At 45.8% G+C, this 71,122-nt stretch overlaps 4 protein-coding genes across 4 annotated transcripts; 2 read left to right on the top strand and 2 right to left on the bottom strand.

The window, feature by feature from the left end:
• The first annotated feature begins 5,479 nt into the window (after positions 1–5,479).
• On the top strand, positions 5,480–6,574 carry LOC134367609 (melanoma-associated antigen 10-like). The gene has a single exon (XM_063084358.1). It carries the CDS (start codon positions 5,480–5,482, stop codon positions 6,572–6,574), a length of 1,095 nt encoding a protein of 364 aa, XP_062940428.1.
• Positions 6,575–30,541: 23,967 nt separating this feature from the next.
• Positions 30,542–31,833, top strand: LOC134366564 (EOLA-like protein). Its single transcript, XM_063082931.1, has 2 exons — positions 30,542–30,794; positions 31,610–31,833. The coding sequence occupies exons 1-2, from the start codon at positions 30,542–30,544 to the stop codon at positions 31,831–31,833; spliced, it is 477 nt and encodes a 158-aa protein (XP_062939001.1).
• Positions 31,834–33,157: 1,324 nt separating this feature from the next.
• Positions 33,158–34,588, bottom strand: LOC134368545 (heat shock transcription factor, X-linked member 3-like). The gene is made up of 2 exons (XM_063084979.1): positions 34,109–34,588; positions 33,158–33,682 (listed from the first exon to the last, which is right to left on the bottom strand). The coding sequence occupies exons 1-2, from the start codon at positions 34,586–34,588 to the stop codon at positions 33,158–33,160; spliced, it is 1,005 nt and encodes a 334-aa protein (XP_062941049.1).
• A 170-nt stretch (positions 34,589–34,758) lies between these two features.
• LOC134368543 (transmembrane protein 185A-like) lies at positions 34,759–55,206 on the bottom strand. Its single transcript, XM_063084978.1, has 6 exons — positions 55,194–55,206; positions 51,070–51,262; positions 48,439–48,646; positions 42,809–42,892; positions 36,980–37,156; positions 34,759–34,860 (listed from the first exon to the last, which is right to left on the bottom strand). Exons 1-6 carry the CDS (start codon positions 55,204–55,206, stop codon positions 34,759–34,761), a joined length of 777 nt encoding a protein of 258 aa, XP_062941048.1.
• Positions 55,207–71,122: the final 15,916 nt, after the last annotated feature.

Genomic DNA, 71,122 nt, shown 5'->3' with positions numbered 1-71,122 from the left:
ATCCAGCAATCCCACTACTAGGTATTTATTCAAAGGAAAGGAAGTCAGGATACCAAAGAGATACCTGCACCCCCATGTTTACTGCAGCACTATTTACAATAGCCAAGGTATGGAATCAACACAAATGTCCACCAACTATTGAATGGGTAAAGCGAATGTGGTATATATACACAATGGAATACTACTCAGCCATAAAAAGAATGAAATCCTGTCATTCATGGCAATATGGATAAGCCTGGAAGATGTTATGGTAAATGAAATAAGTTAGGCACGGAAAGATAAATATTGTTTGTTCTCGCTCATATGCGAAATACTTGGAAATGAAATGCTATAATGCCTTGGATATGTTTCAGATTATTCCAGCAGCAAGAAACGGAAGTAGGTGAGGGTATAATTGGAACCAGATTGCCATGTATTGAAGATAGTTGGTGCTAAGTGTCTGGTACACTGGGGTCATTATATACTCTCTTTACTGTTACATATGTACAGAATTTCTCTAATAAAAAAGCTTTTATTATAAGAATCATGCCATTAAATTTGAAATCCTAAGTGAAATCGATCAGTTAAAGGTTTAATCAAACACCACAAACTGAAACTATATTCAACACTCAAGTCACAATCAAATGTTGCAGGCTGTGGCAGTTTTGGAGGCCGGTTCTATCAAATGGTCGGGGAGAAACAAACTGCCATCTTACATAAACTCTCTCAAAGCATATAAAAAGATGGGCAATTATTCAATTTATTTTGCCAGCTAGCGCTCCTTGATTCAAATTCCAGATGGGACTACCCCATGCAAAGAACATTTGAGCCAAGCTCCCTCTTATAGAAGAAAATACTCTAAATAACTTAATAGCATGTACAATATAGCAGTAAATTAAATAAACAGACTGTGTCCAAGGAATAAAAATACGCTTTGAATTAGAAAATGCTTTCAATTGTAATTCCCTGTATACCAATCATAGGAGGAAAAAACACTTTACGTCAATGGCTACATAAAAAGCATTTCAAACGCAATTCAACACAAGTTCGTGGTATTTAAAAACAAAAAAGTAAACTAACACTGGAATAGAACTTCCATTTCCTAAAATCTGTGCAAACACACCTAAATGTGCAATGTTAGAAGAATTCCCATTAAAGCCAGGAACAAGACAAAAATAAATGCTATCTCCTCCACGATTCAAAACTGCACTGGAACGCAGAGCCAAAGCCATGGATATCGAAAGAAATCAGAGATATGAATATTGAAAAGAAAGAAATAATATCCAGTGATAATGTTATTATTGAAGAAAATTCAAAGTAACAGCTACGTGGAATATTTAAATGAATCAATCACTTTAGAAAAACGTTGTACGGAAGCTCATTATAGCAAAATCAAAAACCTTGTCACGCAAACGCAAGAAATAATTAAAAACGTAATAGAAAGTATTCCGTTCACAACAGCAAGAAAAATTTAACATTACATAAAAGCTTGTAGAAGAATGAAATGAAATCTAGAGGAAACTTTCTCCACAACAGAATGCCAGAGTATTACAAGATGGGATTGTGACCAGTCACCTGTGCAAACAAAAGGAGGTAGAAATGGCTCAAAAGAAAATGATTTGTGAGAAGCAAGCACCTCACACCACGGATGCCCATAGTTCTGGGGAAATATCAGGACAGACGGAAAGAGCGGGTTGATTGGTGTCTGTGCTAATAACCACCTGAAAAGCACCTTAGTGACTAGTGGCTTTTTGAAAAGCTATTCTAATAATGATGAACTAGAAATAGAATAGCGAGTGAACTACACATAATATAAGGGTAGGTATTCTTTCATGAATTCTTTTTATATATTCTAAACGTACACTTGGTAGACATGTAAAATATGTATATGTGTGTTAAATAGAAATGATGGTTAAAAAAATTAAAATCATTGCACTGGACAGTGCAGTGTTAGATAGCCTCAAAACAACGGGACCTCCCGAAACTCCACCTATTAAGCCTATTTGTGTAGGAAAGAAAACCACAGAACGAAAGGTTTCCAAAGTCTCCGTCTGGCTGGGGAAGAGACCCAGTGGGAGGCGTGCTTCTCTTCCCACAATTCTCCACAGCCACCGGCGCTGCAGCACGCGTCAAGCATCGAGCCGGGGACCCGCAGCCATCTTCTGCCAAGGTTGCCGCTGGGCAAATGCTCAGAGGTGGCAGGGACACGGCGTCTCCCACCGAACATTTAAGCAAGGAGACAAGAACCAAGATGAGGGCCCTCCTGAGTGAGGACTGAGGAGTGAACCCACCGCAGATAGTAGGGCCCACAAAGGCCAGCTTCGTCCCTGCTGTCAGCCCTGGAAGACCCCAGGAAGACCTGGCCGGCTGAAGTCACCCCCATTTCTACCTTAGTGGTCTCAGGGCAATGAAGCCTTGGCCTGCAGTGGCCCGACTCAAGCTACTTTGGGAAGGTGCCTCGGGTCCCGCCAGCAGTAAACGTGTGAATCTTGAAAGAGGACTGAGGACAGCGCTGCCATCCCAGGAGAGAGGAATCCCAGCTGCAGCCTGGCCCTGCACTTAGCCCCAGAGGGTCACGGTGACGGAGAGGCCCCTCTCTTCCGGGAGAGGCCTCTGGGTCTTGGGACGGGGTGTCTGGAACACAGACGTCGCCTCGAATCAGCAGAGAAAGGAGTCCCAGTCCCTGCTAGGAGCACCCTGATGGAGGGCTGAAAGGCCCTCGACCTCACGACGAAGGGGTGCGCAACCCGTCCTACCTCAGCTGCCAGCCCCGGGAGGCTGCAGGCACGCGTCGTTTGATATCGCGGCCTCTGACTTCCGCTGGGAGGGAAGGACTTTGATCTGAAGCGGATGGACCCAGGTCAGTACATGGAGGAGTGGCAGGACCCAGGATCAAGGTGCGGATCCTGCGGGAGGTCACAGAGAACTAGACTCCAGAACAGAGCTCCTCCTCCCCACACCGGGAACCGGAAACCGACCCCTGCAGTCACCCCTAGGAGACCCCAGAGTGGCCTGACGGGATGTGGTGTGTTCTGACTTCCGCCTTGGCACGCTGAGAGGGGAGGCTGGTCTGAGGCGGTGCGTCTGCGGTCAGTGGAGGAAGAAGACGTGAAGGTAAAGATCCTGATATCAGAACGGCGGTGCGGGGTTGGTCGGCGGCCCTACCCTTCTATCAGCCGTGGGAAGCTTGGGAATAGCTTTCTCATTCTTTTTTGGTCTTTTTAGTCTTAACGTCTCAATATACATTGTAGTTGATTTTCGTGTCCCTTTACCCGTTCCTCTTCCCCCCACTACCCCCAACATCATATTGGTTCATTTGGAATAGCTTCTGGACTCGGGCTACACCCTGGATTTGCTCTCGGGAATCTGAGAGACGTGCGTCCTTCGTCTAAGGGGTGTGGCATCAGATCAGCCGAGGGAGGGTACCCAGGCCCTGCCAGGCGTCACGGTGCGGATTCTGAGTGAGTGGTGAGGGGGACCTACTTCAGAACACAGAAGGGCCCCCACGGGAAGCCGCGCTGCCCCCACTGTCAGCTCCGATAGACTCCAGGCAGTGCTGTTCCACTGAGAGTACTCTCATCTTGACTGCGGGTTCTCAGGGAGGCGAGGGCATTGGATGAGGAGGCTGAACTGGGGTTAGCAAAGAGAAGAGTCCCAGGCCCTGCCACTTGGTAAGGCGAGGCCTTGGATGCCAGGACACAGGCGGGTCAGCCCTGCCCCTGCTGTCAGCCTTGGGAGAAACCAGGCATGGGTGTCCAGATATGGTGCCCCCTCACTTCTGTCTCAGGGATCTCAGGGAGATGAGGAGCTGCGTCTAAAGGGAGAAGCCTTAGGTCAGCAAAGAGTCTCAGGCCCTGCCAGGAGTCAAAGTAGACCTTTGGTGAAGACTGAGGGGAGCTCCCACTCCAGAAAAAAGGGACCTCACAGGGTCTGGGTGTTGCCTGTTGTCAGCCCTAGGAGAGTCCTGGTAAGGGTGGCCAGATGTGGCATGCTCTCGCTTTTGCCACAGGGTGGGAGTGGGGAGGGGGTCTTAGGGGGCTGAAGCATTGGTCTCAGGGAGTGATACCAGGTTAATTCAGGAACATGATTCAGACCCTGCCAGAAGTAAACATGAATACCCTGAGGAAGGACTGAGGGACCCCTACCCCCAGTGACAGTTCTGGGAAACCCCAGGAGGGACTTTAGGTGGAGGCAACCCTTCGTTTTCAGCTTGGTGGTGTCAGGGAGGTGAGGACCTTGGTCTCAGCTGAGGGGCCTGGACCCAGGTCAGCAGAGAGGATTCTGGGTCCTGCCAGGAGTCAAGGTGAGAACCCTGAGGAAGGACTCAGGGGACCTCCCACACCAGAGGAAAGAAGCTCTGCCACCCTTACTAGCATGGTGCACCTGCACTTTTAATGTGCATGTTCTCAAGGAGAGGAGGAGCTGGGTCAAAGGATTAGAACCCGGGTCAGCACAGGGAAGAGTGCCGGGCCATGCCAAGATGCAAGGTACGGACTTCGGGTACATCCCACACCAGAACAGACGGAATTCCAGTCCCGCCCTGCCACTTTTGTCAGCCATGAGAGGGTACAGAGCATAGTGGTTGGCTGGGGCGCCCCTCACTCCTCCTTCAGTACCTTATGAAGGTGAGACTTTGGTCTAAATGAAGGCGGCCTCAGGTCAAAAGAGGGAGTTGTTTCAGGCTCAGACAGCTGTCAAAGTTAGGACTGAGGGGACCCCCTCATCTCAGGACAAGTAGATTCCACACTTGCTGTCCTCCCTATGGGGCCCTGGCAGATGTGGCCAGATGTGGGCCCCTCACTGCCCTTTGTTCCATATCAGGGGTGTGAGCTCTTGTTCTGAGAGTTTCTCAGGGCAGCAGAAGGGTTGGGTCTGGGTCCTGCCGGGGGAAAGATGAGGGCTCCGAGTGAGTATGGAGGGGACCATTCATTCACCGCAGAACAGTGGGGACCTCACAGAGTCCGGCCTACCCCTCCTGTCAGCACTGGGAGCCCAAAGTGTCCTTGCAGTCTGCAGCCTGAGGACCTCCTCTGTTCCTCTTACAGGAGCTCCAGGAACTGAGAGGTGAGACCTTGGTGTGAGGCAGTGTCCTCAGGTCATAGCAGAGAAGGCCGAGGAGTGCAGGAGTCAAGGTGAGGTGCGTGACCTGAATGAGTACCAAGGGCCCCACCGGCCCCGGGACAGAGGGGACCCCACAGCACCTGGTCCCAACGACAATACTCTCAGTGCCGGAGCCTCAACCTCTGGTGGCTGCACCCTGAGGAGCCGTCTCATTCCCCCTTCAGGTCCACAGGAGACAGGCCGACCAGGAGGACAGGAGCCCTGTGAGGCCCCGAGCACCACCTAAAGACAAGACCTGTGAGTAGGCCTTTGTCACAGCCCCCTAGGGTGTGGTTCTAGGCTGAGGCCGCTCACCTGCTCCCTCCCTCCCCCAGGCCTGTGCGTCCCCATCACCCAACTCCAGCCCACACTCCTGTCTTCTTCCCAGGCCAGAGCCATCATGCCTCGCCCTTCAAAGCGTCGGCGCTGCATGCTTCAGTCCCAAAGTGAGACGCAGGCCGTCGTGGATGCACAGCTTTCGGAGGCTGAGGAGGAGGATACTTCTTCATCCTCCTCTACCTGCTCCTCCTCTTTTCCCTCCTCTTTTCCCTCCTCCCCCTCCTCCCCCTCCTCCCTTTGTCCTCTACTCTCAAGCAGCCCAGGGGGGGAGGAGGAGGTGTTTGCTGCTGAGACACAGAGTCCTCCCCAGAGTCTGCAGAGAGCCGGCTCCCCCCTCACTGCCGCTGCCTCCACTTCATGGAGTCAACCCAATAAGGGCTCCAGCAGCCAGGAAGAGGAGGAGCCGAGCACCTCGCAAGACCCTCAGTCCTTGCCCAGAAATGAGTTTGATAAAAAGGTGGATGATCTGGTAAATTTGCTGCTCCTCAAGTATCAGATGAAGGAGCCGATCACAAAGGAAGAAATGCTGAATGGTGTCCTCAGAAACTACGAGGACCAATTCCCTGCCATCTTCAGCGAAGCCTCTGAGTGCATGCAGCTGGTCTTTGGCATTGATGTGAAGGAAGTGGACCCTGCCGGCCACTCCTATGTCCTCGTCACCACCCTGGGCCTCACCTACGATGGGATGCAGAGTGATGACCAGACCATACCTAGAACGGGCCTGCTGCTATTTGTCCTGAGCATTATTTTCATGGAGGGCAACTGTACTCCTGAGAAGGAGATCTGGGAAGCGTTGCGTGTGATAGGGGTGTATGCTGGGAGGGAGCACTTCATCTTTGGGGAGCCCAGGAAGCTCATCACTGAAGTTTGGGTGCAGGAAAACTACTTGGAGTACCGGCAGGTGCCCGACAGTGATCCCGCATGCTATGAGTTGCTGTGGGGCCCGCGTGCCCACGCTGAAGCCAGGAAGATGAAAGTCCTGGAGTTTTTGGCCAAGATCAATGGGAGCGATCCCAGATCTTTCCCACTGTGGTATGAGGAGGCTTTGAGAGATGAGGAAGAGAGAGGCCAGGCTAGAAATGCCACAGTAGATGATACTACTGCCATGGCCAGTGCCAGTTCCAGTGCCACCAGCGGCTTCTCCTTCCCCAAGTAAAGTCAGGCAGATTCTTCGCCCTGTTTTAAGTCAATGATCTTCCCAGTCAGTGATCTAAGTAGTGGCGGGCCAGGCTGGGGCTGGGGCAAGTACAGTGTTATAACCTCATTGTCTTCGCGTTTTATTTGGATAACTTGGGGACTTGTCTTCTTTTCTTTTTGTTATTTTGAAATGTTATTACTTTGACTAGAAGGTGTATTAGCTTCGCAATCTAAGTTTACCAATGATGTTAGTCACACATTTATTTGTTGTTTATCCAGTTTGGAGAAAGAGTTTTGCTGTTTTTGTGCAACATATTGGGGAGCCTTCCATCTTATTTGTAATCTGTAACAAGGTGCCATGGCATTGGGATCAGAACTGCCATGGAAATGTAACAGAGTGTATTAGTAAACTGGAGAAAAAGATTTAAAAGGGTTCATTTTTTTATTTCCTTACTGTTTTAGTCTATCGTTCTGTACAATTAAAAAATATACACCTGGATCTTGTTCGCTTATTCAAATCAAAATTAAATTGTAATCAATGAAACCCCTGCTCACTGGTGCATTTCTTCCCCAAACATTCATTGAGCATCGCTCTCTGGAAGGCCCTGTGTTAGTCGTGGAGATACTAGGATAAGCCAGACCCACGTCTACCTACAGAATGGGGGAGCCTAGGAGCAGCCACCATATTAGGAGTGTGGTGAGATGTCCTCTAAATCCTACAGAACAAGTAGATAAGGATTGGCCAGAAGGTGGGTCTCCAGGTGAGAGCGGTCGAGTGTGAATGCCCTGAGCCAAGGCAGCTTGGGAGTTCAGGCATCTGCACCTCCCTCTGTGGGAGGTGTCTGCACTGAAGCTGGGTGGTGGCAGGGGCCAGGCTCTCAGACGCTGTGTCTTAGGACTGAGAGCAGAGCCTGGATTGAAAAACTGCTCTGAGCAGGTCCTTTTGGATGGTGGATCAAGCAGAGAGAACTCTCCACCTGGGGCAGGTATGGGAGGTGTCCTGCACTCCTGTGCCAGTGCGACTGAACACAGCGCAGGAAGCAGGTGATTTGTACCCACCACCTGCAGGGATATCTTGATAAATAAGGCTGTTAAGGGATGCCCACAAGTAAGCTGGCTCCATTAGAAGAATGTTTTATTTAGGTTACCTTTAGTGTAATTTAGACAACTCTAAGCAAGTGTGAAATAATTTTGGGTGGGAGTGAAGTGAATGAAAATAGTGGTTTGGATGGAAAAGCAGCTGGGAGAGAGGGAAGGAGTTGGTCCTTGACTCAAATTCCGGGAACTGTGAGGGTCATCCAGCTGGGAAATGCTCTCCCACAACCACGTTAGATAATAGACCCTCTGAGAGAAACAATTCACGGAGTCATTTGCAAAGCAGCGTTTTTGGCTGACTTGGCATCCCATATCCCATTGAGCAGCATATTCTGAGATGTACTGGAGAACAACCACCACGACAAAAATTCCCGAGGAAAGGGTGGTAGGGTCTGGGGGTGAAAGAATACTAGAAATAACTGCCAGTCACTAAATTCCAATATACACCAGGTACTCTGCCAGGTGCTCTACATGAGGTACATACGTTCCAAAGTCCTGTTGGGCAGGGCTTATCAAACCCGCTTCACGGATGGAGATCCTGAGGCTCGTAGGGCTTGGTAATTTCCCAGGACCACATGGCTAGCAAGTGACATGGCTGGGACTAGACCCTTGGCCTAAGTTCATCTAGAGCCCACTCTGTTTTTACTCCTCTCAGCCAGAGGCAGGCCTTCTGACTCGTAATTCGTTTCTCTTCTCAGCACTGCATAATGTCTCTCTGGTAACAAAAAGAAGGACCCTGTGGCCAAGGTACTAAAAGCAGGCCTAAATAAGGTGCCAATGAGAATGAAGCACAATCTGGGGATAGTGTGCGGACTTTGTTAACCTAGGGTCCTCCTGTCTCGATCCCCAGGGTGCCTTAAGAGCTGACTCTATCCAGGAGCCAGCACTTCCGTCTGGCCCCCAGCACTTTCCTGCATCACTGTACCCTTCACCTGGTTGTGTCCTGTGTGGCATCCTGTCCACCTCTAGAACCTGGCCTGCTGACCAGCTTGTCCCTCTGGACTCCTCTGAGTGCAGAATCACCCGCTCAACTCATGACACAGAATTCCTATTCCGTACAGACGTCCTTTTGCTGTCCTCTTCCACCTCTGGAAATCCTTCTTATAGCAACAGCCCTTTCAATATACAAGTTGACTTTGGACAGTGATGTTTAGATACCTGGTTGTTCCCTTGGGTACCTTCAACAAACTCTGTTTTCCAAATGAGCTGGTGAGTGAAACTGATGTGACCCATCATCTACTAGTTCTTTGGAAATGACCCTAAAGTTAGAGGACTAGTTTTTGAAGCTGCCCTGGTATTTACAGTAGGATTTTAATGGGATGTCTAATTTGAAACAGGCTACTGAACATATACTCAGATGAGTGAGCTTAACTAGGTCGTCAAAACCAAAGCCTCCCTTATAAGTAGAGAAGGAAAGACCATGGAAATTACTGTGCAGCAAATATCTACAGAGGCTGAATTCCTAAAACCTCTGGGGGCCCCTAAAAGGTGAAAAATTATCTCTTGATGGATATGCTCTCTGTAATTTAAAAAGAAAGAATAATTAACCACCTGTCGGGCTAGGGCTCAGACCCTTCAAACCCATTGTACAGACTGGGACACAGACCCGTCACATGCCAGGCCGGGCCACCAGATCCGTCATGTGCCCGGCTGGGCCACCAGACTCCTCACGTGCCAGGCTGGGCCACCAGACACCTCACATACAGGTCACGCGCTATGAAATTGGGAAAAGACCCCAGGAGCCATTGGCACAGTTGACGGGTTCAGTCCAAAGCGAGCTCAGTCCTCAGCTTCCTCAGCAGCAGCAGAAGCAGCTTACAGCAGCCTCCAGCAGCAGTGCTGGTGGCCTCCCGAGGCATCCCGGGGGCCCTGGCAGCAACAGCTTGGAGCAACAGCCTCCAGCAGCAGTAGTGGCCTCCCCGTGACCCCCCTGGGGCATTCCGGGCGTGGGGGGCACTGTGGGTCAGAGCTGTTGTCCTTTATACTTAAATCCGATAACCGAGGACATCTAGGTGCGAGTCAGACAACCAAAGAACACCTGGGTGCACATGCGCAATTACATTAGACAATAACCAAGGTACTCCTGCGCACACGTGAATATTTACATCAAATGCTCAGCAAGATTCTGAACATCTGAGGGACCCTGACCATTTACCTTCACTTTCCCTACACCATCCTTCTACTGTTTCTTGTCTGTGTACCCACAGGAAAATCCTGGTTTTCAGCATGCCTAATGGCACCCATTATTTGTGTTCAGGCCTGTTCAGTCATGTGGAAAGGAGCAGAAACACACAGGATTTTGAACATTCATCAAAAGGAAGGAGAAATTCTCAGTGCACTGAGATTATAGACTATATTGCAGAAAAGTGCTATTGCGTGAGGAAGGCAAACCCTCCCTGCTGAGATTTAGAAGATCCTTGGAAAACTACATGTGATACCAAATTTGAGAGCACCTGTCACATACTAGACACTTGAAAAAGTTGGAGGATTAAGGCAAATTCGGCCTTCTCAGAAACTGCTCCAAGAAACGAGGATGGTTATTGTCACAAAAATTACAATGGTTGCTTTTTTTGAGCATCTATTGTGTGAAAGTGTGTGGGGGAAACTACAAGCTTTCATCCATACTTTGCCTCTCTCTCCTTTGTGGGCCTATGGAAAGGCTACATTGCCGGTCCACTTGCAGTTAGGAAGGGTCATGTGACTACCCTTTTCCACTGAAATATGAGCTGAGGCATCGTTTGTCACATCCAGGCACTTGAGAGCCAGTGTGCCATTTCCATTCTTTATCTTCCACTCAATAGCAAACGTGGCAGCCCCATGTCGAGGTGGTGGAACTACAATACTGAAGTATCTTGGATCCCTGGGTCCCCTGATAGTGGAGACCTGCCAACCGACATCAACATCTGTGTGCTCAAAAAATAGACTTTTGTTACGTTAGGCCATTCAGATTTCAGTTTTCCTCTGTTGCGTCAGTTACAAAGTCTGGCAATTACTTTGATTAAGATATACCTACTACAACTATTGTTAGACACATTTAAATACTTTAATTACAAAGGCAATAGTGCATATATTCTTATTACAAAAAATGTGAAATTACATAATTCTTCTCTTTACAAAGTTCCTCCAAAATTCAGCCCCCTACTCAAACATAACCACAATTAACATATTAAGGTGGTTATTTGGTTAGGGCAGAAAGGTTGTGAATATTCTAAATTTTTATATACGCTGCCAATATTTTACTCCAAAAATGCTGTACTGGTTTGTGTTCTCAAAAATTAATATGTGTGAGCATCTTTCACTCTCAAATAAATTTTACCATTCTTTTAAATGTTGGTCAAAATTACAGGTTCCTGTTATTTTAATTTGTGTTTTCCCATTTCCTAATTAGGTTAAAGAGAACATTAATTTAATTCCTCACCCATGTAAAGCTAGATTCATGAAGCGATGTCCTGAGTAATAGGATGCCACTGGGCATGATCTAAAATTTTGCACTTTGCTTTGGAAAGGATTTGGTCAGACTGACCGGGAGCAAGGGAAGGAGAGCAGACAGCACGCCCTCAGCCAGTGGGTTACCTTGAGTGTGATTTGGCCAATTGTAAGCAAGGAGCTGGATTTTGGGTAGGGGTGAAATGAATGAAAATAGTGGTTTGGATGGAAAAGCAGCTGGGAGGGAGGGAAGGATTTGGTCCTTGACTCAAATTCTAGGAGTTTGAGTTGCATCCGGCTGGGAAGACTCTTCCACACCCACATTTTGAAATATATCCTTTGAGAAGTAACAGTTACTAAATTTTAGTTGTGAATCCTCCTTTTCTGGCTGATTAGCTACTCTATGTTCATGGGGGCATTGGGAGGATCCAGGGGACAGCAACTGCCAGAGTCCACGAGACAGACCACAGGCAAATCCAAGTCCACGGAGCCCCAGACAGACTGGTGCTCGGAGCTCTGAACCCAGAGTTCAGCACAGGGGGTGAAGGGACCAGAGAGGATAAGGGGGAGAGGAGGGAATGCAGGACTGGTGACACCCCAACCTCCCTCAGAATCCCCCATCTCTATCGGGAAGACAGCTGGACCCCGCATCATTCTGGGTGAGCTACATGTCTTAAATTTTTTTTTAATTCAAAATATTTTAACATTTACTTGTCCATGTTTCCGGGGTACAGTGTGTTGTTTCAATACGTGCATATACTGCACAATGATTCACTCAGGGTAGAGAGCATGGTTTTGTCCCCATTAGTCCACCACTTATCCTCCTCCCCACGCCCATGCCTCTGGTCATCTTTATTCTACTCTCTACTTCTACGTGAACCACTTTTTTCTTTTTTAAGATTTCAGATATGAATGATATCATGCAGCTTTATCTTTCTGTGCCTACCTTCACTTAACGTGATGGTTTCCAGTTCCATCCATGTTGCTGCAAATAGTACCATTTTTCTTATGGCTTAGTAGTATTCCACTGCACATATGTACCACGGTTATTTTTATCCATTCATTCATTGATGGACATTTAGGTTGATTCCATCTCTTGGCTATTGTGAATCGTGCTGCAATGAATATGGGAGTGAAAGTGTCATTTTGATACATTGATTTCATTTCCTTTGGCTATATTCCCAGTAGTGGGATAGCGAGGTCATGGGGTAGATCTACTTTCAGTTCTCTGAAGAACCACCATACTGTTTTCCACAGTGGCTGTACCAATTTATACTCCCACCAGCAAGGTGGAAGAGTTCTTTTTTCTCTGCATGCTCACCAGCATTTATCTTTGTCTTGTCGATAATAGCCAGTCCAACTGAGGTGAGATGATATTTCATGTGGCTTTAATTTGCATTTCTCTGATGATTAGTGATGCTGAGCATTTTTTCAAGAACCTGCTGGCCACTTGTATGTCATCCTTTGAAATGTCCATTCAGGTCCTTTTCCCAGTTTTTAATTGGGTTATTTGGGGTTTTTTTTCCTCTTGAGTTGTTTGAGTTGCTTACGTATTCTGGATATTAGCCCCTTGTCTGATGTGTAGTTTGCAAACACTTGATCCCATTCTTCAGGTTGTCTGTTCACTTTGTTGACAGTGTCCCTTGTTGTGCACAAGCTTTTTAGTTTGATGTAGACCCATTTCTGCATTTTTGCTTTAGTTGCCTGTGCCTTTGTGGTCTTGCTCGAAAAAGTGCTGCCCATTCCCATTCCGTGTAGCATTTCCCTTATGTTTTCTTCTAGCAGTTTCAGAGTTTTGGGTCTCAAAGTTAGGTCTTTGATTCACTGTGAGTTGATTTATGTGTATGATGAGAGATAGGGATCTAGTTTCAATCTTCTGCATGTGGATATTCAGTTTTCCCAGCACCATTTATTGCAGAGGCTGTCTTTTACCCATTGTATATTTTTGGTACCATTGTCAAAAATCAGTTGGTTGTAAAGGTGTGGGTTTATTTCCTGGCTCTCTATTCTATTCCATTGGTCAATTTGTCTGTTTTTATGCCAGTACCATGCTGTTTGGGTTACTATAGCTTTATAGTATATTTTGAAGTCAGGAAGTATGATGCCTCCAATTTTGTTCTTTTTGTTCAATATTGCTTTTGCTATGCAGGGTCTTTTGTGGTTCCATAAATTTTTAAGATTTTTTTTTCTATTTTGGTCATTGCTATTTTGATAGCGATTGTGTTGAATGGGCAGATTGCTTTGAACAACATGGACATTTGATGATGTTAATTCTTCCAGTCCTTGAACATGGGATATCTTTCTACTTATTTGCATCCTCTTCAGTTTTTTTTCCACCAATGTTTCACTGTAGAGGTCTTTCACCTCCTTGGTTAAATTTACTCTTAGGTGTTTCACTTTGGGGGGTAGCTGCTGTGAATGGGATTACTTTCTTGATTTCTTCATCTGCTATTTCGTTGTTGGCATATAGGAAGGCTACTTATTTTTGTGTGTTGATTTTGTATCCTGCCACTATACTGAATTCATTTATTAGTTTTAATAATTATTTGGAGAAGTCCTTAGGGTTTTCTGTATATAGGATCATGTCATCTGCAAATAGGTATAGTTTGACTTCCTCCTTTCCAGTGTGGATGCCCTTTACTGCTTTCTCTTGCCTTATAAAAGTGCTGGCTAGGACTTCTAGTACTATGTTGAATAAGAGCGGGGAGAGTGGGCATTCTTATCTTGTTCCAGATCTTAGAGGAAGAGCCTCTAATTTTTGCCTATTCACTATTATATTGGCTGTGGGTTTGTCATATATGGCCTTTATTGGGTTGAGGTACATTCCTTTTATACCTAATTTGTTGAGTATTTTCTATCATGAAGGGGTATTGGATTTTATCAAATGCTTCTTCTGTTTCTATTGAAATGATCATATGTTTGGTTTTTTTCCCCCTTCATTCTGTTGATGCTATGTCTTGTGTTTATAGATCTGAATGTGGGGCTGAGCCCGTGGCGCACTCGGGAAAGTGCAGCGCTGGGAGTGCGGCGACACTCCCCGCCGCGGGTTCGGATCCTATATGGGAATGGCCGGTGCACTGGCTGAGTGCCGGTCACGAAAAAGACAAAAAAAAAAAAATAAAGATCTGAATATGTTGAGCCATCCTTGTGTCCATGGAATGAATCCCACTTGATCATGGTGTATGATCTTTTTAATGTGTTGCTGGATTCTGTTTGCTAGTACTTTGTCAAGAATCTACACATCTATGGTCATTAGGGAAATTGATCTGTGGTTCTTCTTTCGTTGTGTCTTTTCCAAATCAGTATGAGGGTAATGCTGGCCTTGTGGAATGAGTTTGGATATAGTCCCTCCTCTTCAATTTTTTGGGAGAGTTTGAGAAGAATTGGTGTTAGTTCTTCTTTAAATGTTTGACAGAATTTGGCAATGAAGCCATCTGCTCCAGAGGTTTTCTTTCTTGGAAGACTTTTTATTACTGCTTCAGTCTCATTACTTGTTATTGGTTGGTTTAGGTTTTCTAGGTTTTCATGACTTGACTTTGGTAAGTTGTATGTTCCAGTTTGTTTGCATATAGTTGTTTGTAGTATACTCTTATGATCCTTTGTAACTCTGTGGTATCAGTTGTAATGTCCCCTTTTTCATTTCTGATTTATTTATTTGAGCCATCTCTCTTCTTTTCTTCATTAGTCTACCTAAAGGTTTATTGATTTTGTTTATCTTTTCAAAAAACTAATTCTTTGTTTCATTGACTTTTTGTATTTATTTTAATCTCTAATTTAGTTCTGCTCTTTTCTTTGTTATTTCTCTCCTTCTACTGACTTTGGGTTTGGTTTGTTCTTGTTTTTCCAGCTCCTTGAGGTGTAACGTTCGGTTGTTTATCTGGAGTCTTTCTTCTTTTTTGATGTAGGCATGTATTACTATCAACTTCTTTCTTAGAACTGCTTTCACTGTATCCCATAGATTCTAATATACTGTATTTTTATTTTCATTTGTCTCCAGGAATTTAAATTCCTTCATGATTTCTTCATTAACCCATTCATTGTTTAGCCCATTGGCTGTCCAACAGGTAATTTGTCTCCAACAGCACTCCAGTTTCTACTGTGCCCTGTGTAGGCTTGGGCAATCTTACTGGTTTCCATTTAGCATGTGCAATTAATATTGCTTGAAGGGTGGATTCACATACCTTCTGTTTTACAGTACTAGGTAGGGGGAACTTTCCCCAGTCAGACGCATTGTCCTTCCCCATAACATAATCAGGTAACAGACACATCTTCTTTACATAAAGCCTGTTTAAACATTCCATTATCCATAATCCTATCAATCCTTACAGTTTTTATGTTCTAGTCCACCCCTGAACGTTTTATTCTTTCTTTTGGAAAAGCCTTTGTGTTCTTCAGCAAGGAGTTGAGCCAAGGGATCCTTGCCTGTTTGTCAGTCTTTATCTTGATTAACCTTCCTGACTACTGCTCCAGGCAATTTCATTTATTTGGTGGTCAGCCAGTATGGGGACCCAAACCCTTGACCTAGGTGTTATCACCACCACGCTCTTGCCAGGTGAGCTAACCGGGCAGACCTCCCAGGCAATTTTAAATCACATTTCTCACTGCAAACATTGCCTCCAACTTCTTAAATTTCTCCACAGTGGTAGAAAGACAGCAAACTTGTTTGGAACCCTTTAATGCTGGGGGATCAGCAGGGCCCATCCAACCTTTGATAGTGTTGTATTAAGATCTTTGTTTTAACCCCATCAATTTCCATTTTATTCTTTTCATTTCTTAATAACCATCTCAAGATTTCCACTCTGTTGGGATGAGTTTCATGACTCTTCCCTTTCTTTTTCCTCTTAGTTTCACCCCATCAATGTTTTCTTTATTCACCTTATTTCTTAACTGTTTTTAAAAATTCCCACCTTTCTGGGATGAGTCCTTTGACTCCCCTCTGCCTTTCCCCATCCTCTTGTTAATTACCCTCATGTTGTTATATCATCTGTAAGACCCAGGAGGGGAAGCTGAGACAGCAAACTTGATAACGCTTCCCTGATGGTAGCTGTCTGGCAGCAGTAAGGTTCCATGGGGTGCCCATGCTAAAGGGGCCCCATTAACCACAGCATTTGCCACGACATGGGTAATGGGCATATGCAGTGGGTGAACATCCTGGTCATCATAAAGCCAGTCCCACATGGCTTGCATACGAGGCATAGCAGCTGCTTCATCTGGGGTGGACCACTTAGTATTTAAAAGGGAAGTTGGGCAGTCCCCCTTCTCAGGGTGAAAAGACCTTACAGTGGCCTTTGTTCAGTTCACCAGGCTGGCTGTTCCCTCAGGAATAACCTCCTGTGTGTCTGGATCATATACAGCTGTGATTGTTCCATAGCACCTAGTGGGGCTTTCATCAACCCAAACTTTCTTCACTGTGCAGCACTGAAAACCAAAGATACTGCTCCAAATCACTCTCACAATCCATTTCAGTAAAGGCTCCTCAGGGAGCTGAGAAACCGATCTACGAAATGAAACAATTCCTTCACACTACCTCTGATCTCAGTTGTTTCTTGGTTTTGCCGTTCCCCCACATTGACTGCCTCCTTAGGAACCACAGGTCTTAGAGGTACTTTGTGTCATCCCTGCGTAATTTTCCCCTTGCAAGACAGCTTTCAGGCTAGTGGCTGAAGCTCAGACCCACTGAAATGTGGGCTTGGTCTAGCATCAAGGTCCGACATGGCACTCTCTTTTACTTTCATTTTAGCTATTACAGGTAACAATAACCAAGGGATTGAATATTTTGCTGTTTTCTTATTAGTTTGCATTTCCTTATGCATCCAGTGAACCAAGGACTTGGATCCATCTCTAAATTCCACTGGTAACTTTTACCTTTCATAGCTGAGCGCAGCACAGATGCTGCTCCACACCACAGGTGACCATGCAGCCACCCAGGAATCAAAGGATCCTCATCCCCCACCCTTTTATCCTTTCTGTTCTGAAACCACATGTTTCTGTGAGACAGGACGGATCTAGCAAATCCCACATCTCACCAAATGAGGAGTGGGAAAAACAAAACACAAACTGCTTTTCCTGTACTATTATAGCACAATTATCAGCACAGAAGATCAACTTCTGATTTCTGTGACCAGAAGAGTGGGGACTTCTCCCCACCAACAAGCAAGCAGCCAGTTCCACAGCCCACAGCTGGGTGTCCTCTAATTGAATTCTGGCACTGTCTCTCTGGAGATAGCATCAGATCCCACAGGTTGGGGTTCAGTCCTCAAGACTCTCCCACCCCCACTTCTGATGCCAATTGTAAGTCCCAGGTTGTTTTACCTGTGCTTCCGACTGGCCATAAATCAGGGTTCCCATAACCCTCTCTTTGGGTTTGATTAATTTGCTGAGCGGCTCAGAACTGAGGGAAACACGTACTTACATTTACTGGTTTATTACAAAGGACATTACAAAGGATGCAGACGAACAGAGGCATAGGGTGAGGTATGGGGGAAGAGGCACGGAGCTTCCATGCCCTCCCTGGGCCAACCATCCAGGAACCTCCCTGTGTTCAGGTATCCAGGTGCTCTCTGAACCCAGGCCTCTAGGGTTCTTATAGAGGCTTCATTAAGTAGACATGATTGACTAAATCATTGGCAATTGGTGACCAACTTAACCTACAACCACTTTCCCCTCCCCCGGAAAGACTGCCTTGTGCTTTCCTGTGCCCAGCCCCCATCCTGAAGCTACCTAGTGGCTGCCAGCCATTAGTCAATTCATTAGCATACCAAAAGACAGCACTTTGGAAATTCTAAGGATTTTAGGAGTTCTGTGCCTGAATACAGGGAAGAAGACTGAAAATATATCTTTGCAGTGTCACATCTGGGATCTGTGAATATCTTAGATTACATGGCAAAGGAGAATTAAGTAAGGTAGCAGATGGAGTTAAGGTTGCTAATCAGCTGACAGAGTAGCCTGGATTATCCAGGTGGGCCCAATTTAATCGATCACACAGATCCTTTAAATATACTAAAGGGAAGCAAAAGAGTCTGGATCAGAGCAATGTCATGTGATACTCAACCGGCCATTGCTGGCTTTGAAAATGGATAAAGGGGCCAAGGAATGTGGCAGCCTCTGGAAGCTGGAAAAGGTAAGGGAACGGTTTTTCCCCTAAAGCCCCCAGAAGGAACGCAGCCCTGTCTAAACCTTGATTTTCACCCAGTGAGATTTCTGACTTCTAGATCTGTAAGATTATAAGGCATTGAAATTGTCGTATTTTGTTGTGGTGGAAAGCTATTAGCGACCTCTTCATTCTTTGAAAAAATAGTATGTGATGTTTCCTTTACGACATTTTAAATAAATTCCCGGTATGCTTTAGATTCAGGATTTTAAAATGTGCAGAAAATTAGACCTCAGCCGTGAACATTTAGAAGCACCTCTGAGGGCCCTGGAAGGCAGCCGGATTTCTGTTGCTTGGGTCTGATTCTAAACTGCTTCACAAGGTGATTGGAGCCTGCGCGTCTGGTTTGGGGGCCCACTGGCTCTCTCCAGAGGCCTTTGCCATCACTCTCCTCCAGTCCTGATGGCTGCTTGAAGCAGGTGCTGCCTGGGGCCAGCGGATGGAAGGCTTCTGATGTGCCCAGGCCACGTCTGCCCTTCTGGTGAGGCTGCAGAGTGTGCTGCCAGCGGCCTTTCTCGCTGCCCTCACCAGTGCTGGGGCTTCAGCTAATTGTGCAGATTCCCTCTCCCAAGGCGGGCGGGTGGGGGGCAGGGGGAGAGGACCAGCACAGCAGTGGGTGCACCTGGACCCCCACTCTAGCCTCAACCAGTTTTGAGCTCTGCTTTTATTAGTTTTCTACCTAGAGCTTTTCATATGATGTCAGAGGATTCTGCAGCTTTAAACAAAACAAAACAAAACACTTCTGAAAACTGCTATAGGTGAAGAGGTCCCCTGTTCAGTGAATATCTGTTTAAAGGAGAGGCTAGAAAACATCTGGTTGGCATTGCTAGGTGGTTCTGCATGGGATTATTTTCCAAATCAGAGGTAATATCTTCTTCAGGAAGTATTGCTACAGTGTGGAGTTCATTACCACCAAAGCAGTGCCACAGCATAGCCAGCTGTGATATTCTTCTTCTAATTATTATTGTTGCTTCCGCTAGCGTGAGATGGTGGAACTGTTAGGTGTTTATTTGTCCTAAAGGCACTGTGAGAAAACCACTGAGGTTCTAAGGGCACTTGAAGCACTAAGGGAATCTATGGACTAAACCCACCGCAAGCCAGAGGACAAGGAAACCCACCCATGTAGCATGTGCCAGTCTGGCTTGGGGCACTGTTGGGAAAATAGAATAATTTAATCAGGCCCCCTTGTCTTAGGTCAGGTTGGGGTTAGTGCAGCACATTCTTTGTAAGAAAATTGTGTGAGGGGGTGGAGTTAGTGGGCCTGTGTGGCGCTGCAACTTGGCTGGCATTTGCCTTGGGCGGCCACCACACACAGCCATGCTCTAGAACCTATGGCTTCCAAGGACCTGTTTGCTGGTTACCTAGCTCATAGACCTGTGTGTGAGGGATCTGGTGACCCAGCCTGGTGTGTGAAGGGTCTGTGACTCAGTCTGGACAATATGCCTGAGGGGTCTGTGAGCTCTAGACCCAGCTCTTGCTTGACAATTGGCCCAGTTGACAGGATTACGGGCAAGTAAAAGAGCTCAACAGGCACAGAGGGCAGGTGTGAAGGCAGAAAGCAGGCCTGGTGCTCAGTACACATCTGCTTGTTGAGCCAGGACCCATGTGGGTCACTGGGGGTGAAGCAGACACTTGCCCCCTTCCTCCCCAGGTTGAAAGCTGTTCCTGTCATGTATTGTTGCATAATCAGCCTTCGTGAACTTAGTGGCTTAAAACAGCAACCGTTTTACTATGCTCATAGATTCCATAGGTTGGGAATTCAAAAGAACACAGCAGGGATGGGCCTCAGTTAGGAAGACTTAGGTGACTGGGTTAGAATCATCTGGAGGCTTTTTCACTCGCATGTCATAAAGGATGTCTCAGCTGGGGCTGGCCACTGAAACACCTAAGTGTGGCCTCTGCATGTGGCTTGGGCTTCCTTACAGCATGGTGACTATTGCACTTCTTAGAGCCCTTTAGGCTCTGAGTATTCATTCAGTGGATAAGGTGCAAGCTGCATGCCCCCACCCACACACCTTTTTTGTTTTTTAACTTAAAAAATTGTTGTTGGGCTGGCCAGTTAGTTCAATTGGTTAGAGCGTGGGGTTACAACACCAAGGTCAAGGTTTCTGATCCCTGTACCAGCCAGCAGCCAAAAAAATAAAAATAATAAAAAATTGTGGTAAAATACACACAATTTACTACTTTAACCATTTAAAAGTATACACTCCAGTGGCATTAAATACGTTTATGATGTTGTGTGACTATCACCACTATTGTTACTGCACTTAGGTCTGGCTGCTCACCCCCTCGAAAAGGAAAGAAAAAACTCAGAAGTCAAACAGTTGGTGTTAGAAAAGCAGACGTGTTCAGCTGAAGGAGATGGCAGGCTGTCCCATCTCAAAGACTTACATTTACTGAGGGGTTTTTAAAGGAAGGCTTGAGGGAATGGAATGTGAGAGGTGAAAAGCAGGAGAGCAGGAGACATGAGTTACAAGGGGTCCGTGTCTATGGGTCAGGTACAAGGTCTTGCCAAGGCTTCATCTGGTTTCTGTTCTCATCTTTGCTGTTATCTCAGGACCCTGCCAGATTTTGATTTGCACCAGTGACTTGGCTAGTGCCCAAGGTCAGCTTCAGTCATTTGGCCTTGATCATTTCTCAAAACTCCTCGAGTCTCAAAGAAAGAACTGTTAGCTTTGCAAAGTACTAATTAGCTTCTTGGCATTGTTTTCCTACTTAGCGAGCGAGCGAGATAAGAAAGTCCGGGGATGGGAAGCAAGAGTGGAGAGAAAAACTGTCCTTGTTAAAATCCCCCCACCTCCCCCGCAGCCCAGGCAGCTTTAGGTCCCAACATGGCTTCAGTCCTGCTCACTCCAACACTATCTAGTTCCAGAACTTTTTCATTACCCCAAATGGAAACCCTGGACCCATTCAGCTGTCACTCCCCTTTCCCACCTCCCTAGCCGCTGGCAACCACTCATCTGCTTTCTATCTTTATGGATTTGCCTCTTCTGGACATTTCATATAAATGAAATCCTGCGATATTTGTCCTTTTGTGTCTGGCTTCTTTCACTTAGCATCATGTTTTCTAGGTTTCTCCATGTTGTAGCGTGGATTGACACTACATTCCTTCTTATGGCTGACTAGTATTCCATTGGGTGGATACACCACACCATGCTTACCCACTCATCAGCTGACGGACAGGTGGGTTGTTTCCACCCTTTGGCTGTTGTGCATAGTGCTGCTGTGAGCATTCATGCACAAGTCGTTGTTTGAACAAGTGTTTTCAATTGGGGGGAATATGCCTAGTGCCTGGCCTTTTATGACCTTCGTTGGAAGTCATGCAGTGTCACTTTCACTGCATTCTATATGTTTGAGTCATTTAAGGATAGTGCAGATTCAAGGCAAGAACATATATGCTACTTCTCAAGGGGACAGTGTCGAAGAATCTTTAGCCAGCATTTAAAACTGCCACACAAAGCCACTCAGACTTCAAGGTCCAGCTGAAATGCTGCAACCTTCCTGGAGCCTTCCCCAGCTCTCCTGGTTGGTGTTAATTGCTTGTAGCTCTACTATGATGCCTACTTCTCTGGATTTTTATGAAATGATCACATGTTTGTTATTGTCCTGGTTAATAGCTTAGCTCCATGTCCACCTCTTTCTTTTCTGTCCCTTCCCGTGATGCCATGCTGCTGTTGTCAGCTGTTGGGCGCTCTCTCCAGTGAAGGGGGTGGACTCGCTGGCTCTGAGGGTCCTTCCAGTGCTAAGTTCTGTGTGCTTGATCCGGTCTTATTTGCAGAGGCTTTTCCCATGGGGGAGGCCTCCTCCAGGGAGCATTGTGCCCAGCATGCAGCTCCCTTGGAGGAGCTTGTAGAGCATGGATCTCAAGAGGTTTGGATTAACCCATCCGTTGAGGATTCATAAAGCAAATGTACTCCACAGGGCCTGGTTTTCCAAAGCCTTGCAGTTTCAAATATTGACCTTGCAAAGGACAGGAAATTTTCCTCAGGCTATAGTCTCTGTTGTAAGATAAAGATTTGTAACACAGCAAGGTTGCTGGCTGAAAGACAAGTTACTGATTGATATGTAAAGATATTGAGAAATTGCTGTAAGAAAGGAATGTTTGCTGAGATCAAGCTTTTGTTGGTGGATCACTTAATTGCCTTACTGGAATGTTATTTGGCTTGTTTCAATGAAAGTTACCAACCTATACTGTTGAACTATAACCCCACCTATGTTCTCTTCCTGTAACTTCCTGGTCTGGAAAATAAATGCAGGAAGAGAACCCCAACTCATGGTTAATTTCCCAAGGAAGGAATGCCTCTTGCTCAAGGATTCTGGGGAAGATTAACCACTTGAGAGGTTCTCACTGCTCAGAAGAGATGGGCTTTGAGTAATCCCTTGCAGCTCTGTCACCCAAGGGAAGTGTGGTGACAAATCTGGGGGGGGGCTAAGCAACACCCATCAAGGTGGGGAAGCCTGGGAATTTGCCCTTCTCTACCTTGGAGAAGAGGCACTGAGCACCGAGCACTTTCCTGGGTAGAGGCTGTTGAGCATTTTCTCAACTATGGCACTGTTGACATTTGGGCTGGATAGCTGATTGGCAGGGGGTGGGGTGGGTGATGTTTGGCAGCACCCCTGGCCTGTACCCAGTAGATGCCAGTAGTATCCCCCTCCCAACCAAAAGTTTGGCCAACCAAAAATGACTTCAGACATTGCCCAGTGTCCCCTGGGGGGCACAATCACGCCTGGTTGAGAAACGCTGCTGTAGAGACAGTCTGTGTAATTCCACTCTCTGTTTTCCGTATTCCTCATGAGTCACTGAAGTTTTCTGTCATTACCACATTGCCTCAGGATAGACATGTTGGAGTAAATCAGATCAGAGCCAATCTTTGTGGACTGGTATCAGCTCAGCCGACTCCAGGATTACACCCTAGACTCCTTGATGAGCTTGGAGCTCATCCTAGTTAGATCAGGCATGTCTCCAAGCTCTGTAGGTAGCTGTTTTCTGCATAGATTTCCACAGATGGCATCTCCTCTCCTTTGTGTTAATCCTCATTACTTTCAATTGTGGACGGCAACCTTGTCTTTTTTAATATATCTTATGGTTTTCTGAGAATCGGTGAAGAAGAATAAACAGCAAAATGAGCCAAAGACTTGACCAGGCAATTCATAAAAGAGGAAATCCCATTGGACAGCAAACATGTGAAGAGATGATCAACCTCATTAGTAATCAGAGAGATGCAAATTAAGCTGTAATAAGATAAAATTACATACCTCCAGTAGGCTACAAAGATCAAGTCTGACAATGCCCACCCTTTACATGATGAGTAATGTGTGCTCTTTTTAGTAAACTTGGAAAATGTGGAAAAGTACAGAGAACCCAAACCGCATAGCCCAGGGATAACCACAGTTAACATGTTGGAATATAGTGTGTCAACGTTCCCTATGCAGAAATATGTATTTCGCATTATTGGTTTCAAACTGCGTATAGCTTTCCCTCTTCATTGTGAAATATAACACAGATACAAAAAAAGCACAAGGCCTATATGTAGAGTTTAACAAAGAAATATAGAGTGAAGACCTGTGTCACCATCAACCAGGTAGAGAAATAGAATGTTGACCACACCTGGGGAGACCAGGGTGCCCCTCATGATCCCACCCTTTCCTCCCCCGGAGGTATCCAGCACCCTGACTTTTGTGCAGTCATTTTGTTGCTTTGTTGCATATCCTACCACTTGTGTATCAGCCCTAAATGATGGAGTTTAGTTTTGCTTGTGTTTTAGCATGTATAAATGGCATCACAGTGTAGTAATCTGTTTTGATGTCCCCCCAGCGTTGTTGACGACCTGTTGTGTGTAGCTGTCGTCTATATGTTTTCATTGTTATGTGTTGTTCCACTGTCTGAATATACTATGCTTTTTCTGTTTTTTTAATCTAGTCTCTTATTAGTGGACATCCCGGTAGTTTCCAGTTTGGGGCCATTTCGAGGAGTGCTGCCAGGAGCATTATTATGCAGATATTTCTCTATGGCAGAGATTTTCAGACTGTGATCAGGGAACCATGAGACCTGTTCAGGGGGTCTGCAAGGGCCAACTGTTTTCATACTAACATTGAGATGTTATTAGCCTTTTGCACTGTTGTCTCATGAGTATACCGTGTGGTTTTCCAGCAGCTCTGAAACGTGATATTGTCACTCTGGTGGCTAATGGAATACGAGCTTATATCTTGTGGTTTAAAAATGTCTTGGTTTTAATTTCTAATATGATAAATATCAGTAGATATAATTCACATAAACAAAAGCTCCTTGAGGTCAATAGTTTTTGAGTCTACTCATATAAAGGGTCCTAGGGCCAAAAGTTTGAAAATTGCTGCTCTAGAGTTATACCTAGACGTGGAGCTTCCGGGTTACAGTGTTTGTAACTTTGATTTTATGAGGTGGCATCAAACTGTCTTCCAAAATGTTTGTACCAACTTATATTCCCACCAGCAATGTGTAAAACTTGCTGTTGTGTCATAGCCTCACCAGCACTTGGTATTGTCAGACTTTGTTATAATATCAGCCTTTCTGTGTTTGTAATTTTTATATTATGGTTTCATTTGCATCTCTCTGGTTACTAATGTAGTCGAGCATCTTTTCATGTGTTTATTGTCCAATTTGATTTCTTCTTTTATGAATTGCCTGATTAAGTTTTTGACTCATTCTGTTTATTCTTTTTCTACTGGTTCTTACAGTGCTTTATTTCCTTGTGTGCCTGGGTTTTTTTTTTTGTAATCAGCCGATTACTGCTCATTGTCATTGAAATATGTGTGGGAGCAATCTTTGAAGTCTAGAATAAGTGTGTCTTCTTCCAAAGATCAGTGTTTGATTTTTGTCAGGTTCCTTGTCAGGTTCCTTGTGTGATTATCCTGGGACCACCTTAAATAAGTTTCTGACCCTTTCCCTTTGTTTTACCAGCATCAATGCAGCCTTCCCTGTAGTTCCTGGGGGTTGAATTGGGGAGAGGCAGGTTCATTTCTGAGTCACCCAAGGGTGTAACATGTTAGGGTCCCAGTTTAATGTGGGAAGAATTTTCCGTCATATTCCTCAATTTAGTGGCCATGGGCCTGGACTTCAGCCCCTTTTGCCTGTCTTGGAAGGCTGCCGAAACCAAGATCAAAGTTTGTCTAGGTTGGCAAATGCGCTCAGAGCAGGTGGGTAGGTGCGCAGGGGCTCTGAGCTCTCTGGGTGCCTGCTCTTAGGTCTTGTCACGGTGGTTTTTTACTGTCTCGTAAGTTCTTCAGAAGATTTAAATGTTTTCAAATGATGTTGTTAAAATTAACCATTTTAGTTGTTTTTAATGAGAACGTTGGTCTATATCTATTCTGCCATTATTAGAAACAGAAATTGATATATGTATTTATCGTGTTTGTTTATATAACCTTATATTGTAAGGCTTTCCTTATGTAATTAAAATTGTTTTGAATATATGATTTTTGATGGATATTTAGGTTGACCCCAGGTCTTTGCTGTTACAAAAGGCATTTCATTAAATGTCTTTGAATATAATACTTGCTTGAAGATAATGGTGTCTTGCTCCAGGGTGGCCAGGAGAGGTTGGGGAGAGAGGGTCTAGACCTTACTGCCCAGTTAACATTAACTCTCATTTCTGTTATTGTCACGTGCACATGTGGGGTGGCCAAGGGGCATATGGAGCAGCCCTGCTGCATGGTCTCAGTCTTTTCTGTGCAGTAGGAGGCAAGGTCTTGTGCTGAGAGTGTGCGTAGCCAGGTAGAGAGTTCAGGTTGAAGAAATGAGCCCTGTCGGGAACAAAGGGGACCAATTAAGGAAACATGGATTGCCAAGCACCCCGAGGGCCGGCTTGAATCACACAACCTGAGCTGGCAACCGTGCCCGTGCCCGTCAATGCAATGTGGCACCACACCAGAATGCAGCAGGTCTGGGATGGCTCTACATGGTCACTTTCCTCTGGGAAGCATTAACTGAATGCTATGGATGTCCCGGGTTCCTGGCTTGGTGCCAGGCCAGTGGAGACGATGCAGGCACTGGCCCTGCCTCGAGGAGCTCCCAGGCTAGTGGGGCTAGAGAGTGGGTTCTCTTCCCAAAGCTGAAAATTGGCAGGGAGGGGACAGACCATCGTGACAGGGATTGCTGGTGCTGGCTAGAGTCTCTGCGGTGACCAGTCTGGGGCGGTGCCAGGTGGGAAAGGAGGAGGAGTCATTTGAAGGTCCTGAGGACAACCAGAAGTGATGGCAAAGGGCTGCCTGGCAGGCTCTGTGGGTCTAGTGGGGTAGCAGGTCGGGCCAGGACTGGGAAGATAGGGCCAAGGCCAGAGAGTGGGATTTCCAAGGTGGGGCCGTTTCTTGTCCAGCATGGGGATGGAGTGGCCTTTAGCAAAGTGAGGGCATGAAGGCTGTTGGGTGCAGAAGGAGGTGAAAGGGCCCAGGGCAGGATCTGGAGGATGGCAGGCCACAGCTCTTAGCACAGGCCAGATGCCTCGCCATGGAGAGAGAACCCAGCCACTGTCAGGCAGCTCCACCTCGCTCAGTGACTGACTAGCAGGGAATATTCTGGAAGTCAGGAGAGGACAGCCTCAGGGAGGCTGCAGCCTCAACAGACGGAGGGCTGTCTGAGAGTGGGGGCGGGTTCTTGGAGGGTCCCAATCTTCCCTCTAGTGGAGGAGACAGAGGTAGAAAGTCACAAAGAGACGTGGCCATGGTCACAGACAGACCCTTCCTATCCATTGCTCTGAGCTGCGGAAGCCCCTCCGCCCACGTTAAAGCAGTTGCATTTTCAGACACCGCACAATTCACCCATTTACAGTGCACAGTTCAATGGTTTTCAGTATATTCAGAGTTGTGCAACCATCACCATGATCTAATTTTAGAAAAACCTTACCTTGAAAAGAAACCCCCGACCCTTTAACTGTCCCTCTTCTGTCCTGCCCTAAACAGCCACTAATCCACTTTCAGTCTCTGTGATGTCCCCATTCTGGACATTCCATAGAAATGTGACTATATAATATGTGGCCTTCTGTGCCTGGCTGCTTTCACGTGTCATCATGTTTTCAAGGTTCATCCATGTTGCAGCGTGGATCAGGACGTCGTGCCTCTTTTATGGTTGAGTAGAATTCCGTTGTAGGGGCAGACCACAGGGGGTTCACCCGTTTCTCAGTCGAGGGACATTCGGGTGGTTTCTACTTTGTGGCTGCTATAAACATTCGTATGCAGGTTCCCACGTGGACTTAGGTATTGACTCCTCTTGGGCGGAATGGCTGTTTTCCAAAGCTGCTGCATCATCTTACAGTCCCACCAGAGTGTACGAGGATTCCAATTTCTCCACGTCCTCACCAACGTTTATTTTGTTTCTCTTTTATTCCAGCCCTCCTAGTGGGTGTGAAGTGGTAGCTCACTGGGGTTTTGATTTGCATTTCCCTAGTGACTAATGAAGTTGAGCGTCCTTTCATGTGCTTATTGGATGACATGTTCTTGAGTGAAAGTCTGTCCAGAGCAAAAGGCACTAAATTAGGAACCAGGAGGCCCTGGCCCTACCCTGACTCACAGCCGGTCCTTCACGTTTCTTGTGACATTTGTTTATTCCCAGGCACTTCATGGTACATTAATCCTTTATGAAGATGTCTTACCATCCCCGTCGTCCTGCATGAGAGCAAGGACCTTGTTCATCCAACCCATCCCTCCTGTTCTATGGTTTCACGTGCCGTTCTCTTTTTTCTTGACTCTTTGTACTCACCTGAAAACGTGCTGAAGTTTCTCTTCGTCCTACAACATCTCTCCTTCCTCTGCCTCCCTGTTCCGCTAAAGCCTCGCCTCCTTCCTTTTTCAAATCATCACTCCCGGCTTTTCCTCATTTCCCTTTTGCTTCTCAATCAAACTGGATTATGGCTTTTGTCATTTGCCCCACTGGTCTACTGAAAGGTTTCACTAAGGCCACCAGGGTACGTGTAGTTTTTAAGTTGACTGTTGAAGTAGCAGGTCCGAAGTCATTGACACTGGTGACTTCCCTGGGGAGTGGAGTTGGAAGGAAAGGGGTGACTCTCACTGCTTACTGTCGATTTGTTCTTTGGGGGGATGTATACAGGGAGCCTCTGGAATTCGCTTAGAGAGCAGGACTGGGTGTAGTGGGGCATAGAACCGATTAATCAGAGTTGGTGGTGGGAAATGTCTAGACTAGTGACATCCAAATGATGGGCTCTAAGGGAGACTGCACAGGACAAGTGAATGGCACCTGCTCCTCAGCATGCCCATAAAAGCGAGGAGCAGCTGGCAGAGTCAGAAGAGGAAGGGCTGTTACAGCACTGCCGTGGGTGTCCCCACTAGAAGCCATGTATTGTATCCGGCTCATTAGGGAAGTTCCAGCTCTTCCACCAACAGGACACGGGAGCAAGGACAGCAGCCCACCAGTCAGGGGACACTCACTCATGATTTGAAACAGCTCCAGGGAGGAGCTGGGGGTTCGGCATAAGCTGGCAACCATGGGTGGGGAAAGGATTCCAGGAGGGGACACTGGCGTGGATGACAATTGGAGCTGCTGATATTTCGGGTCCCTCGCAACCCTGAGGCCTATGTCCCATGGAGAACCTACCTTGTCCCCCTCACCTCATGTCCTCGAGCTTCCCCAGGGACAGAGCAGGTGCATCTCACAAGAATAGAAGAGCAAGCCGTCCTCTGTTGATCCAACATTTACTAACCAGCTCCCGTGTCCTGGGCACCCGGCTTACCGCAATGAGTGACCCACAGGACTTACCCTCAAGGAACTTGGAGACGCTGGATGGCCGACTCTTGCAGTGATTACAACCCTGGGTTACAAGAGCCTGATGGAAGGAGGGTTGGGGCAAGGCAGAAAGTGCCACCCGAACTCAGAGACAAAAGTACCTAACATTTGGGGGGTGGGAGAGGCAGTGAATGTGACTTTAAACTTGGGCCCTGAAGGAGGACAGGGGTCTGCCAGGTCAAGAGGAGCCGGGTCTTCCAGGCTGTGGGAATGGCCTGAGATAAAGCAAGGCGTCCTGGCAGGGTAGGCTGGGTCGGGGACCAGTGACCAGGCAGCACAATGTGACCCAGCACAGAGTGTTAGGCGATAATGTTGGAGCGAGCTGTGGCCGACTGCACTAGGAGAAGGCTTGGCAGGGTTCTCGATAGGGGGCTGATGGCAGTCTGATGACGACTGGAGATTTACAGAGTGGCTAGGAGCAAGCAGAGCCTGCCTGGGGGGTTCAGTCCAGCGGTGCAAGCCTCAGTCTATGGCCCCGTGGACCCCAGGCAAGTGCTACTGCTCCTCTCGCAGCTTCCATGCCCTTTGGAGTGCCCTCTGGGGTACACACAGGGGGTCGGATAGGTCGCTGAGGACTTGAGTTGCCATTCAGTCCCTTCCCTAAGGGTGCAGCACACAAGTACCCCAGCTCCTCCTCCTGCAGCCCCGCCCCCAGCTCCTGCATCCACCCCCAGTCCCTCCTCCCCCAGCTCTTTCTCACAGCCCAGCTTACCCAGCAGCTCCGCCCCAGCTCCTCCTTGTCCTCAGCAGTTGAGTGGGTCTCGCAGTGAGGGCTCAACCCGATGATGCACGGATCGTGCCCACCCCAGGGCCTGTCACAAAGAAGGTGTGTGTGCACTGGGGCTAGTTGTTCTCGTTCTCATTATTTCTTTCTCAGGGCTCAGGGCTGGGACAGGGGAAAGAGGTTGAACAGGGTGGCACCTGAAGGAGTCGGGAGGAGACACCTGACGGGGACACCTGAGGTCACAGGTCACTCTGAGGGCTGAGCTGAGGTTGGATACCAAGGACTTGTGCTCAGCAGCCCTGGGATAGGAGCCAGGAAGCTCAGGGCCTGCGGTGCCTGGGGCTGGCACAGCCAGGGAGCTGAGAGTATCGGCGAGGTCTGGGTGTGGAGAGGGCAGCAGGAGAAGAAGCAGAGCCCAGGACTGTCCCTGTGTGCTGCCAGAGGGCTGAAGCCAGCCCCTTCTCTCACTAGCCCACACTCGTCCGTGTTCCCCTCGGACTTGATGACCTCTATCGTAGCACTGATCACACGCTGTCCTGCCTGTGCCTTTCTCTAGCTGTCCCTGCCATAGTCCGTGAGCTCTCCGAGCATTCCATCAGGTCGATCTGAGTGACCCAAATCCCAGCCTTCCCAGTCCCAGTCTTCCCTTGGGCCTGCTGTGCTGACAGAGGGTAGCAGTGAACCATCGAGGTCAGTGTGGATTCAGGGCACCTGGGAAATGGGGTGAAGGTCAGGCCCACTGGCCGTGAGCTTGGAGGACTGGTGTGTGATGAGCTTCTGTGTTCCCACAGGCCACCGAGGCCCAGAGAGCTTGCGGAAGATGAAGATCTGTTGCCTCTCCTTCCGGCAGCCTTATGCTGGCTTTGTCTTAAACGGGGTCAAGACATTGAAGTCACGTTGGTGTCCCCTGCTCGACAGCCACCAGAACCATACCATTGCCATCCACATTGCTAACAGGGACTGGGAAGACGATGCCTGGTGGGAGCTGCTGCAGGGGAGGCTCGGGATGACGCCCGCTCAGATTCAGGCCTTGCTTCGGGAAGGGGAAAAGTTCGGCCGAGGAGAGGTAGCTGGTAAGTGACGATGTGCTGATCGTTGTGCTGATGACTCAAAGTGCTGCCACCCTGGATCTGGCTGGGGAGTTTGGGGGCTTTTCTTTTGGCTTGAACTGGTTTGTGTGTTTGCTGCAATTTTCTTAAGCAACGCACCTTCAAGGGGGCAGCAAGGGGCCCTGGGCTGGGGTCTGCAGGCCCAGCTTGCCTCTCCTCCGGTAAATCATTTCTCTGCTCTGGGCCTCGGTTTCCTCTTCTGACCTGTGAAGCTGGGTCAGGTCCATGATGTCATGTGGTGCTGGGCTGTGCATGTGCGTGTGTGGGGCAGAGACCACCAGAGGCAGCACAGCACATTGTGTGGGTCGGCTGCCTGCCTGGCTTCACTTGCCTGCCCTGTCCCCACCACCAGTGACACCCTGGGCTAATCCCTTCACCTCCGTGGGTGGTGGGGTGTCCACATCCGCACCTGTCCCTGGTGAACTGCCTCAGAGCCTCGTTGTCTCCATGTTCCCGGGCAGTGGCTGGTGCCCTTCCATTCTCAAACTCCTACCCTCAGCAGTCTTGCTGGCACCTGCACGTTACTTGTGTGGCTTCACAGGGGAGCAGGCCCTGTCCTCTTCATTTCAGGAGAGCTCCCTCGGCCTCACCCAGGATTCCCGGAACATGTTTGGCTCATCATCTGTGCTCCGTGAGAAGGCCCTGCTGCCCTTCCTGTCCTTGTGGTGATGTCATCTAAGTCTGTAGTGGCCGTAATTTTGAATAACCAAGTTGTCACACTGGCAGGCCTTGGTTTATGGAAGGGAAAACCACCTGTGTGTTTCTCTCTTTGTGCACAGGGCTCATTGACGTTGGGGAATCTTTGGAGTGTCCCGAAAACTTAGCTCCTGAGGAGGTCGTGGAACTGGAAAATCAAGCTGTCCTGACCAACCCGCAGCAGAAGTACCTGACTGTGATTTCCAACCCCAGGTGGTTACTGGAGCCCTTACCTAGCAAAGGGGGAAAGGATATATTTCAGGTGGACATCCCAGAGCGCCTGATCCCTTTGGGGCAGAAGGTGTGACGTGTGTGGGCTCCTGAGAGGAACGTGGCTGAGAAACCAGCTAAATCATGGCACCGTTGATTCGCGATCTTGGTGCACGTGCATGTAGATCAAGTTAAGTGTGAATTACCCCTGCATTGTAGCGTGCTTCCCACTGCATGGCACTCACAGAAACGGGTTTCTGCGCTTACTTGAAGGAAATAGGGGTGTTGCTGGTCATTTTGGTCTTGCTAATGTCTGGATTGTAGAAATAAATGTGTTGAAGGTAACTGTGAAGTGTTTGGCGCTCCCTTATTTTTCCCCAGTCTTTGTTCTGTTCAAAAGTCGTCAACTGTTTGAGCAGCATCCTGGTGACCTTGTGTAAAGCGTGGGTCCAGGCACTGAATGTTTGCCCGAGAGTGACCAGCCATCAATAGCCTGACTCAGCCAGGAGGAAGACGATGTCAGACTTAGAAACATGCAGCTGTCCATCCTTCCAGATTCCTCTAGGTCTCTTGTACACACGTCCCCCAGTCATGAAGGCCAATGGTTCATGAAGCCTGTTTGTCGCCCGCAGCACAGAGCTTCTTCAGATCCAAACAAAGGACCTGAGATACAGCTCTCATTGAGTGAGGCTGATTTTGCAAAGTGATCAGTGGTGTTATAATTTTGTAGCAAATCTTTGTTTTTCTTTTGTGATTTCCCAGCAAAGTTTCTAGTGGTGGTTAGCTATGAGGATCATGGGCTTTCCTGCCAGGCATGGACTGGAGTGGCTGGTCTCTTCTGAGCCAGGACACAGTGTTCGTACCTCCCTTGGCAGATGGGGCAGCCTCTTTGGAGGGACCCTGGGTGCTGGGTTGGGACACTCAGCTATGGAACAGAAACTTCCTGGCAAAATTGTGGGGACAGTGATGAGGAAGGAATCTCTTGTTTCAAGGTACAGGAATAATGTAAGGTAATACTCCCAAGGTCAGGAGTGAGGCTGTTCTGTCTCCTGAGCAGCAGGCAAGGCTCAGGGGACTGGATCATGCTGGGCGAGCCCTCACAGTTTCTAGCAAATCCTTTGCTGAGTGTGTGGAAATGCTGCTGCCTCAAATGGAAGAGAACAGGGACCAAGCCTGTCTTGGGCAGGGTCTTTAGCCTCATGTCAGTGAGACATGTGTGGTATAGATGGTTAGAAATGACACGGAGTCCAAATACTCATTTATGTGGTTTATTTGCTACCATGGGGTTTTGTTGTATTTATTAAGACCAAAAATGGCTTCACCGTTAGTAAGTGGCACTTTTTAAACTTAGTGGCCTGTGAGTTTAGGGACCTGGGTTGTCCTTAAACTGTTCACAGAATGCACACATGCAATCAGCCCTCCTACTCCTCGTTGGGCAGCTCACTGGGAGCAAATAATAAGAGGGTATCAGTCCGAGTTGGATCATTGATGTAATACAAGGTCATTGGGAGACTATTGCCTTGGTGAAGTGGGAGGTTTGGGAGCAGATGCCGTGCACCTTCCATCCCAGTGTTGGCCCTGGGCTCAAACCTAACATTCACAGAGGTGCCTTCCCTCCCGCTCGGATCATTTGGCTCTTGAGGGGGACGATTTCCTATGGGATGTCTAGCAACAGTGCCCCTAGACAGGGTACCCCCAGGGAAGATGGAGAACTGAGGGTTACTGGGTCCCTGGACATTTGGGGCTTCCCCCTGGGACTTGCTGTTGGATTCTTTCTTGGCCTTAATGTGTTGGATTCGCAGGGAATGTCTCGTAGGTACCAGCTTCTTTCTCTTTGCGGTTGGTGCACAGGTTGCTGGCAGAGCAGTGTTTCTGAGGTCACCTTTTTTGTGGATGTTCTCAAGGAGCCCAGGCTGGTCTCTCTGAAAATTGGGGTTACTGTAAAGCTGAAACAAAAGGAAACATTTTAGTTAGTCTGAGGTTAGATGTCCATTCCTTTTCTCCCCAGAATCACCAGGGTCTTATTTAATGATGGAGAAAGGAAATGTTTAAGGTGTTGGCCAGTGTCACTGTGTCCTATAGCATGACCTCACTAGAGAGAAACAATTCATAAGTGAGGGTGGCAGTCTGTACATTTGACATTCCCTGGCTCTGAGTCTCTACTCCTACCCACAGAGTATCTCTAAGGGGGTGGTAGTTTAATATCAAAATCTGTGCTTTCAAAGTGTAGATTTTGATCTGTCCATGAATAACAGCTCATGTTAAAGTTGTCCTCAGAAATGAAACTCTTGTAGTATATCATTCACCTTGGCGTCCTGTAAAGATGTTTGAGTAACAGAGAAAAGGGGTAAGAGGAGTATTTTCTACTTTACCATAATTTTCTTGTCCCCTGGAGAATCAGCTGAAGAGGCTTTTGTGCGTGTTTTGCTGAATCCATAGCGGTTCATTTGGCGAATGAAGGTTTTCATGCTGTCTGTTTCAAAAATTCTGTCTGCGCCTCTCTGGCGAAGAATTTCCCTCTGGAAAAGGTCTTCCTCTATGATCACGGTGTGTCCATCGTCATCCCAGCGCACAGACTCGAAAGCGTCATCCTCAACGATCTTCCAGAGCCTCCTCGGGAAGGAGAGTGTTCTGGGGTCACTGTCCTCTTCCACACTGGACGCACGTTGGTTTTGATCTGCTGGTTGTTCATCATTTTGGGAGTCTGAATCTTGTCCCACGGCTTGGTCACCTTGGACGTCTGATACCTCCCTGGGATCCAGGTTTGGATCAGGTGGGACCCCGCTTGCTGGCTCTCCACCAGAAGATGAGGCGAGCTTGGTTTCACGGTCTTCAGTATCCTGACTATCCATGGGCTACACTGTCATCAGGAGCACTTTGTACCCCACACCATTAACCACTGTCCCAGTAAGTACAAACTGCCTTCACTCTGAGTGGCGATGCCCAATAAATACTGTCCACAGGATTCTAGAATCTCGGTAGGGGGGCAACCGGCTGCTGAAGTCATCGTCCTCTTTATTTGTCATGTGATGTCACGTAGGTGGCTCACGGCCAGTCTGGAGATTGAGCCCTGGCCATGTGTTGGGGGGGATTCGGTGGCTGGGCCCCCCAGCTTCTCTCTTTTCTAAAAGTGTAGAAAGGGTGGTTCAGATTCCCAGAAAGGTCTCCCATGTGCTGAGAGACACATGGTTTCACGGGGCCAGACCCTGGATTAGTTGAGCAGCCTTGATCCCATGGCCACTCCCACCCCTGAAGACAGGGGCGGCCTGTTGCCGGCCTCTCTGGTTTGCTCAAGGGCCAGTCCCCAGTTAGTCCGAACTTGGGTATCTCCAGGACTGTCTGGGTCAGCTGGGCCCCTGGGTGACTGTACCTCCCAGGAGATGGTGGTCCCTACCAGGCTGGGAAATCTAGTCTCGGTTGGTGTCCCTCTTCTCTCCCCATCTCTTTCCTGCTTTGGTCTCTTCCAACCACTCCTGCTGGTGGGTTCCATCTTCTCAGAAGGGCCCAGAGAAAGAGTGTGACTTATTACCACCTGCTCCAGTTGTCCTCAGAGTGGGGCTGCGCCTGAGCACAGTCGGAATGCTCCTCTTGCTCCTCGACCAGAGTGGTACTCAGAGCACTGATGTGTGATTGGATGGGCACATGCTCGCCTGGGCTTTGCACTGTCATGTGGAGCTCTGCCTGTCCCAAATGCATCCCTCCACCGATCCAGGCAGGGTTGTCTTTACTTTCCATTTCTTCCTCATACATCCTGTTCTTATTGTTGGAGACCCTCTCATTTCTGAGGCCTGCTTTACAGAGACTCTACTGTGAGGAAAGTTCCTACTTGTTTAACTAGACATGAGTAAACGATTGCAATACAAAAATACCCATGAACGTGTATTTGAAAACAGATGAGAGTCCGGAGGACTGGGGGAGAGGCGGGGAAAAAACCAAAATAATTGTCATTTTCAATCACAAATGAGAGGACACAACCCTTTCTTTGGTGATACCTGCTCTCTAGCCATTGCCGACAACTTTGTTCTTAATATTCACTCTGCACAGGAGATGGATTGGAACAGTGGAAAATCTCCATGCTGAGAGGATTCTAGGTCGTCTTCCCACTAAGTAGTAGCCCCTCTAATGGCCAGGCCTTTGTTACTAAAAGGGGAGTACAAAGTTGGTTTGAAAGAGACCCTTTCGAGGCATCTTTCAGTCCAAGGGCGCTAATCCTTATCATTTCTGGATTTGGGATTGGTCTGTGGACACCATTCTTTTAAACAAGTTTACAAAGCCTTCATTATTGGACTCGGATTAACCTGTATGCACGTGCACGTACAGGCTTAGAATTGAAATGTAATTCATTTTTGATGTCTCCAAAGGTCACTCCTAGTATTTTCAGTGAAACGGCCAGTGTGCTTCACGTGCGTGGCAAAGTCTTTTTTCTTAAGCGAATTCTTAAGCCTGAGAGTGACATATCGCAGTGGCCTTTGCTAGCGTATGCATGCTGCTGATGACTTCTAAAAAGGCTTCGGCCGTTGGGTGGGAGGGGAAGGGTAGTGAAGAGAATGCCCAAGGAATCCATAGCTCTGGCTTTCAGCAAAGAGCTGCTATTTATGTGATTTGGTTTAGACACATGTATGTCATGTCACTTGCATAGGACCATTAGCTAACATTCTCTTTTTTTTTTCAGAATCACTGAAAGTCCACCAGGATTGAGAGTGTACGGCCTCTGGCTCTTATACTGGGAAAGGGAAATAATTCACAGTGCCTTCTCAGTCCAGTCAGAGAAAGGCATTATAGGAACTCCGGTCTCCAGCAGCTTTGGCCTCTTAGTCCTTCAGGGGCCTTGGGCTGCCACTCAGACAGTCTTTGCAAGGAACCTGCCATGCCCAAGCAATGTTGAGAGAAATGATCGGTTTTCTCTTCAGTGCTCCAGAGCCCCCCAAGATGACCCCTCTGTGTCACCAGCTTATGAATGGAATCACCACAGTCCTGCCTCCCAAGCAGAGCACAGCTGACTCAGGCACCTGTGAGGACCAGTGACCCCCTGTGAAAGTGACCTAAGTCATACATTGCTGCACATTCTCTCTCTCTCTCTCTCTCTCTCTCTCTCTCTCTGACACACACACTCACACACTCAAATACTCTCACACACACACTCACACACATCCCAACTTTCCTCCTCTCTCACACACACACTCACACTCACAGACAGTGAGTGACAATCTGGTGGCTGACAAGCTTTCCCGTAGAAAGCTCACCTCAAAAGTAAGAAGAGGCACGACAATGGTCATCCAGCTCAGCACCATTGTGATGTGCGTCCTTCGCTGTTCCACAATCACGTCCATCGAGCGCAAGAACAAGACAGACCACACGATGTAGTAGAGGACCACGAGGCAGAGGAAGGACATGAGAATCCACAGGGGGACACACGCCACCTGAGGGGAGGAGGAGAGGAGGATCTGTCTAGACCTTCTGCCCCAGCCTCTGACAGGACGCACTGTAGTCACCTTCCTCTCCAGTTCAGGCAGCACAAGCTGGCACGCGGACAGTCCCACCTCCCAGGACTGTGGTGGGGATAGCATGGGAAGGAAAACGTGGAGCGTGTGCACGACAGGGCCCACCTCCCAGGAAACGTTGTCATCAGTGCCTGTTCCTTCAGGTGACAGCCTCGCATCTGGCCCCGCATCCTCTTCTCTTCCTGACAGCCTCCCTCCTTCCCTCCCTCCAGCTCCACATGACTCTGGTGGCTTCACATCTGCCCGAGGAAACGGGTCCCTGCTGTCACCCTGTGCACATACGCATGATATCGCCCCGACATACTTTCTCCACAGGCAACATTTCCCCAACCTGCTGGAGGTGCTTTGACAACACATTTGCCACCATGTTCCCAAGAAACTGCGGCTGCTGGGCTCCTACAGACCCCCATGTCCACCCCTACCAACTTAGTGAGCTGGGCAGATTGATGCTGGGGACGTAATACCACCCGTCCCTGCCACCACGCCAAGGCACATTCTGAGTATGTTGCTGCTGTACGTGAAAGACCTCGTCTCACCCACACTCAGGCCTGCTAGATGCACCCTGGGGGCGTCGCCTGCCCAGGCTCTCTTGAGTCATTTTCCTACTGCCTGCCCTGGCCCCTGTCACCACTTCTCATTTATCCCTTTTTCTTTTATTATTTGTCACACAGTAAAATGGCTGTATGCTTTTGGTGTACAGTTCTGTGAGTTTTAACACACATCGCCACAGGATGGACATAGAACATTTCTATCACTCTCTAACGCTTCCTTGTGCTGTCCCTTCATTGTCACAGCGTCACCCCACCATAACCCCTGGCAACCACTGCTCTGTTCTCTATTGCTATACTTTTGTCTCTGTTAGAATGTTGTGCAGACGGTATCACACCGCATGTAAACTTTGACTCAAGTTGTCCCGTGTCCACGTGTTGTCCCTGTCATAGCTGAGTGGTATTCCGTCGCAAGATGACTGCAGCTTGATCATGCAACCATCCAGTGATGGTGGTTCCAGGTCTCGGCTATCACAAATAAGGCTTCTGTAAGCACTCGCACGTGGGCTTTTTTGTTGCTGTGTGTTTTCATTTCCCTAGAGTAAGCTCCCAGGCATGGGACTGCTGGGTCACATGGTCAGCTGTATAAGAAAGTGCCACATTGTTTTACAGATCGACAATATAATTGTCTTCTGACCAGAACTGTAGGAGTGTCCCTGTTCCTCTGCATCCTCCCCAACACGTGGGACTGTCAGTGATTTTAGTTTTGTCTTTCTGACAAATGGGCTGCGGGACCTCGTGATAGGTGGAGTTTGCCTTTCCCTCGGGTAAACTTTTCATGTGCTCATTTGCCACGTGTACATCGTCTTTGTGAACTGTCTGTCAAGTCTTGTCAGTTTTTAAATTAGATTTCTCCCTTCTTAGTTTTGAGTTTTTAAGAGTTCTTTGTATGTTTTGGATACAAGTCAATGCTTTTTTTCTTTTTAATTGGTTATGAATATTCATGAGTCACAAAGCTGATTGTCACCCCTTGGGCCCAAGATGTGAAGGCCAGATTCATGGTGGCAGCATACTCACTACCACAAATTGCATTTGTACCCCATGTTCCCCACCCAATTATCCCCATCCTCCCTTCCCCTTCCCCTATCCCTCCCAACCCACTTTGTAGCCCAAAGAATGTTCTCTCCCTCTGCAAGTCCAATGCACCACTGTGGTCTTTCTTTCCTTCCTTCTTTCTCTCTTAGCTCCCATATAGGAGTAAGCATATGCAGTATTTATCTGTCTGGGCTTGGCTTATTTCCTTGAGCATAAGTTTCTCCAGGCTCATCCATGTTGTTGCAAATGGGAGAATTTCATTCTTTTTTATGCCTCAGTATTATTCCACGGCATATATGAACCACATTTTCCTTATCCAATCATCCATAGATGAACATTTAGGTGAGTTTCATGTCTACGCTATCGTAAACAGAGCTGAGACGAAGATGGGAGTGCAGGTATCCATTCAAAATGATGATTTCCATTCCTTTGGTTATATACCCAGATGTGGGATTGCTGGATCGTATGAAAGATCAATCTGTAGTTGTTTGAGAAACCTCCATACTGTTTTCCATAGTGGTTATATTAATTTCCAGTCTCTCCAACAGTGTAGGACCATTCCCTTCTCTCCACATCATCGCCAGCATTTGTTATTCACCATCTTTTTGATTATAGTCAGTTTAACTGAGGTGAAGTGGTATCTCAATGAAGTTTTAATTTGCATTTCCCTGATGACTAGTGCTCTTAAGCATTTTTTCATGTACCTGTTGGTCATTTGTATGTCTTCATTTGAAAAATGTCTATTGAGCTCCTTTGCCCATTTTTTAATTGGTTTAGTTGTTTTTTTTACTGTATAATTGCTTGAGTTCTTTGTATAGTATGGATATTAACCCCTTGTCAGATGCATAATTAGCAAAAATTACCTCCCACTGTGTAGGTTGTCATTTCATTCTGTTGATTGTTTCCTTTTATGTGCAGAAGCTTTTTACTTTGATATAGTCCTATTTGTTTATTTTTTCTTTTGCTGCTTGTGTTTTCAGGCTCATGTTCATAAAGTCTGTGCCCAGACCTAGTTGCTGAAGTGTTTCACGTAGATTTTACCTTAGTAATTTTACAGTTTCATGTCTTATACTTAAGTCTTTAATCAAGTTTCTACAACAAGAACTACAAACCACTTATGACATTAATGAAAGAAGACACAAAAAGATAGAAAAAAGATATTCCATGCTCTTGGATTGGAAGAATTAACATTGTGAAAATGTCTGTGCTACCCAAAGTGAGCTACAGATTCAGTGCAATCCCCATCAAATAACAATGACATTCTTCACAGACATGGAAGAAAACAATCTTACATTTCATATGGAACAACAAAAGACCCCAAATAGCCAAAGCAATCCTGAGCATAAAAAATAAAGCCAGAGGCATGAAACTACCTGACTTCGAATTATACTACAAAGATATTGTAACCAGAACAGCATGGTACTGGTATAAAAATAAAACTTCAGACTAGTGGAGCAGAATTGAGAACCCAGTAATCACCCCTCAGGCTTACAGACATCAGATATGGGACATAGGCATCAAAAATCTACACAGGGGAAAAAACTGCCTCTTCAACAAGTCGTGCTGGGAAAACTGGTTATCCATATGCAGAAGAATGCAACCAGAAATGTACCTCTCACCATACACTAACAAGAATTCAAGTCAATGTTTTCACGTGTGCTTTGCAAATATTTTCCTCTGATCTGTGGCCTGTCTTTTCGTTCATTTCATTTTAATTCTGAGTAAGTGCAAACTTCTGATTTCTTTCTTTTATGAACCATAGAATTGGTGCCACTTTTTGGACCATCTTTTTATTCAAACATAATTGATTATATATGTGTGTGGGTACAGATTTGTATATGATTACCTGTGTACAGTATGTGGTGATCAAATCCGGATAATGAGTATTCTCATATTTACAAAACGTAACCAGTCTTTGTGACCCTTAGCCAATTTCTTGCTGTTACTCTCCCGTCCCCCTCTCCCACCACTAATAACCACAGTTCTGTTCTTTTTTGAAAGTTCAACATATTATTGTTATTGTTTCTATCTTTTCTTTCTTCTTTTTATTTTTTCTCTCCCACTTATGAGTGAGGACATGTGATATTTCTCTTTCTGTGCCTGGTTCATTTCACGTAACGTAATTTCCTCTATGTTCATCCATGTTGCTGTGAATGGCAGAATTCCATCCCTTTTTGTGGCCAAGTAGTATTACGTTTAGTATCTGTACCACATTTTCCTTATCCAATCATCTGTCAATGGACATCTAGGTTGGTTCCAACTCTAGGTTACTGTAAATAGAGCTGTGATAAACATGAGACTGCAGGTATCCCTTTGACATGATGGCTTCCATTCCTTTGGGTGTATATGCAGCAGTGCGATTGCTGGATCGTATGGCAGTTCAATCTGTAGTTGTTTGAGGAACCTCCTAAGTATTTTCCATAATGTATGCACTAATTTACATTTACAGGTGCCATTTCTATGAACTCTTCATGCAATTGCATGCCCCAGAGATTTTTCCTATGTTTTCTTCTAAGAGTCCTATAGTTTTATGTTTTACTTTTAGATCTATGATTTGAGTTGTATGTGACTTTTTAATCTTCCTGATTCATTTGGAGTTCTTGTTTGCAGGTTTTGCTCAAGAGTCTCTTCTGCATATCCTGTCTTCCCCCTTCCAATGCACATCTGTGATGATGCACTCAATTCTTGGAGTTTCCTTCCTGGGTGGAATGTCAGTGATTTTAACAGCTTTAATTGCTCTCTCTCCTACTCAATAAGGAAAATGTGCAATCAGACTGCTTCATCCACTGAGAGCTGTACAGCACTGAGGGTGGAAAAATCCCTCTGCTCACTTGCAGAAAACTCTGAAAATTCCTAATCTTTCTCTTTTTTTGCTGATTGTACCTTATACTAAAAGTTTGGTCTTATGTGGATTTCTTTCATCCATGTCACAATAGAAAGTTTTGAACCCAATTATCATTCTCCAGATACAGCACCTTGAAGATGTAGGATAGGTTCCTGAAGAATATTTCTGATTATGAAAGTTTCATCCAAGTCTTTGGGCAGAAGTGATAAATCTTCTCTTTAATATTAGAGTATACTTATGTTACCTTATTTTCTTCCCTGCCTTCAATTGAATATTTTCTTTTTTACTATAGTTATTACTTTCATTTCTTTTTAAAGGTAAACTGGGTTTAACACTCAAAATGTCACGTGTGTATCTAATAACAGAAACCAAAACACTGGCATGACCTCACCTCCCACAGGCAATGTAACTTTTCTGCCTTTGTTCTCAGTTTTCTTTCTATGCATTTAACAGTTGAAACCATCCTATATTCTCTAATCTTTAGCTTGCCATTTATCTATCTATCCTTTCTATCCACAGATGATTTTAACCAAACACTCATTAACTGAAGTCACAGTTCAGAAGTCTGATGTAGATCCCTCCCTGGCAAAAGTGTAAATTTGTACAGCTTTTTGAAAAGCAAGTTGGTAGTGCAATATATATATTTAAGAATCTCAAAAAGTCCATACCCTAGTAATACTGTTTCTGGAGTTTTTACTAAACAATTTTAAAAAATCAGGCCAAGATTTTTAGGCAAAAATATATACACTGCAGCATGATTGAAAATCACAAAACACTGACAACAGCCAAAATACTGAGAAGGAGCTGGTTTGATAAATGCGTTTGAAGAATATTTTGCATCACATGAACTTTAAAAGTCATGTTTATAAAGACCTTTTCTTTTTTAACATGGGAAAATGCTTCTTATTAAATGTTAAAACAAAAAAGCAGAACACACAATTATACACACGGTATGATCCCAACTATTTGTATAAAACAAGGAAATAAAATCACTAACCGTATTATCTCCCAGTGGTGGGATTATGGGTAATTATTAGTCTATTACCTAGGCTTTTCTGTCTTTTCCAAGTTTTCTATAATAAACATAAATTACTTTTATAATAAAAAAGAAAAATTTATTTAAGTATTTAAAAAGTTACATACAAGCCAGGGCCAGTGGATGATCTTCTCCAGTCTTAAGGCAATGAATATAAATTGGAGAATGTTGACAGAACACAGGATTTCTAACTAAAAATGAAGAGAAGAGTCAGGTAAACCAAGTAAAAGTTGTATTCCATACTTCAGTTATTTGATGAACAATAAAAGGCAATGCAAATTATAATACAGTAAAACTTTTATTACATTGCACTTGAAACTCCTGATTTTTGGCACCAGAGGAGCACAACGATGTTCTGCTGTGGAGAAACATGCCCAGCTTCCTGCCTGGCCCTTCCACTCAATGCTGCCCTTCCCCTTCTGCTGTTCAAGGCCTCAGCCTGCCTGCCCACCTGATGACCTTGTTTCCAAGTTTAGAGAGAAATGAGGCAATTTGCCATGGGCACTCCAATGTTCCTTCCTGCCCCTACCAACAATCATCTTGACTTGTAACCACCCTTCTTCTCATACCTAGGACTGGGTCCTGCGTCCTACCCCTTCCTTTGGGGCTCCTTGAGGAACTGTCACATCGAGGCATCAATTACAGATTCTTTACTGCATCTTTAACACGGCCTATTCCACTGATCCTTCCCAGCAGCACAGAAACAAGTTAACTCCTTCTGATTAAAAAGAAAACCGCCAAACCAAATAAACCCACCCCTCCCTGATCCAGTACCCTTCTTAGCCTGAAGTTCCTCTACCTGTAGCAGCCAAGCTTTGCGATAGCAATGATACTGAAGGCCTCTTGTTTCACTGCCGTTCCAAGCTGCCCCGCTGTGATGTGGCCTCTGTCCCTGGAGAACCGGGAAACTGCTTCCACCAAGGTCACCAATAACTAGGGGTAGCGGAACGCTTTATTCACATCTTCCTGGGAGTCTTTGCAGACTCTGATAGTGCTGACAGCTCCTTTCTTGTAACCCTCCTTCTGGGCTTCTAGGGTCCCATCATGCAGTCTTGGCCTCTTCCTGGTGCTCTGACATTTCCATCTCAGCTTCTTTTTCCTCTGCTTAAATCGCGATGCTCCCCACTAGAGACACATGAACACAAACACACACACCTTCATTCACTCACTCTACTCTGGTGACGGGAGCGAAGAAATGTGAGCCACGCCCCTGGCTGGCATTACCTCCTAGTGCTTGGTTCTCAAATTCATGTCCCACTTAAGTCTTCTTGCTAAGCACTAGACCCAGCTGTGCAGGTGCTACATGGTTCTCCTAGAGGATCTGCAAATTAAGCCAGTTCCAAACTGAGTTCATCATCCCTTTTTCCTTGAAGCCCACTGTCCCTCTCTTTTCTGTAGCCTCCCGTAGTACTGTAGGCACCACAGCAGCTTCAGTCCCCAAACTGTGAACGCAGGAATCACCCTACACTATTTTTCCCACATGCTCACGTTCAGTCACCAAGTCCTGTCCACTCTACCATGCAAACTCCTCTTGAATCCCTGGGGACTATCCCACCTAGTCAGGCCCTCCTCCTCACCAACCCCCAACCACCTCAACAGCCCCCTTGCTGGCCTTGCTGGCTGCGGTCGTGATGGCCCTTTGCTCCCACATGCCCTCCAGGCTGCTGTGCATTGCGGTGGCAGTACTCACTGCTGCCTTGCCTACAGAATGAAAATCTGTGACCTGGCCCAGAGCTTCCCCTGCGTTCTCAGTTTGCAGGGCATTTAGAGACTCAATAATTCTTCCACAGACACCTAGGCCAAAAGAAATACCTAATAGTTCCACTGATTTAAGTAATTCGTCCTAAACACAGCAAATAGTTCTGTCCTAAGTAGCCATTTGAAAACATAATTCACATAAATCAAAAGAAACACATTACTTTTCTTCATTCTTAAATAACCACAACTAACGCCTAGTGGCACTTCCACTCTTGTTCCCTCTTCTTACCTGAATTTTCACACAGCGCTAGGTTTCAATCACAGCAACTGCCGATCACCCAGCTTCTTAAAGATAGGACATCACCAAAAGGAAGGTAGTGTGACCTAATGGTAAGACTATAAACTATTTCGAGCTAGCAGTTTGTATGGTGTCCCAACAAATGTCAAGCATCACTGTTTTCTTCAAAATGTCCACTATCTCCTGGTGCACCGTGAGTTCACTAGGGGGCCTGGCGTACCTGAGCGCATGCTCTGAGGGCTGAGGATGTGGCCCCTATCCAGCCCAATCCCTTGGTAGAGGCTCCGTTCCTTTTGCCCCAATCCAACAGTATCCTCCGTTCTCCACCTTATGCCCCAGTGAAATCTGAACCACATGGAGTCCACTCGGCAGTTGTGTTTTCTCCTGCCTCTACGCCTTAGGGTGCCTGAAAAGTGCTGTCTCTTCCCCTCTCACCATAGGGCTCCCTGGCAGACCCCAACACTTCTTTCACATCTCTGTGCGGAGCCGACCCTCAATCGGCACGTCCCCAACGAAGGTACTCCTCCTGAGACACAAGACCCGAGAGGGAGCTCAGCTCCTGCGTGTTGTTTCTTCCCATAGGTAGGAGTGCCAAGAGGATGAATATACCAAAGACCTACTGTCTGTCGCTCATGCCCAATGCAGTCCTAGCCCTTGTGTATGCTTTTGCTTTCTAAAAAATAAAGTTCCACATTTTTACAGTTTCCTTTAACTTTGTTCTCAGCCTCCATGCAACAGCATCCGGGTAACTATCAGTGCTGCTCAGCCTCGGCAACACTGCTCCCTCTGGGGGGAGGCTAGGAAACAGGTAGCAGCACCTTCGGATGTCACAAAGACCTGGGGGACAGCACCTTCACTAGGATTTAGTGGGCAGGGGTCAGGAATAAGTGTCCTGCAATGCACAGGACAGTCCTGTTCAAATTTCCTATTCAAATGCCAATAGCACAGCTCCCTCCCCTACTGAGAAACATGGATGCAAATGTGTATTACCTAGAACGTGTTGATTTCCTTGATTTTGTTTAATGTAAGCTTTTGTGATGACTTCCAATGCTTGGTTTTACTTCCTTTGCTCAGGTAATAGAAAAAAGCACGCAAAGCAACACAGGCGTAAAGTATAAAGTGTATGACTAGGTGGAACGGTGCCTTTCACCAATATTGGGACTGCCGATTGGGAGGAAGGTGGATGAGGAGTCTGGAGCTGACGCGCGAGGTCGGAAATAGGGCTTGAGGAAGCAACAGCGCTTCTGTGGCAGTTGAAACAGGAATGGAAACATGATCATTCAGAGAAAGCATGTGCAGTGAGGATAGAAAACGCCCAAGACTGGACACTGAGAAAGAGCGACTTGTAAGGAGTGGGTGGGGGAAGAACACAACGAAGGAGCTGAAGACAAGGTGGCCAGAGGGTCAAAAGACCAGAAATGAGGGCAGTCTCGGTCGTTTCAAGAAACGCTCAACAGTACCAGGAGCTACAGAGTGGCCAATGGTCAGAACTGATGAGGACTAAAGAGGCCCGTGGGACTCGGCCAGAGGAGTTTGTGCCAGGTTCCGGGAGTGCAGGGGGCTTTGCAAGGACCGAGGGAAGGAATAAGGAAGTGGGGAAGGAACAGCACTGTTTCAAGGAGCTGTTTTGGGCACGGAATGAAAAAGCACAATGGCTAGACAGGGTTGGGAGGGGTTTGCTGCTGCTGTTTTGTTTTCTCTTTCAGATGAGAGAGGCCAGAGCCACTGGATCAGGTGTGGCTAAGTCAGTCCGGAGCGAATGCTGAGAGGGGATAGGGGCTAAAGCACAAGTGAGACTAGCTGTCCCCAGGAGGGAGGACTCACCGGGAGGACGGAGAACAGGGAGGACTTTAAGAGGGGCAAAGGTTTCAAGTGGCTCCTGGGGAACAGGAGCACCATGCGAATAGAGACAGATGGGTAACGGCTGCCCGGGCACGGGAGAGTCCAACTCGACACTTCTCAGTCCTGCTCTCATTACTGCCCTCCCACGCCGCACCCCAAGAAGCCTGGGCAGACATTTTTTTTCCTAATTGTGCACCCCTGCCCCCATGAAATATTAATACTACAGATGCTTTGTACATAATATACTGTATACATATTGGTGCTTTATTCATGAAAAGAATGAGAGTTTTCCCCATCCCAAACCAATCTGCACCCCATGGGAGGCTGGGTGCTACTGCTCCGTTGAGAATGCCTGGTCTGGCTGAAGTGGAGACCGTCAACCTGGGGTGGTTCAGTCCACAGGTCACACGACTTTCTTCAGCAGTCCCCAGCAAGCAGCCAGAGGGGAGCAGTGCCAAAGAGAAGTGGCTGGATCACTGAAGGCTTAGGGAATGCAGGGACGGATAAAGTGGGCCACTGGAGTCCACAATCCACCCCTACCTCCCAGCCACAGCCACGACTGGCCTTTCCGCCAGCACCAGAGTTGGGAACCTCCCCCATGTTCACGGCCAAGCCCTTTCTGGCACTCTGGGTCCCATTCCCTCTGGGTCACACAGGGCCTTGCTCCACTACTGTCCCTTTCTCTGACTACCTTTTCCTCAAGCCTACACCTGGGGTCAAGGCTCACATGAGCGACATACACTCTGGCTCCTATGTGCCCTTCCAACCCAACTACAGTCTCCTTCCTTCACTCTTTATCCTCATGGCTCGAAACAAGGCATCTAGAGTCTCCAGCTCTCCCTCAACCAGTTAGTACACAGTGTTGGGCCCTCAGCTTCTGTGAAGTTAAATGCCTGACTTTGGAATCAGGCTGACTGAAATAGAATCCTTGCCCTGGCCCTTAAAGTGTGGCCATGAACCAATTATTTACCCTCTCTGGAAAGCGAATGCACCTACCTCACAGGGTTGTTCTAAATATTTAATTAGATACCCCTGTTGTGAGGTGCCTAGCACAATGCCTAGCACAAAGTGAGTGCTCAGTAAATGTTACCTGCACTTATTTTCATTACTCTAGTATTAGTATTACTAGTCCTGGTATTTTATTCATCTGTGTATCCCCTATGCTTAGGCAAAAAGGCCTACAGTGGCATACAGTGAATACCAGATAAATGATTATCGAATGAATACACAAACGTGTGGACACATCAGGATAAGCTCACCATAGAGCACCTGAGGTGCAAGATCATGAGGTCTGAGTTGCTGAGATAGTTAGTTTCATGTGTCAGCTTGGCTGGGCTATGGTATCCAGTTATATAATCAAACATCAGGCTAGGGGTCACTGTGAAGGGACTGACATTCAATAAGGGAGATCACCCTTCATAATGTGGATGGATGGGCCTCATCCAATCAGTTGAAAGCTGTAAAAGCAAAGACTGAGGTTTCCTGCAGAGGAAGACTTTCTGCCTCAGGACTGCAGCCTCAACTCATGCCCGGTCTCCAGGCTGCCTGCCTGCCCTATAGATATCAGACTTGCCAGCTCCCACAGTCATGTGAGCCAGTTCCTTAAAAGAAATCTCTTTGTATCCACACCTTCATTTATCCTATTAGTTCTGTTTCTCTGCAGAAGCCTGACTGACACAGGTGGATAGGGAAAGATGTGAAGCTGGGAGAAGGCTGATGGCCTGGGTGAAAAGGCCAGTCCAGAAAGAAACAATTATTTCCATTCTCTTTTGTTTCCCAGTATCCCATGATCTAGAGTTAATGATCAATCTCTTCCTACCAAAGGCATAAAACTGACATTAGAATAACTGACCAAAAGATTTTATTTTTGAAAAAATTCTTAAACATATGAGATCTCACCTCTAGTGACCTGTCATGTCGAAAGCCCCAAACACAAGCTGCAACAGACACCAGGGAAACAAAGAACAGTGGCATGAAGACCAGAAGCCAGAAGTGGCTTCCTCTCTCCATCCTGTCACAGACCAGAACTTCAAACATCAACAGCAGCAAGTGGATGCCCACTGCAATTAACATGGCTTTAAACTCCACACACGTTTCTCCTTCTGTTCTAAAATGGGACAGAAGAACAGGAAGAAGGAGAAAAAACACCCTCAGTTCAGAACCTCCATTATAAGCAAGCAGTTCAGGGCAAATACCGACTTATGTTGATCCTTTGAGTTTGACTCGTAAATTTGACAAAAAGGCACAGAGAAAAGAGGTAGAAAGCTAACTTAAGCCTAGCTATCAATAGGCAATCCTTTAAACATCAAAGAATTACTATCTGACAACAAATGAACATTATAACCAAGCCGGATTTTAATGTTTTCACTGCATAAGTATATTCTCAGAAAGAAGCAGTTATTATTTACCTGCCAATGTACATATACACTTGTGTTCATAAAGTTAGTTCAACCACAAGAGTTAGCTCCCACATTATTCAGGCTGATTGCTTCTAATGCTAAAAACTGGCAAAAATCCCTTAGGTCTTATGATCGTCATCTCTCAACAAATTAAAAATCATGTAAACCACATTTCATGCAATACTACAAAAATAACTAACTTATGAAAAAGTGGGGGTCATAGTTCAATAAGAAATAGTATCTATCGTTTAGTACTATTTTAAAATGCAAATACAGGTGGAGTATCCTTTACCCCAAATGCTTGGGACCAGAAGCATTTTGGGTTTCGGATCTTTTTTTGCATATTGGAGTATTTGCATTACACTTACCAGTTGAGCATACCTAATCTAAAAATCCAAAATGCTCCAATAAGCATTTCCTTTGAGCATGACCTTTGAGCATCATGTCAGCCCTCAAAAAGTTTCAGATTTTGAAGCATGTTGGATCTAGGATTAGAAATGCTCAACCTGTAAAAAGTATAAATGCGTTTTTATTTTCCTTTCTATTTCATTAGAATCAATTAACACCTGCAGATGAAAGAGAAAGAACAAGAGTTAAAACTATTCTCAAACAAAATCAGTTTCATTAGCTGTTTAAGTATCATGCATAAATTTCATAGATTAACAGTTTAAATATGATAAGACTGCTAATCAGGAAAACGCTTTATAATGCATTTGAAAGAACTACAATGTTCCTTCAAAACACAGATGAATATTTATGATATGCATGTCTTGTTGGTGATAAATACTCCTGAGTGTAGAACACAGAGAAAATGAGGTCAGAGATTATTCCTGTAGGACCCAACAGCATTGCACTGGTTTGATGTTAACACTAGAATGACCATGTCTGTATGTTCCATACATTAGACCACATACACAATTCCTTTCCTTCCTTGAAAAATCTTACATCAAACCAACGAAGAAAAGTTTACATAGCTTCTAAATATCAAGCAGCGGGACCTAAAATCTTTAACTTTTTATTCTTGAGGAGCAAATATTAGATACCTGAAAACATGAAAAAGAAAAAATGTGCAGCCACCCTGGTAACCAATCTCTTAAAGAAATAATCTAATAACTTTAACATAGCTACACATGAATGGCCCTCATCTGCCAACGCTGTCTGTGTGGCTAGTTTAAAGTTTTTAGATATGTACGTGATACATAATTTACACAATCTAAATCTTAAATTATTTTTAAAGTTAATAACCAAGAATTTAAAAAGTTGAGGAGGTCCCAACTTGTACCTATTTCCGACATGAGCAGCTACATGTATCTCCCTTTTCCCTCCCCACCTGCCTACTGAGCATTCCTTCTCTCCCCATCTCCCTGGGAAAGGTTTAGAACAGCCTCCCACTTTCAAGTCCCCCCTTTTCCTTTCTGTAATTCCAATTTCTGTGAGAGAGAAGGGATAAGGGAAAGCCTCTCCCACATCCCAGACACAGCAGGCTGCACCCTAGAGTGAGCCAACTCCCAGGAATTTAGACCAGCTGAGGCATCCAAGAAGAAGAGCTTGGGGGTGGTGGAGAAGCTAAAAGTTACCCCTCTCCCTGCCCCCCAAAACTCTGCTTTCCTTCTCAGCATCTGGCCCTCAACTTTCCTCATTCCCTAGCCCCTGGCTCAGGGACTCAGGTCTCCTGGCCAAGTTATGTCCCCTTGCTAACAGTCGTAAAGCCCCACGACTAAGAGGATGGGACAAGGGAAGCCCCAGTTCCAAAAATGAATTGGAGAAAGAGAGACCCGTGATGACCAAAGCTAGAACTGTGAATGTCTTCTCCTAACAACAGGGTAGTTTCATGCTTCTTAGTCTAATGTAGCATATCAGTTCTGTATTTTGGGTACATTTTATATTATATAGGCATGTATGGACTAGCTGGGAACTTAATCACCCTAAATAACACTGCTTTGTAAGGATATACATATCAAACACCTAATTTTTAAAAACGTAGAGGAGATTTCAGTTTGCCTCTACTATACGTCTTATAAAACCCCAGATAGGTAGAAAAGGAAAGAGTCCTTACTTTATCAAAAGTGAGAAAAACCAAGATATTGCTCCCTTAGGATGGAGACCAACAGATTTTATAAAGCAGTATTACCGATATTGAGGATTTCGTGCCCAGACTCCAGTTCCAACTGAGGCTCCAGCAATGACCATTAACTTCCACAGCCATATTGGAGCAAAGACAGCCCAGTAACTCCACTGAATGATGCCATCCAGACGAAGGGCCAGTAGCACAGAGAACAGCAGAAGACAGGCATAGATGAGGAATTTGCTAGGAGAAAAGTAAACTGATTAAAGAGGGTTCACTTTGACAAACATGTGATATTGAAATGCAGAGTAATAACAGCATTATTTTTCAGCACATAAAAAGAGTCACTAATTTAACAATCATTTATTCAAAATTCCTATATTGCAGACATACTGTGTTGAGGATAAAAGAAACATAAAGAAAACTAAAATAAGTGTCCTGCTTTCTAGGACTTTCTAGGAGGACGGACTCCACACAGAAACGTACAGTTATAACATGTTGGTTGTAATGGTGCGATGGAAGCTGGGAAGAGGAAATATGGACTCTGTCTGAGGCACTGGGAAGCAGGTGGTGACCCTGAAGCTGGTTCCGGAGGAAATGAGGAAAGCCACCAGGCAGGAAAGGGAGTGACATGAGGAAGCATTCAAGGCAGAAGGAATGAGCCGCACCAGGACACGGAGACTGGAAAAGCTTGACATGTTCAGGATATGGTACTGGTCCAGTTCTGTCACTGACTATTTGACTGTATTTTTAAAAAGCCAGACATCTGCCATGTTCATATGGCATGTACATTTTAGTACACATGTAGTCATCTCGGTATCTGCAGGGGGACTGGTTCCATGACCTCCTGTGGATTCCAAAATCTGATGATGTTTAGGTGCCTGTTAAAAAATGGCATAGTATTTGCCCATAACCTATGCATATACTCCTGTACACTTTAAATAATCTCTAGATTAATTATAATACCTAATACAATGTAAATGCTATGAACGTAGTTGTAATGATCTTTTTAAAATTATATTACTCTTTACTGTTGTATTGTAATATTTATTTTTTTATTTTTCAAATATTTTCAACCTGTGCTTGGTTGAATCTGCAGATGAGAAACCCACATATGGAGGGCAGATGACTGTATACAGGAGGATGTGTGTATGTTATGTGCAAATACTATGCCATTTTATATAACAGACTTGAGCATCTGCGGATTTTGGTATCTGCAGGGTGGTCCTGGAACCAATGTACATTACTTATAATACCTAATACAAAATAAATGCCACAAAATAGCTGTTATATTGTATGAATTTTTATTTGAATATTTTGTTGCATTCTTTTTTTTATTATGTTTTTGTGAATATTTTCGATCTGCACTTGGGGGAATCTGCAGTTGCGGAACCCACAGATACAGAGAGCCAACTGTATTGTACTTTTCATGACAGAATAAATTATGTTCACACAGGCACATGCACACAAACTACACACACACACACTCCTATCTCACATAAAAAGGAATTAATGTAGAGGCTGTCCTTGAAATATTAATCAGAAACTATATTGTTGAGGATGTCGACTTCCAGCCTTGATATAATAACAGGAACAGGATTTACCTTCCCACCTTAAACGAGAAACTGGGCAAAATATACAAAACAGTTTTCAGACACTGTACAACAGGCAGTGAAGGACAGGGAGGGAGGGAGGAAGCAAAGAAGGAAACAAAGGAGATAAGCCTCACTACTGCCCCAGTTAACTGGCTGGAGATAGTTTCCAGGCTGCAGCAAGAAGGTAGCTAAAACACAACCCTGTCAAATAATTACATTAAAAGCACATGGAATAAATACCAATTTAAAGACAAAGATTATCAGATTGGATAAATAAGCAAGACAACTATATGCTGTCTGTAAGGAACTCATTTTATCTATAAAGTCACAGAGAGATTAAAAGCAAAAGAATGAAGAAAGTTATACTACACCAACACTAACCAAAAAAAGGTGGATTGAGTATATCAATATCTGTTTTAGTCTTCTACCGCTGCTGTAACAAATCACCACAAATTTAGCAGCTTATAACAATGCAAATTTATTATCACACAATTCTGTATGACAGAAGGCCAGCTGGGCTTGTTTGTTTCAGTGTAAGCATCTCATATGGCTGAAATCAAGATATCCGTTGGCACACCTCTTATCAGAAGACTCTGTCCAGAATCTCTTCCAAGCTCATTCAGGTTGTTGGCAGAATCCAGTTTCTTATTGCTGGCTGTAGGACTGAAGTCCTTGTTTCTTTGCTGGCTGTTAGCTAGGGGCGGCCCTTAGATACTAGAGAGTTCTTTTGGGTCCTTGCACATAGGCCCTTATACCTCAAAGCCAGCAACAACTATATCAAATCTTTCCCATGCTTGGGATGTTTTTGACTTCTTCCATCTCTCTCCTGCTCTCAGTCAGAGAGAGTTATCTGCTTTTCAGTGTTCATATGGTTAGACTGGATCCACCTGAATAAACAAGGCTAGTATCCCTATTTTAAGGCCCAGTGGTAGGCAAAATTGTAAAGATGTTTCCCAAGATTCCTGTCTTGGTAATTCAACCAAACACTGATTTAGGTACTATTGTGAACGGACTTTTCAGATGAAATTAAGGTTACTAATCAGATGACCTTAAAACAGGGGGATTATCATCTCACCCCAGTTACACTGGCTATTATTAAAAAGACAGAGAATAACAAATGCTAGAAAGGATGTGCAGAAAGGGGAACTCTCCTACACTGTTGGTGGGACTGTAAAGTAGTAGAGCTATCATGGAACACACACACACACACACACACACACACACACACACACACACACACACACACACGATGGAGGTCTCTCAAACAACTACAGATAGAACTGCCATATGATCCAGCAATCCAAATGCTGGGTAAATACCCAAAGAAATGGAAATCATTATGTTGAAGAGATACCTGCCCTCCCATGTTTATTGCAGCTCTATTTACAATAGCCAAGATATGGATCCAACTGAAATGTCCATCAACAGATGACTGGATAAGGGAAATGTGGTATTTACACACAATGGAGTACTGCTCTGCCATAAAAAAGAATGCAATTCTGCCATTCACAGCAACATGGATGAACTTAGAGAATATTATGTTAAGTGAAATAAGCCAGACACAGAAAGAGAAATACTCCATGTCCTCACTCATAAGTGGGGGATAAAATAAAGAAAGAAAGAAAAGAAAGTAAGAAAGAAAAGAAAGAAAGAAAAAGAAAGAAAGAAAGAGAATCACAAAAATACATTCAGCCTCAAAAAAAGAAAAAAGAGAAGAGAACTGTGATTATTAGAGGCAGGGAAAGGCGGATAGGGTGCAGGTTTAGTGAGAAAATACCTAAGGGTCACAAAGATTATGTTTTGTAAACATGAGTATACTAATTATCATGATTTGATCACCACATATTGTACACATGTATTGATATTCAATTCTGTATCACACAATTATATATAATCAATTATGTCTCATTTTAAAAAACTGTCAAAGAAACAACAAACAACAGCAACAACCACAAAAAAAAAAAAAAAAAAAAAAAAACAGGGAAATTGTCCTTGATTATCCAGATGAGCCAAATGTAATCAGAGAAGCCCTTAAAAGAAAAATAAGAAGGCAGAAGAATAAGGGAGATGTGGTGGAAGAAGAAAGATGAGGCACAATGGGAAGTCAGAGAGATTCCAAACATGAGAAGGTCTGAACCTACCGTTGCTGGATTGGAAGACAGAGAAAAGGAACCCTGAGCCAAGAAAGGCAAGCAGCCTCCAGAAGTACAGAATAACTCCTGGCTGAGAGCCAGCAACGAAATGCAGGCCTCAGCTCTATAACTGCTGGGAACTAAATTGTGACAATAGCCCAAATGCGTTTGGAAGCAGATTAATCCCCAGAGCCTCCAGAAATGAATAAAGCCCTGCTAACAATTTAATTTCACCCTTGTCAGAATCTAAGTACAAGACCCTAGTGAGCCATACTATACCTGGAGACTTCTGACCTAAAGAACTGTGAGATGATGATTCTGTGTAGCTTTAAGACATTAACTTTGTGGTAATTTGTCATGGTAACAAGAGAAACTAATACTGTAACCTTAAATATATCTTCAAAGTCTCCTTTGCCATGCAATATAACACTATCACAGGTTCCAGGAATTAGGGTTGAGATACCTTTGGGGGCCATTCTGCCTACTAAAGCATAAGACAAAGTATATTTTGAACAAGGAATCTTACCTGGGACAAACAGAGGCAGTTCATAATGATAAAGGAGTCAATTTGTCAAGAGGATATAGCAATCATAAACATTTATATACCTAATAAAGCTTCAAAATGCATGTAGAAAATATTAATCAAACCAAAAGGAGAAACAGAAAAATCCACAATTATAACTGGTAATTAGCATTCTTCTCTCAGTAACTGATAGAACACATAAAACGAAAACTACTAAGTATACAAGATTGAATCAACACTATCAATCTCAACTTGACCTAATTGATATGATAAAGAGTTCCTCCCAACAACAGTAGAATGCAAATTCCTTTTAAGTGAATGTAGAACATTCAATAGGATAGATTGAATTCTGGGCCATAAAAAAAGGCTTAACCAATTTAAAAGGATTGAAATCATACAAAGTAAAATTCTAAGCAAAATGGAATTAAACTAGAAATCACTAACGAAAGATATCTGGAAAATTCTCAAAATACTTGAAAATTAAACACTACACTTCTAAGTAATCCATAGGCAAAAGAAAAAAAAAATGAGAAAAATTAGAAAATATTTTGAACTGCATGAATGTGAAAATACAACAAACCAAAATTTGTGAAGTACAGCTTAAAGCAGTACTTAAGGGAAATGTTACCGTCAAACACTTAACATTAGAAACAATCTCAAGTCAGTGATATACAATTCCACCTTAAGAAAATAGGAGGAGAAAGAAATTTTTAAAAGTCAACAGAAAAAGAAAATGATAAATATAAACATAGAAATCAATGAAATACAGTAGAAAGACACTAGAGAAAAAAATCAATGAATCGAAAAGCTGGTTATTTGAGAAGATAAAGAAAATTGGCAATTCTACAAAAAAAGCATATTATATTATGACCAAGCATGATTTAGCCAGGATTGCAAACTTGACTTAACATTTGAAAATCAGTAAACATGCTTCACTGTATTAGTAGACTGAAAAAGCAAAAAACATAATTATCTCAATAATTGCAGAAAAAGCATTTGACATAATTCAGTGCCTATTCAAGATAAAAGCTCTAAACAAATTAGAAGTGGAAGGACATCTATGAAAATCCTATAAACATGGCAGTGCAGGTATCCCTTTGACCTGCTGTTTTCCAATCCTTTGGATATATCCCCGGTAGTGGGACTGCTGGATCATATGGTAGTGTATTCCAGCTCTATTGACAATAGCCAGGTGATGGAACCAACCTAAATGTCCATCTATGGATGACTGGATAAAGAAATTGTGTTATATCTACACAATGGAATACTACTCAGCCATAAAATATTTTTCATTATTATGAAATTCTGCCATTTGCATCAATGTGGATGAGGCTGGAGAAAATCATCCTAAGTGAAACAACCCAGGTACAGAAAGAGAAACACCACATGTTCTCACTCATAACCAGGAGCTGAATCCATAAATAAACAAATAAACAATAGAGAGAGACAGAGAGAAAGAAGGAAAGAAATAACAATCACAGTAATAGATTGAACGTTTAGAAAGAGAGAAGTGAACAATGATTACTAGAGGTGGAAAACGGGAGGGGAGGGGGAGTGAGAGGGGGGCCAATGAGGAATTGGTCAATGGACACACAGAACGATTGCATATTGTAATGATGAACAAGCTAACTATTCTGATCATCGTCACACGTTGTACACAATTACTGAAAATCAATGTCATACCCCACATGTGTGTATAATAAGTTATCCTTAAAAAAAAAAGAAAAACCTATAGTTATAATGCTTAATGGTGAAAGAGTAAATACTTTCACTTCAAAATATGAGACAAGTATGTCCACTTCAACTCGTCTATTCAACTCTGCACTAGAGCTGTTAGCCACAACAGCACACTAAAAAGGAATAAAAGACAGAGATTTGAAAGAAAGTAGTATCTGTCAATATTTGTAGGCAACATGATTGTCTATGGTGAAAATCCTAAGGAATCTACAAAAAAGCTACTACATCTAGTAGTAAATTTAACAAAATTGCAGAACACAAATTAAATGTACAAAAAATTATTGTATTTCTATATAATATAGATGACAAATTGGAAATGAAAAATTGTAAAACTATCATTTACTGCAATTCTCCTATAAATCTAAAACTATCCTAAAATTAAGAGTTTATGAAAAAACTACCATTTACACTAGCATCAAAAATATGAAGTACTTAGGGATAAATATAACCAAATATGTGCAAGATCTGTACACCGAAACCTACCAAGCACTGGTGACTTATTCTATTCAGGCCACTATAACAAAATTCCATAGATGGGGTGGCTTATAAACAACATAGATTTATTTCTCACGTTTCCAGAGGCTAGAAGACTGAGATCAGGACACCAGCATGGTTGGGTTCTGGAGAGGGCTCTCTTCCAGATTGCAGACAGTTGACTTCTCATTGTATCTTCATGTGGTGGAAGGAGAGTGGGCTATCTCTCTGGCCGCTTCTTATAAGGGCATTAATACCCTAATCACCTCCCAAAGTCCCTACTTCTAAATACCATCACATTGGGGATTAGATTTCAACACATGAATTTTGAGGAGACACATTCAGTCTGTAATAACCACCAAGAAATATTAAAGACCTAAATAAATGGAGAGGTATACCATGTTGATAGATTAGAAAACTCCATACTGTTAAGATTTACATCCTCTGTGTATTAGTTTCCTATGTCTGCTGTAACAAATTACCACAAACTTGGTGGTTTAAAGCAACACACACTTATTCTCTCGAGGCCAGAGGTCCAAAATGGGTCACAGTGGACTTAAATCAAGGTTTCAGCAGGACTCCACTCCCCCTGGAGACTCTAAGGGAGAATCCATTACTTGCCTTTCCCAGTTTCTAGAGCTGCATCCCTTGGCTCATGGCCCCTTCCTCCATCATCAAAACCAGCAGCATAGCATCTTAAAATCTTTCTCTGCTTCTTTCACATTGCCTTCTCCACTTAATAGTATCTCCCTCTGCCTCCCTTTCATGAGAACAACTGTGATTACATTTATGGCCCACCTGGATGATGCAGGATACTCTCAACATCCCAGGATCTTAAACTTAATCAAATATTTTGCGATAGAAGGTAATCTTCACAGGTTCCATGGAAGTGGATCTCTTTGAGGGCCATTATTTAGCCTACCACACTCACCAAATTAGCCAAATTATTCTAATGATTCAATGCAATCTCAGTGAAAATCACAGCAGGCTCTTTCGTAGGAACTGGCATTCTGACTGCAAAAGTCACATGAAAATGCAAAGGACCTAGAATGGGCAAAACAGTTGTGAGAATTACACAAAGTTCAACAGCTTATGCTATGTTGCTTCAAGGCTTACCATAAAGCTACAGTAAACAAGGCAATGTAGTACTGGCGTAAGAATAGACATATAGGACAAAAAACACAGTCCAAAAATAAGCCCATACATTTACTGTCAGTTAATTTTCCTCTAAGGTGCTAAGGCAATTCAATGGAGAAAGGATTGTGATTCAATAAATGGTGCTGGAATGACTAGATAGAAGGGGAAATGCACCTCGACTCTAATCTCACAGATCATATGGAAATGTATGTGAATTGGATCACAGATCTGAATATAGTACATTAAAGTTTACAATTCCCGAAACACATAGGAAAAATAATATTTGGAACCTAGGGTTAGGCAAGGATCTCTCAGATAAAATGTAAAATTGGACTTCTTCAAAATTAAAACTCACACTTCCAAAAGACATAATTAAGAAAAAGAAAAGTGAAGCCACAAACTGCGAGAACATATTCTGACAAAGAACCTGTATTTACTATATAAAAAGGGGTTATACAACTAAAAAAATAAGAAAACAACCTCATTAAAATAGCCAAAATATATGAAGAGACAGCCCATCAAGGAAGCACACAAAAGGCAAATAAGCACAAGAAAAGATGCTCAGTATTTTCAGTCTTTAAGAAAATGCAAAATAAAACCACAATGAGATAAAATTGCCCGCTCACTAGAATGGCTAAAATTAAAATGATGAACCATAACAAGTGTCGCCAAGGATATGGAAGAACTGGAGCTCTCATATACGCTAGTGGGAATGCAAAATGATACAGGCACTTTAGAAAACACTTTGGCAGTTTCTTATAAAGTTAAGCACGTACTTATTCCATGGCTCCAGCAATCCCACACCTGCGTATTTACACACGAAAAAGGGAAACATATTTCCATACAAAGACTTGTGTTCAAAGGTGTAAAGCAGCTTTATTCGTAATAGCCTCTAGAAACAACAAACTGGTAAATAGTTAAACCACTCACGGTACATCCATTCGATGAAATACTAAAGAGCAGTAAAGATGAACAAACTGTGAATGTATAAACAACATGGATGAACCTGCAATGCATGATGCTAAGTAAAATAATTCAGACTGAGAACACAACATACTGTATAAGTGCATTCATTTGGCATTATGGAAAAGGCAAACCTATAGACAGAGAACACAGATCAGTGTGGTTACCGTGGCTGTGTTGGGGGAAAGGCTGACTCAAAGGGGCAAGAGTGAATTTTCTGCAGTGATAGGACTGTTCCATATCTTTGGGTGGTAGTTACACAAACATGTGGATTTGTCAAAACCCACAGGGCAATCCTCTAAATAGGATAAATTTTACTGCATGTAAGTTATACCTCAATAAACCTGACTTATCTATTGACTTATCTACACATACGGACATACAAAAGTATCAACATCGTCAGCTAACATTTATTGAATGTTTATGGACTGCCAGGTACTGTGCTCTTCTTCATGCATTATTTCACTTAAGCCTCACAGCAACCCTATGAGGCAGGCACTTCCACTATTCCCATTTCACAGATGAGGATCAGGGCCTGAAATGTTAATTAACTTGTCCAAGAGCTCACACAGCTGGGATTCTGAAGCCCTTTTAATTGAGTACTATACTACATTGACTTTACACCGATAATTAAACATATTTAGAAAAGTATCTGGATAAATACACACTGAGCAGTTAGCAGTTATCTCCACTGGGAGGATGAAGGACAGTATTACACTCCTTTGCTTGTGATATGTGAGTTTTCTGCAAGGTGCACGTACTGCTTTTGTACTATGAATAACATAAGTCAGAAGCAAACTTCCAAGAGAGGAAACTGCTGTGGGAGAACCAGCAGATTTGGAAGGGTTGCTAACTAGAATATATGTAGCTTCTGTGTGTCACAGTACTGTCATCTGTAAAATCAGAGTAATAATATGTATCTCATAAGGTGCTTGTGCATATAAAACAATGAATACAAAAAGTACTTTGTGTAAGTCAATCAACCACTAAATCAGTGGTTCTCAAAAATTTGTTTGAGGACTCCTTTGCACTCTTAAAAATTACTGAGGTCCCCAAAGTGAGGAGCCCAAAGGAGCAGCTGCAGGACATCCTCACCAACAATAAGAGCCGCTTAGGCCTGGAGGAGCTGCTTCTCTCAGAGCTGAACTCACCAAGCTGTCCCCAGACAGGCGACAGCAGTAGCATCTCCTCCTTCAGCTACCTGGAGATCCTGCGGGAGGAGAGCTCGGCCATTCCAGCCAGGTCCTTATCCAGCAGCCCTCAGACCCGGCCCTGTCAGACCGCAGAGCTGTCAGATGAGGAAGTGGCTGAGCTCTTTCAGTGGCTGGCAGAGACACAGCACGAGAAATGGATGCTGGAGGAGGAGGTGAAGCACCTGGAGGGGAGCAGCGCCTCCATGGCAGAGGACCTCTGCAGGAAGAGCACCATCGTTGAGACCTATGTCATAGACAGCTGGATCCACGTGTCTGTGGCAGGAGCCACACAGACCACAGTGGGCTGGGCAGCGTCCCGGGAGATTTAGTGAAGCCAGGCAACGAGAACCTTCGGGAGATGAACAAAAAGCTGCAGAACATGCTAGAAGAGCAGCAAGCACCAAGAATATGCACTTGCACAAGGACACGGAAGGTCTGTCCCTGGAAACTGTGAGCCTCAGCAAGGAGTGCGTGGGGTCTCCTGACCCAGACCTGGAGCCTGGAGAAGACAGCTAAGGACCTGCAGGCTGCACCCACTCCCTCCCCTTCCCACACCCCAGGATGCCATTCCCTTGGGCTGTGGTGGGAAAATGCGGGCCCACTGAATAGGTCAGGAGACTGGACATTAAAAGGGCCAGAGGCCTGATGGCTGGTGATAATGACCCTGTCTTAGGCCAGAGACCCCAGGGGAGTGGGGCTCCTCAGGGAAGGGGCAGGGATTTCTCCTTGTTGGCCCTGGTTTCCAGGGTCTTCTGCCTTCATCTCTGGGACACATATTTTATGAACGGCACTGACAGATGAATGCATTAAACAAGACCCACTAGTAAGTCTAACAACTACCCTGATGTGAAGTACACATGGTCATTATTCATGGACAAAATGGTCACAGGTGCTGCTACGTGACCGTTTACTCCTCTGGAATGTTCTGTACCTTCATAATTGAAGGACATGCTACATTTCAGTTATAGGCTAGTAGAAATAGAGGCAATTTTTCCTCATTCTATTTCATGGACCCTGCCCCTCCACCCCTGCCATCCTCTCCGAGGATCTCTTGGGAATCGTTGACCCAGCTTAAGGACCCCTGTATTGCACCCATTTTGCAGATGAGATGAGTAAACTGAGGCTCAGATTGGTGAAGGGATTTGCTCAGGACTGTGTAGTATTGAGACAAGATGAGAATTCGACTGTGTGGCCCCAAAGCCCACTTTAGCCTCCTGTCCTCCACCTGTAAATCCAAGACAGCCCTGCTCACCTGACTGGCTGCTGGGAGAAATCGGTGTGGTGTGTGTGCAGTGGTCCAGTCTACCACAGGGGCTCCATGAGCAGCCGCTCCTGAGGTCCTGTGATCACCTCGATGAGGTGCAGGGCAGGGAGCAAGCGGGCACTGGGTATGTGCCGTGCAGCTGTCAGCATCCTGGATAATTTGAGGCTGTTTTGGAGGAGCTCAGCCCTCATTCAGAGGCTGGGGCTGCAAGTTGGCAAGCTGAGCACAGGCCGGGCTCGTGGCCTGGGCCCAGCTGTGTGGGGCGGGGAGCTGGATGGTCACTACGGCACCAGCAGGAAGTAAGAGAGGCTTCCCCAACCTTGACTCAAACCTGCCAGGTGAGGAAGCCTCAGAGGAGAAAAAGAATTGAATCAATCTCTCGGTTTCTTTCACATGGCCGTGTGCACAAGATGAATAGCATGGGAGATGTCAAAAGGGATCTTTTGGCCTTGGCTTCCTGCATGTGGAATTAGCTGCACGTGGTCCATTCTCTCTTGCCTCCTCTCCAGGGTATCCTGAGCCATCCCTGGCCCAGCCACAATTGCACTGAGGCACTGGAGGCTCCTGGGTATCCCAGGGCTGAGCCTGTCTCCTCTCAGCCTCTGTGCCCTGAGGGGACTCAATGGAGACCCATTGTTGGGGGAGCTTGTATAGTCCTCATGCAAGGGTGGGAGCTGGGAGCTGCAGAGGCAGAAAAGGAGCCAAGTCCTGGAACCTGTGGGGAGATAAAGGAGCAGCTGGTATCCCCTAGACAGGATTTCTGGCTTCTCTGCTTCATGTGACTTCAGACAAGTCACTTTACCTCTGAGAGGCTCAGTTTCCCCAGCTGTAAAATAGGGATCATTACAACAATCTACCTCTCAGGGTTACCAAGAGGAGTAAGTAAGTGAATGTAGGAAAAGACCCATCGCACCCAGCCCTGGTCACTGCTGGCACTCAGAAGGACGTGGAAATGGGGTTAATTGGCATGAAGTCACATTCCCTGGGCTCAGATACCAGCTCTGCCTCTCACTGGCCATGTACTCTTGGAAAAACGACCTGCATTTCCCAAGGTCAAGATTCCACATCCGTAAAGTGGGAACAATAAGCATATCGTTGTCCCAGGATTATTCTGAGAATTAAATAAAATAACTCATTAAAGTGCTTGGCACGTAGGATGTACTTAAAAAGTTGGTATGTAAAAAATACAGTTTGGGGACATCCAGTACTCATGAGTGGAGAATGCCATGCCCATGATGTTATTTGGAAGGCCCCAGATCACTAATATAGAATGTAACATAGGGAAGTATACAGCTCCCCATTAAAGTTCAAAGCATGAGTTCCATGTAAATATCTTTCCATTTCTGTCTTAGAGAAGCCATCCCGCCCTGTAATAAGTTCTTGGAACCTTTGGGAAGAAATGTCAAATGACAAAACCTAGCATGCAACAACTTGTGGCATTTGCCTGTTTCTTTTCTCAGTCAACAAACCCTCAGAGCACCATCTGTGTACCCAGCCAGATGCATGCTGGCGCTGAGAGGCCGGGGGGGTGGAATGTCCGGTCCTCGTTCTTGAGGGGTTCACCATAGAAGGCCATTGGGCCTTCCCGACTGAAAGTTCAGATGAATAGCCTAAAATTGACCAAGTGGCTGGCTTTCTTCCACTCGGAAACACACTGGGGAGTGAATATTCTAGAAGAGTTATCCAACAACCATTTCTTGAAATCATAAATGTCTGAGGGTTGCTGCAGTACTTTAGATTATCTTGTTTTCTTTATTCACGGAAGCCAAGATTTTAACGCTATATCTGTGTATCTTTTGTTAATCAGAACCAAATGTTGAGTGTGAAAATGACTGGAAATTACACTTAGGATCAGAACGTGGGGTTTCAGATTCCCTTTTGGAAGGCAGCACTGAGGAACAAACACACAAGACGTTCTCCCTGTAAATCACCCCAGATGTTGCAACACCCGGTCTCCTGCCTCCTCCCCTCTCCTGGTCTCCTGCCTCCTCCCGGCTTCAGGAAGACTGGCATGGAGCATCCTGGGCACAGGCTTCCACCGGTGGGTAGTAAATATCCCATAGCACAAATTAAACCTCCAGCCCCATCTCTCCTCTGAACTTCTTCTTTTTTTGCTACTAGAAATCTCCACCTGCGTGTCCTACAGGCACATGCAAAATGAATTCATCATTTTCCCCAAACCTGCTCTTCTATCTGCAGACAGCAAATTGACATAAGGCACCACCTGGTCCTTGCTGAGAAAACTGGGACTCGTTTCTGATCCACCACCCCCACATGCTGCCCCTACATCAATCAAGTGCTGACCCTTCTCTCTCTGATTTGGTTCCCCCTTCCTCATCCACTTGCTCCTGTCCTCATTTGGGATCCCTCCTCGGATCCTGGACCACTGCAGCAGGCTCCTCTTGCAATCCCCCAGCAGTCGGTCTCCCTCCTCTTCATTCCCACCCAGATCCCACTTGGTCACGGCTCTTTTTGAGAACTGAATTAGAACCTGAATCCATCAGTTTCCTCCACTTGAACTCCACCTTTGAAGAAAAATATAAATGATATCAATATAAACTCATATCTAGAAGTTAGTGAAATGGGGGACCTTCCAGGAGCTGACCAGGACTCTCAGGAAGCAGATGCTCTTCCTTTCTCCTGTCCATCATGTCCTGGATAATGGAACTGATGGTCTGGTGGCAGGGTATGTCACCTGTGCTGGGCAGGTCCCTTTAGGACATGGAGGTGACTCAGAGACAGTCCCTGCCAGTGAGGGGCTCTGAAGATAGGGAGAGGATGACTGAAAGGAAGGTTTCCAAAGGGACCAGAGAGGGGCAGATCCAGCTGGAGAAGAACCTTGGAAGGCAGGCCAAAAGTTGGACGGATGCCCATGGGCTGGGGTGTTGGCAGAGCATTAGCAGGACAGTGGATGAGCAGTACTGGGCTTTCAGGAGAGAAGGCTACAGGCCACAAACTCTCCCACGCCCGTTTTTCAAATCATACTAGCCTCTCCCTTGGGCTTTGCACTCAAGAATCAGAAGGGGGGATAGAGACCGCCCTGGGCCCCACCATCCCTCACCTAGAATTGGCTTCTTGGGTCTGGGCCAGCATCTCCACAGTGCTGGGAGGCCTGCCTGTTGCAGCTCAAGGGGTGCTGATTAATAACAGACTTGTATGCATTTGCTTGGTTTTGCTTTGTTTTTTAGAAGATGGCCAGGAAATAATATTTGCTGGGTGAATGAATGGCCCCCATTTCTCTAACATAGCTTCCCTCCCAGTCTGCCCCGAGGTTCCCAAAGAGCAAAGCTTGTTACGGGAACAGAGGCAGATAGGCTACTGAGAAACCAAGCATCACTCAGAGGGTTGGAGAAATCAAAATTTTATTACGCCAGCAGGCCCAGAGGAGTTCACACTCTGAAATCTGAGCCCCAAATAAGGTTTTACAGGAGCTTATATAGCCAGGGGTTTAGGTTTTGTTTTCTTGGAAACCACATGGCAGGGGTTAGGCTGATGCAAGAAGCAGGCAGTGTTACAGGAGCAGAATGAAAAGCAGAAGGACAGGCATGGGTTTGACCTCTTCTGGGCTGTCCATATCATTCCCCCCTTTGATGCTCTCTCTTCAGTTCTTTGAATGAGCATCATATTCGGGCCACAAGGGAAAGAATGATGTAGAACACACAACAGAAAATCAAAACAAAAGCAAATATCACTAGTCCTAAAAAACAAAGTGCAGCAATTTCTGCAGGGGCGCACTCCCTCATCGGAGACCCTCAAGCTTCAGTCGTGTGTTGACTGGTCAGCTTCCAGCGTGACCAGGGCCGCGCTGTTGTTCGGTCACCTCTGGAGTCGGACCTTGAGTGGGTTTGTGGGGTCAGTCTTTACGGCCCAGGGTGCTGTGTCATCTGGTGCAGCTGCCTTTTGACCCATGTGTGGTGGATCCAGGGCACGAGAACTGCAACTATAACTGCTGTGGGACTGGTCAGAACAACCATGTGGGGACCTGTCCAGACAGGCTGGAGAGGTCTTTTTTTCCAGTCTTTGACCCAGACCATATCCACAGGCTGATGGGGGTGTGTCCAGTTCCCTAAAGGAATAGGGGCCCATTCTAGTACTTCCCTTGTGATCTGATGGAGAGTTTTTCCTAGAGTTTGCAACTATTGGGATAACCCTAGTTCCCCCAACTGTTGGAGGTTTCCCTTCAGTTGGGCTACAATTGGGGGTGACCTGCCATACCTGACCTCATAAGGGGAATACCCCAAAGGCCCGGGTGTGCATCGGACCCAGAGTAAGGCTAGGGGCAGGATGTCTACCCAAGACAACTTTGTTTCCTGGTATAGCTTAGCTAGAGTGGTCTTGAGGGTCCAATTCATGCACTCAACTTTCCCTGAACTCTGTGGCCTATATGCCACATGGAGTTTCCCTTTGATTCCTAGTGTCTTGGTCAAAGTCTGAACAACTTCTGACACGAAGGCTGGCCCATTGTCAGATCCCATAGTTAGTGGCAGCCCATGCCTTGGTATGACTTCATTTAGGAGGACACTGTTTTCTCCCCATGTTTGCTCAGTATGGCTTGGCAGAGCCTCAACCCATCTGGTGAAGGAGCAGATTAAAACTAGAAGGTGCTTATCGACTCTGCATTGCCTTATTTCAGTGAAATCCACTCCTACGTCTTCAAATGGTGCAGTCCCGGTTGTTGGTGCAGCCAAGCCTGGAGGTGGCTTGGGTTTCTGTCCAGCTTGTTCTGGGCATGTGCCAGGCATTGATAACTGATGTGGGCACACAGTGAGGGGAGCCTAGTTATAAAGTAGTATTGGCTCGGTGTGGCTTCAAGGGTGGTCTTTCCCCAGTGGGTCATCTTGTGATATTGTGACACCAGCTGATAGCACAGCTGTTGGGGAACTAGAAGTCTCTGATCTGGGAGTTTCCACCATCCCTCCTCAGTCTTTATTCCTCCATCACTGGCTGTGCATTGGGCTTCTTCCTTTGTGTACCTCGGGGGCTGCATTGCTTCCAGTACCAGCATGATCTTGGCAGCATTGCCCAAGTCCACAGCAGGCTCTGTTTGGGCGGCTGCTCTATTGGCCGTTTGGTATGCCACCAGTTTCCTTTACTGATTTTGTCAGTCCTTTTCTGGTGTCCTTTGCAGTGTATGATGGCCACTTGAGTAGGCTCCCACACTGCTTCAAGTAGTTGGAGGATCTCTTCTTTGTTTAAAATTGTCTTTCCCCCTGCTGACAATATCTCCCTTTCCTTGTATATGGCCCCATGGACGTGTAAGGTGGCAAAGGCATAATTCGAATCAGTACGGATATTGACCCATTTCCCCTTCAAGTTTCTGAGTGCCTGGATTAGTGCCCATAATTCTGCTCACTGTGCTGTCCAACCTTGAGGCAGGGGCTTTGCCTCTACAACTTGTTCTTTTCTTTTCTTTTTTTTTTTTTTTTTGTCGTTTCTTTGTGACCGGCACTCAGCCAGTGAGTGCACCGGTCAGTCCTATATAGGATCCGAACCCGCGGTGGGAGCGTCGCCGCGCTGCCAGCCCAGCACTCTACCAAGTGCGCCACGGGCTCGGCCCTACAACTCTTTCATGAGTAGTTGTCCTTCCTGGACGTAGCTGCTCCCATCTGTGAACAGTTCTATGTCCGGGTCAGTCAAGGGCCGTTCTGTCAGATCAGGCCTGCTGGAGTATTTCATCCATTAGTTCTTCGCAGTTGCGATCTGGGGAGCCAGATTTGGTGGGTAGAAGCATGGCTGGGTTCAGAGTCCTCACTGTTTCAAGGTGCACCTTGAGGTTCTTGCAGAGCAGCCCTTGATAATGAACCATCCTGGAGTTGATCAACCATTTGTACCCCTGACTGTCCATCAGGGCAGCCACCATATTTGGGACCTTTATGTTGAGGTTTTGTCCTAAGGTGACTTTGTCCACCTCCCAAATTAGGGCAACCATGGGTGCCAGGGCTCACAGGCAAGGTGGGCAGCCAGCTGCCAGTGTCCAGTTGCTTGGACAAGTATGCCACTGGCCTTTGCCAAGGTCCTATAATCTGGGTGAGTAATGATTCCCCTTTGCAGGTGAGAAATGAGGGCTCTAGTCAGCTGGGTCACTTGCCCAAAGTCTCATGGCCAATGAGGGTTTGAACCCAGGTGATCTCACTCCAGAAAGCACGCTGTGAAGTATTATGCCGTGCTGCCTGGGCTCCCTGCTCTAGCATGGCACATTCTTACTGCTCATTCTCTTTCTGTCCTCTCCCCAGTAGATCAAAGACCTGAGCTGCCAAGCTCTCTAAGCCTATGAGCAACGGGAGCACAGCGTCTAAGGCAACTGTGTTGCACAGAGCCCGGAGCACAGTTGGAACCAAGCCAGCACTCAACAGATGTTTGCAGAAAGAGTGCAGGGGTGCCTCACCTGCTCAGACACCAAGCAGCCCCCACCCTGCCAAACCCAGGCCTCCCCCATGCCACGTCCCTTGTTTTGTATTGCTTGTTTTTCTCTGCTTTATGCCAGCACCCCTTAGGCAGCTGTAAATTGATATCTGAGAAGAGAAGTCCTTGCTTATTCCTTCATTTAATGTAAATGACCTCTCACTCTTTCCAAATGGCTGGAAGGATTGCTGCTCCCTACCAGCAGTCAGCTCCATGGTCAACAACATTTGTTGGACACTCAAGAAACATCCAAATGCTGCAGTGAATTTGTCATGAATCAGTGTGTGGTTTTGCTTTGGGAAAGTAGATGTGGGCATTGGGCAGAGGGAGGTCCCAGAACTGATGGTGGGGTGGCCCCATGCAAAGGAGGCCATCCTGAAGGGCCCTCTTCCAGCCAGCCCTGCTGCAGTCACTGCTTTCTCTGTGGGGCACTGAGTAATTGGTTCTGCATGGTGTTTGTTACGGTTTATGTCAAAACCAGAAAGAAGGAACTCGGTGGGGAAGGCCCTTGTCAGAGACCATATGGTTGACTCCCTACTGGAGTCTCCGCTAACCTGTTCCCATTTAGGGGATTGGGGGGCTCAGGTCCTGGCGTGCATTTGTGAAACTCTTTGACCAAATTCTGCTTCCAAGGGCTCTTTTTGGAGATGGGTTTTCTTTGTAATATGCAGACTTAGAAAAGCCCCATAGAAGTGAGGAAGAGCGAGATCTTGCACTCAGAAGGACTGGAATGTTATTCTTAAACCTCATCCCTCTGTACCAGGCTGTGCCCAGCGCCAAGTTTATGGGCTGACACTCCTCCAGTTGGATGCTTCCAGACATTGCTGGCCACCCGATTCAGAAAGAGCTAGATGGAAAATTCGGGAAGAAGCACTGTTTTCTTCCAGGGCTTTGGCCCATTTTTGCCTTCTACAAAAATACACTTTTCTATATGTAGCCACTGCTAGTCACAGGCCTCTCTCCCTTTTTTTAAAACTCAAGAATGTTTTTCAGTTTGTTTTTGCCATTTAATATTTTTCCCTACCAGCTGGAGAAGTTGTCAAGCACTCACATCCCTGGATCAACTTTTCCTGCAGCTTGCTAATTAAAATAAACCTCTGGCCATATTATGACGCTCTGATGTAATTTAAGGCTCAGTGGAAAATATTTGTGTATGTTTTCCCCACCTCCATAGCTCTTTGCTGGTATGGACGGTGGAAGAGTGGATCACAGACCCTTCTGCCCCGTCCCGTGCAGGTCCTGATTCAGGTAAGCAAAAGAAATACCGAGTAGCTGCCAGCAAAGTGGACATGCTTTATTTTTAGACGCGACCTCTGCCGACCAGTGGTTCAGAGCCACTGCTGCCTTCCATACTGAAGAGTATCTAACATCGGCGATGAGCCAAGGGGTACCCGGGCACACATGCACAATAACACTGCTCTTATGTCACTTGTTTACAACAGATGTGCTGAATCATACCCAGCTAGATATGAGGCGAGAGGGCCTGACCAAACCAACTCCATTTTCCTCATAGACAGGCACTTGCTCTGTGTCAGGCACTGGGTTAGTTGCAATGCACGCATATGTGCTTGTTACAGGCTCCGGTCTGCTGTCTGTGGTGGGAATTGTGATCATCACAGATAAGAAAACCATGCTTCAGGGGATCAAGCAACCTGCTTAGGATTCCACAGCCACAGAGACGCAGAGAGATGGAGGCTGAATGCAGGATTGTTTGTTTGTGACTCTAAGTATGTGCAGTACTCGGCTTGGAGCTGGAGGAGAGACACATTTGGGATAATCACTTCTGAAGTTCAGCAGACATTATTTGAACATAGAATTCCATGGACATCTGACTAAATGCTCCTGGAAGTGTGTTCCACGGAAAAAGCCCTGACCTGGGAGCTTGAGGGTGTGGACCTCCTTCCTAATAAACTCCCTCCCCCACAAACATTCTGAGAAGTTTCCTATTAGCCTCCAGCCCTCACCACAAAATGAAGATGACAGTGGGGCTCCCAGGGGCCCCAGCACTTCAGGTGTGAGTCAGGAAAAGCTCCCCTGTCCCACACCCACCATGGTCCAGGCTCTATGGGTGGGTGTGGTGCCGTGCCCAGGCACGGGGTTGGCCCACTCACAGCGGGCAGCATCTAGGCTGCCAGTTGTCCCCTGGACTGTCATCCGAGTGCAGGAAACAGCTTCTCACCATGCCAGCTCTGGCTCCTCTGCCGGGAGGCCGTCAGTCTCGCAGGCCATGTCTTCCTGAACCTGCCATTCAGCCCCTGGGCCTGACAAAAGTGATGACAACACAGTAATGTGACAGTAAAATGGGCCACATGGATGGAGCACTTTCTGTTCCATGCACTTTAAGTTGACGTAGTAGTCAGGGTTCCCCAGAGAGAGAGAAGCAATAGGAGACGTGTAGACGTAGATACAGATGTAGGTATAGACACAAACACAGACACAGACACAGATACATGAGAGGGGGTTTCTTAGGTGAACTGGCTCACACGAGGATGAAGGCTGAGGAGTCGCACCACAGGCCATCTGCCAGCTGGGAGGCCGCCGGGGAGGTTGGTAGTGTGGCTCAGCCCAAGTCCAAAGGCCTCAGAACTGGGAAGATGATGGCGTTACTCAGTCCGAGGCTGAAGGCCTGAGAGCCCGGGGGCCGCTGGTGTCAGTCCTGGACTCCACAGGCTGGAGAGCCTGGAATTCTGATGTTGAAG

Source organism: Cynocephalus volans, chromosome X (assembly GCF_027409185.1).
Source record: "Cynocephalus volans isolate mCynVol1 chromosome X, mCynVol1.pri, whole genome shotgun sequence".
Lineage (NCBI taxonomy): Eukaryota > Metazoa > Chordata > Mammalia > Dermoptera > Cynocephalidae > Cynocephalus > Cynocephalus volans.
Note: the sequence above shows the minus strand (reverse complement) of the source record. Positions and strands in the feature narration are given on the sequence as shown.

Coding starts and splice junctions, on each gene's coding strand:
- LOC134367609 (XM_063084358.1), top strand. CDS start 5,480: ATGCCTCGCCCTTCAAAGCGTCGGCGCTGCATGCTTCAGTCCCAAAGT.
- LOC134366564 (XM_063082931.1), top strand. CDS start 30,542: ATGAAGATCTGTTGCCTCTCCTTCCGGCAGCCTTATGCTGGCTTTGTC. Junction 30,795..31,609: donor CGGCCGAGGAGAGGTAGCTG/GTAAGTGACGAT, acceptor CTTTGTGCACAG/GGCTCATTGACGTTGGGGAA.
- LOC134368545 (XM_063084979.1), bottom strand. CDS start 34,588: ATGGATAGTCAGGATACTGAAGACCGTGAAACCAAGCTCGCCTCATCT. Junction 33,683..34,108: donor CAGGGGACAAGAAAATTATG/GTAAAGTAGAAA, acceptor CTTTTGTTTCAG/CTTTACAGTAACCCCAATTT.
- LOC134368543 (XM_063084978.1), bottom strand. Junction 48,647..51,069: donor GCACGAAATCCTCAATATCG/GTAATACTGCTT, acceptor GTCCCATTTTAG/AACAGAAGGAGAAACGTGTG. Junction 42,893..48,438: donor GACATGACAGGTCACTAGAG/GTGAGATCTCAT, acceptor CTTCATTTTTAG/TTAGAAATCCTGTGTTCTGT.